The sequence below is a fragment of the Vigna unguiculata genome, chromosome 10 (assembly GCF_037176805.1).
Source record: "Vigna unguiculata cultivar grain cowpea cultivar isolate G323 ecotype 2 chromosome 10, ASM3717680v1, whole genome shotgun sequence".
Lineage (NCBI taxonomy): Eukaryota > Viridiplantae > Streptophyta > Magnoliopsida > Fabales > Fabaceae > Vigna > Vigna unguiculata.
The window spans coordinates 15312976-15385064 of record NC_140801.1 but is presented as its reverse complement, the minus strand read 5'-3'; the positions used below and the strand labels follow the sequence as shown (position 1 = coordinate 15385064).

Sequence of the window (72089 nt, the reverse complement as noted above, 5' to 3'; positions counted from 1 at the left end):
TATGTCTGGTTCTGTTTCACGGATTTCTGTTTAACTTCAACAGTTTCTTCTTTTTGATTTTTTTTGTCATTACTTTACTAAACATTTTTTAGATAACTTTGTTCTTGTTTTAATACTGTAACTTGCAGGCTGAAATCAACTATCTTGGGCAACTGCAGCATCCTAATCTTGTCAAGTTGATAGGATACTGCTTAGAGGATCAACACAGGCTTCTAGTTTATGAATACATGCCAAAGGGCAGTGTGGAGAATCATCTATTCAGGAGTCAGTACCATGTAGTTTATACGAATACATTTAGGGTATCCTAGAATATCTCAGCATATTCTTGAATCAATTAATTGTGTAATTTCGAAGCAATCTTAGGATCTGTTTGCTATGTTGCCTTATTTCTTTCCTAGTGCTATTCCTCCTTCAAAAGAGATTGTAATCTTAATCTCCCAAAGTTTCAGTACTAACGTTGAAGATATCATCATTAATGCAGGGGGGTCTCATTTTCACCAGCTTTCTTGGACATTAAGATTGAAAATATCCCTTGGGGCAGCTAGGGGTCTTGCTTTTCTCCATAACTCAGAAACTAAAGTCATATACAGAGACTTTAAGACTTCTAATATCCTTCTTGATACGGTATGTACTGAAAAATTGGTCATGTCTTTGTATTGTTTAATATGATGGATTTTAGGATTCAATAACTAAGATAGTTAATTGACGATTGTTTTTGCAGAACTATAATGCCAGACTTTCTGATTTTGGGCTGGCCAGAGATGGACCCACTGGTGATAAGAGCCATGTTTCTACAAGGGTCATGGGAACACATGGATATGCAGCACCAGAGTATCTAGCAACAGGTACAGTATCTGGTTTGTCAAATAGGGTTACTTGCTTTTTTCCTTTCGATGCCACAATTTTCCATAAAAAAAAGTATACTTTGTTGATGGACCATATAGATCAAATTCAGGTCATTTTCTCTGTTAGACCATTGCTTGGAGTGGCTCCATACATCAATGGTTACAAACACTATTAGATACATTCTTTCAAGCTTTAGCAGAATGCCAACAAATTTTGCTGGCACCATTTTCTTGAGATGTAATATAATATCTATACGCTTCCTAACTGTACACTTGCTAATTCTGTGATGCAACAATATTTCAATCTGTCTTACGTGTGTATATTCTACATGTATCTGTCTCTCCACTGCTTTATCAACGAAACATCTAATTTCTAAAGCAGTGATACTTTTATGATAACAATGATGTATAATATTTTATTTTGAGTATGTTTAATATATATAATTTTAGTTTAGATTCGAAATTACAATCGTATATTTATTATGATTTTAAGAATTTATATACAATTATCTATATGTATATATTTTGTATAATATATTAATATTTTCAAAATAAACTTGTCATAAGAAGCAGATGATGCATACCAAACCTTTATATCTAACTAATTTTGTTTTTCCATTTTTACTAGGTCACCTGACTGCGAAGAGTGATGTGTATAGTTTTGGAGTAGTTCTTTTGGAAATGTTATCAGGAAGACGTGCCATAGACAAGAATCGGCCATCTGGGGAACAATGCTTAGTTGAATGGGCAAAACCTTACCTTGCTAACAAACGAAGGGTTTTCCGTGTGATGGATAGTCGTCTAGAAGGTCAGTATTCCCTAAACCAAGCTCAAAGAGCAGCCACGCTTGCTTTTCAGTGTCTTTCTGTGGAGCCCAAATACAGGCCAAACATGGATGAGGTGGTGAGAGTATTGGAGCAGCTACGTGACTCAAACGATGAAGTCAAAAATGGTGATCATAATAAAAAGCGTCGATTAAGTGGTTCTGGCTCTGGTCATGGCCACCCCAATGGACTCCCCACATCTGCTAGCACAGGAAGTTCTGATGCTCCCAAAAAGTTTGCTTATCCAAGGCCTTCTGCTTCGTTTCTTTAAGTCAAGGAATTTTGTGGTCAGAAAGGAGTAGCTGTTCTTAGCTGTCACATGAACCATACCTGTTAAGTAATGTATAGTTAGTTTCCCTTTCTTTCGATCTTGTATTTTGGCCTACATTTTGTCATTGTAATACTGATTGTTAACATACTTCCATCTAATCTGGTTCCTTAAAGTTTTTTTTTTTTACTCTTAGAATCCTTTATGAAAGTGCAATGGAACCAACAAAGTTTATTACTATGATCCTTTAAATCTAACACCCTTTAATTATTTTTCATTAGAGATTTCATCATTAAGTAAGCAGTTTACTCTAATGATAAATTCCTTTACCTTGTGTTTGGATAGAGCATTTCAACGATACTTAGAAATTGAAATGCTTTGTATTTGAATTGCTTGTAATTAAATTCCATTCATTTTTTAAATAACTTGTTTGGATAAGAAAATTAAAATACCTTACATTTCAATTTCTTGTTTGGAAAAAAAAATTGAATTTATTGTGAGATAAAATTTAATTTTAACAATATTTATTTTACGCTTAATTATGTTTTGAGTTCATGATAAATTTTGGAAACATGCTCGACAACCAGATGGGTCGGGCAGATCCAACTACGCAACCAGATTGGTTAGACCCGATGACCCACCTGAGTTGGACCGACTGCAAAGCCCAGACAGGCTGGGTGGCCCGATGATCTAGAGGCCTGACGGCCCATACTACACGATTGTGCCATCAAGTTCGTCAATATGGCCCAGTCCAACCTGTCTAGGTCATTGGCCTAATGCTCTAGACGAGCCTGACGACCCAAATGGGTCCGACGATCAAGACTGGCCCGACGACCTGGACGAACCCGATAATCCGGACGGGGCCAAATACCTGGACGGGTTCGAATACCCGGACGAGTCCAAATACTCGAACGAGTTCGACGACCCAAACGGGCCCGTACACCCAAACGAGACCGAAGACTCGGACGGGTCCAACGACTAGGATGGGCCCGATGACTTGGACATGTCTGACGACTTGGACAGGCCCGACGACCTAGATGGGCCCGAGACTCGAACGGTCTCGACAACTCGTATGAGCCCTTTCAAACCGTCGGGTCGGTCCGGATAGTCTGGCCTAAGGAGTCATTGGGCCCGTCTGGATCTTCGGGACCGTCTGTGTCATCGGGCTCGTTTGGGTCATCGTTCCTGTCCGGGTTGTCCGGCTCGTTCGGATCGTCGGGGCTGTCTAGTCGTCGCGCTCGTCCAGGTTGTCGGGCCTGTCTGGGTCGTTGGGCCCGTTCGGGTCGTCGGGCTCGTTCGGGTTGTCGGGCTCGTTCGGGTTGTCGGGCATGTCCGCATCGTCCCGCACTTCCGGGTCATCGGGCACGTCCGAGTCGTCGGGCTCGTCCGTGTCGTCGGGCCCAATGATTTGGAAGGGCCCGTCTGGGTCATCGGGCTCGTCCAGGTTGTCGGGCTCGTCCGGGTTGTTTGGCCTGTCTAGGTCGTTAGGCATGTTCGGGTCATCGGGCCCGTCTAGATCATCGGACCCGTTTGGGTCGTCAGACCTGTCTGGGTCATCGGGCCTGTTTGGGTCGACAGGCCGTCGGGACCGTCTGGGTCGTCAGGCACGTTTGGGTCATCGGGCTCGTCCGGGTCCTCGGGCTCGCCCGGGTCGTCGCACACGTCCGGATCCTCGTGCCCGTCCGGATCGTCTAGAATGTGAGGTTGAGTGAGAAGAATTTCAAATTCCACCTATTTTGAGGGTATTTGAATTTCTACTAATTTAGCTTATTGAAATCCTTCAAAAAAAATGCTTTCATTTGAAATGCTTTTTAATTTCTCTATCCAAACAAAGCATTTCATTACAAAAAAATCTAAATTCTTCCAAAAAATAAATTGCTTCATTAAAATACTCTATCCAAACACACTCTTAAGTGCAAAATTTTTACTACTATTAACTTAGGTCAATTCTTTTATGACAAGATTTTTAGGAATCCAAACCTAAAAAGAATTTAATTAGTAAAGTTTAGTACCAACAAACTTAAAATAATTAGGGAGAGTTGAGATTTAAACTAGGATTAGGTGGACTGGTGACCAACTAAACTAAATAATTTTGTTCCGACTTAGATTAATATTTTCCTCAGTCAAGTACTCGTCATTTTACACTGTAAGACAATATATATATATATATATATATATATATATATATATATATATATATATATATATATATATATATATATATATATATATATATATATATATATATATATATATATATATATAAATAAGTATATCTACCGGCACTCCATTTTTGAACACACTAAATTTCGAAATTTTTTTTTTGAAGATACTCACCCACTTTTCTGGAAAACACTCATCCTATAATAGATAGATATGATATATGTATCATATACATGTATCAGATATAATATATTACCGATATGTTGATATGTATATTTTAAAAATATTAAGATACGATATGTGATATATGTGTATTAAAATATGTGATATATTGATGAGTGTATATTTTTTCCCTCATTCAGTGTTTAAGTCTGGGTATTTAATTGAATTTGTGTGTTTAAAGATTGATTTAATTGGCATTTCCTATAATTGGGTTTATTGAGCATGAGATACAAAAACATGTTAAAAATAGCTTTTTAGTTGCATAAATGTTCTTTGGATATTTTGAGGTGTGTTAGTGCAGCTGCAGCTAAGTTGAGCTCATGGAGGTGTGGAAATAAATTGATTAAAGCTTCATGACACCTTAAAGATAAATCCAAGAATAAGAAATTATCAAAAGCACAAAAACTCAAGCCAAGCATTGCATGAAGACGGCAAGAAAAACTTGAAAAAGTGAAGAAGTTTGGCTAAACCAAGAAGAGAGGAACAAAAAAATTGGACCTTGCGGTTTTCTTTATCTTTATGATAGAAGATAATTTGGGAAAAATATATCTTTAGATATTTTATTTGATATTTTTAAATAATTATCTTATTTAATTATATCATAAAATATTAAAAGATATTAACTACCAAATCTTTTTCAATATGACAAGATCTTCTGGAATCTTTTTAGATCCACAACAAACAAATCTTGAAGATATTGGATTATTTAGAAGATAATTTGAGGAGATTGCAAATGGTTGATTTGGAAAATTAATACAAATATTAATTGGTGATAATTTATCATATATCTTTAAGTAATTAATTAATTTAATTATATTAGATATTGATATTATCAACCAACTATATTTGTCAAATACTCTATATCTCTCCAAATATTTTTAAATATTTATATTTATCTTTATTTTAAAAGATATTTGAGAGATTTTAGCAACAGAAAAGCCCAGTCCAATTCTTATATAAAGAGACCAAGGGAGAAGCAGAAAACAAGCTCGACACTTCGGAATTTAGGAACCCTTAGGGGGGCCTAATTTCTTCCTTCTCTCTATTCTTCTCTCTTTATTTTGCATTCATGTAGTTTTAAATTTCTTGGGTTGATTCCATTGTAATTTCATTATGGATTCTGAGGTTAGAATGAATTAATTTATTTGTTCTTTTTATTATTGTTGAGATTTTCATTCATTTATGTCTTTTATCTTTGAATCACGTAAGAAGTAATGATTTTAAATCTATATGCATGTTGGTCATATGAGTTCAAGGGTTTTTAAATTGAATTGAGACTTTACTTTGATTTTATTTAAAAACTTTCATATGATTAAATGAGTTTTTACCAATAATTGAGACTTTACTTTGGTTAAAGGTATTTACTCTAACTACAATTAATTGAGACTTTACTTTGATTAATTAAGCTTTTTATTTGGTGAGGAGATAAAATAATAGACATGATTAGGCATAGTAAATTTGATTGAGACTGTACTTTGGTTGAATTTACTGTGGATAATCTAAAAGTTCTCGCTTTTAGTACTTTGGTTAAAAGTGAGAACGCCAACAAATTAATTGAGACTTTACATTGATTAATTTGTAAATCTACAACAATAATTAATTGAGCAATAATCTTTAGATAACCGATGATGAATCTATTTTGAAAAAGCAATGGAATCAATCTATATTCTTTACTATTGTTTTTATCTTTTCTATTTCTTTCTTGTTTATCTTAATCCTCCCATATTTTTATTATTTTATTTGACTAACCGTTTTGTATAGATTTTATAAGAACTAATTTGTTAAAAATCAATTCCATGTTCGTTGGGAGACGACTTTGGGTTACTTTACCCTTTCTATTTTGTTGTCTACTTTCTTAACAATACTGAAGTTGTTATAGATAGGTAGTATTAATTTAATCGCGTCAATGACAGCGTTATCAAATTTGGTGCCGCTGCCGGGGAACACGGTTAGAATTTTTATCATTTTAGTTCTTATTTTTATTCTTTTCATTTTATTTTTTTATTTTTTATTTTTTATTATTATTTTTTTTTATCACTAACATTTTTTTTTTCTCTCATTTTTTTTTCCTAACATTTATTTTATTTTCTTTAGTTCTTTTATTTCTTTTAGTTAATTTATTTTTTTAAGCATAATTTTTGTTTGAGGAATTTTGTTGGGAAATTTGTGAAACTAGTTGGGAAACACTTTGGCTAAGGAAAGATAAGGTACTTAAGTTGTTCATTGAGAAGCACCTCTCTTTCCTGGAAGTCTACTCAACAAGCTTTCAACTTATTTCTTTTCAAAAAACCTCTATAAAAAATGCAAAATAAATTTTCATACGAAAGTAATCAACATTGTAGTTTTCAAATGGATTACAATTGTTATCCACAGCAACCACGTGATTTTCAGCAACGAATTGTCACACCTACTTCTGCACCTGATATAAGTGGGTTAACTTTACGACAATTTAATGATCTATAACCTAGATCATCTTTTTTGGGATATGAGCAACAACCATATTCTGAGTGTCCACCTCAGCAACCATATGTTCCAAATAGTTTTCAGCAACAATATGTACCACTACAGCAAGTTGAAGCAACCAATGGACCATCCTACAGGGAAGTTATGATACTAATGGGTGAAGTTATAGAGAAATTAGAGTCCATGGATGAAAGGTTACGAGTTGATCAACGATGCAGAGATATTGAGCAAGAGTGGTATGAAAATAAGTAAATATTGTCTGATATATTGAGGGATGCAAGTAAGAACAACTTCATAGAATTACTTGTAGCTGTTAATACCACCCCTCAACCCCATCAGAGATTTCCTGAAAATCCATATTTTAACGAACTTCGTCATGAAATCAAAGATGTGCTTCTGAAGTTGGCCATCAGAGTTGAACAAATGTCTGAAGATTTAAGTCAGCTAATGAATGATACAGTTAGAAAGGTCACTTTGGAAGATATGATGAATATGATGACTGAAATGATGAAGATGAATTAGACAGATCAGAAAGAGATGATGAATGCCGCCACACAAAGCTTGCAAAATCAGTCTGAAAAACCAATAGCGGAATCACTTCACATTGATATATCTACTGATGGATATAATGATTGTCATAGTAATATGTCTACTGATGGACATATTAAGGATGTTGCTGAAGTTGATGAAGAAATTAAAGATTCTCACACAAACATATCTACTGATGGATATGTTGATGATGCTCCATGTGAATATAAAGTTGTACCTGTTGATGATGATATGAGTACAAATGATCATTTTCAAGAGCAAAGTTGTGAGAACAATACAATGGAGGAACCAAGTGCAGTTGAAGAGCCAACGATATTTAAAGATGCAGCTGAAGCATCTACTATTGCAACTGACTTGGTTAATGATGAAGCAGCAGATTCAACTACATCAAGTGCAGATTTTTGCTCACAAGATGAGATTACAAGGATTACTGATGATCCGCTTAACCATCCAAAGGCACCTGATGATGCTCAAGTTGAGTTGAAGCCACACACTCCACACATCAAGTTTGTTGATGTGAATGATGCAAATAAGTTTTCAGTGGTTATCTTTGTTGACATGGCTGCAGAAAAAGAAGAAAGGTTGCTACAACAGGTAAAAAGCTTAGATTCAAATTCTTTTGAAATCATTGTTGATAGAAAAGTTAAATTGCATGCATATTTGTTTTCTGTTTTTAATTTTAAAAATATTAAAAAATTTTCAAAAATATGTGTTTTTGTTTTCTTCAATAAAATTGTACAAGCTGACTTGTACTTTATAAAATTAAAGAAAATAAATTTTGACATATGGCCAGATTGAGCCAATAGTCACAAGATTTTTCGTTTCCTCCCCAAAATAAGTCCATCAAGGACATTTTTTTTGAAATAAGCGTGGGGGAAACAAACTGTAGGTAGAATTTTTCTTTTTTCTGTTTTTCAATTTTTTTGTTTTCTTTTAAAAAAGAAAAAAATGGGATTTCTTTTTGAGAAAATTGTGAAAGTATTAACTTTTTACTAAGTGAAACTTTTAAACAATATGTCTCATAAGAAATCCACCAAAAATATCTCCCTGCTTTCAATAAAAACATATTGACATTGGATTTTTAGGATTTGATTCAATAATTGGGATGATCATAATTCTGGAAAAAAAAATAAAAGTCCTGTTGATATGAGTGGATTGTTTCTATGATTTGCTAAATGAGTTGATTTGAGAATTTCTTGATTAAATATTTTGTGAAAGAATTTGACCTTGTGAGTCTTGAGCCTTAATTCAAAGGATGGACCACCATGTGCCATTCCTATTTTTTCTTGAGTGACTTGCTCATGTTTGTTTATACTCAAATATTTAGCTTGATTCTTTTGTTTTGAACCTTAGGTGAATATGCATGATTTGATATGACTGAGGCATTTCTTGTTTTTAGCTACTTGGCCAAATAAGCCCACCTTGATATTAATCCATTGGTAGCCCCTTTGAGCTTTAAACCTCTTTTTCTTGTTTTAAGCCTATTGCATAACCTTGAAAAGAAAAAGACCATATTCTACCTTATGAAGAAAGAGTAGCTAGTGGGTTGTGTCAGGAATGGTTGAGGAATAAAGTGTGTGGGTGAGTACCTCACCCACAAATTAATAAAAATGGCAAAAGGAAAAATTATTGATAAAAAAGTGTTGAAATAAAAAAAATAACTGCTTTCTAAAAAAAAAGAGAGTAACAAGCAATAAATGAAAATGAGTTATTTTTGAAATTATGCTCCATTATTCTTTCTATATTTTAATTTCAAAAACCCAAAAATCCTAAAATTTTTCATACCTTTGCCTTGGCCCCATTATAACCTGTGAAAAGTCCTCATGATCTTTGAATGCATATTTTTCTGAAAGTTTGTGAATATTAGAGTCTTGTTAAGTATTATGAGAGTTTACTTACATGAGTATTTTGAGTGAAAACACAAGCCAAAACACTTGAGAGAATTTTGGTGAGAAAATACACATTTAACTTGAGTGCTTTCTTTCATAATTGATTGTCTTGTGAATTCAAAAGATTAACTCATGTGTGAAAAATAGAACCTTTCCGTTTGTATATACATGATAATTTGATTTCTAGAAGATTGATTTGTCTCCCATGATGTTCATTCCTTTGATCCAGTGTTTTAAAATTACTCAATTTTGCCCAGGGGTGCAAAAGGATAAGTGTGTGGGTATGATGAGTGTATATTTTTGCCCTCATTCAGTGTTTAATTCTGGGTATTTAATTGAATTTGTGTGTTTAAAGATTGATTTAATTGGGATTTCCTATAATTGAGTTTATTGAGCATGAGATACAAAAACATGTTAAAAATAGCTTTTTAGTTGCATAAATGTTCTTTGGATATTTTGAGGTGTGTTAGTGCAGCTGCAGCTAAGTTGAGCTCATGGAGGTGTGGAAATAAATTGATTAAAGCTTCATGACACCTTAAAGATAAATCCAAGAATAAGAAATTATCAAAAGCACAAAAACTCAAGCCAAGCATTGCATGAAGACGACAAGAAAAACATGAAAAAGTGAAGAAGTTTGGCTAAACCAAGAAGAGAGGAACAAAAAAATTGGACCTTGCGGTTTTCTTTATCTTTATGATAGAAGATAATTTGGAAAAAATATATCTTTAGATATTTTATTTGATATTTTTAAATAATTATCTTATTTAATTATATCATAAAATATTAAAAGATATTAACTACCAAATCTTTTTCAATATGACAAGATCTTTTGGAATCTTTTTAGATCCACAACAAACAAATATATCTTGAAGATATTGGATTATTTAGAAGATAATTTGAGGAGATTGCAAAGGATTGATTTGGAAAATTAATACAAATATTAATTGGTGATAATTTATCATATATCTTTAAGTAATTAATTAATTTAATTATATTAGATATTGATATTGTCAACCAACTATATTTGTCAAATACTCTATATCTCTCCAAATATTTTTAAATATTTATATTTATCTTTATTTTAAAAGATATTTGAGAGATTTTAGCAACAGAAAAGTCCAGTCCAATTCTTATATAAAGAGACCAAGGGAGAAGCAGAAAACAAGCTCGGCACTTCGAAATTTAGGAACCCCTTAGGGGGGCCTAATTACAATGGAATCAACCCAAGAAATTTAAAACTCCATGAATGCAAAATAAAGAGAGAAGAATAAAGAGAAGAAAGAAATTAGAAAAATATGCATTCAAAGATCATGAGGACTTTTCACAGGTTATAATGGAGCCAAGGCAAAGGTAGGAAAAATTTTAGGATTTTTGGGTTTTTGAAATTAAAATATAGAAAGAATAATGGAGCATAATTTCAAAAACAACTCAATTAGCAAATCATAGAAACAATCCATTCATATCAACATGACTTTTATTTTTCCAGAATTATGATCATCCCAATTACTGAATCAAATCCCAAAATCCAATGTCAATATGTTTTATTGAAAGCAGGTAAATATTTTTGTGGATTTCTTATGAGAGATATTGTTTAAAAGTTTCACTTAGTAAAAAGTTAATACTTTCACAATTTTCTCAAAAAGAAATCACAAATTTTTTTTTCTTTTTAAATGAAAACAAAAACAAAAAAAAATGAAAAACAGAAAAAAGAAAAATTCTACCTACATTTTGTCTCCCCCACACTTATTTCAAAAAACGTCCTTGGTGGACTTATTTTGGGGAGGAAACAAAAAAAATTGTGACTTCTGGCTCAATCTGGCCATATGTCAAAATTTATTTTCTTTAATTTTATAAAGTACAAGTCAGCTTGTACAATTTTATTAAAGAAAACAAAAACACATATTTTTGAAATTTTTTTAATATTTTTAAAATTAAAAACAAAAACAAAAACCAAACATGCATGCAAATTAACTTTTCTATCAACAATGATTTCAAAAGAATTTGAATCTAAGCTTTTTACCTGTTGTAGCAACCTTTCTTCTCTTTCTGCAGCCATGTCAACAAAGATAACCACTGAAAACTTATTTGCATCATTCACATCAACAAACTTGATGTGTGGAGTGTGTGGCTTCAACTCAACTTGAGCATCATCAGGTGCATTTGGATGGTTAAGCGGATCATCAGTAATCCTTGTAATCTAATCTTGTGAGCAAAAATCTGCACTTGAAGTAGTTGAATCTACTGCTTCATCATTAACCAAGTTAGTTGCAATAGTAGATGCTTCAGCTGCATCTTTAAATATCGTTGGCTCTTCAACTGCACTTGGTTCCTCTATTGCATTGTCCTCACAACTTTGCTCTTCAAAAATATCATCAACAGATAAAACTTTATATTCACATTAAGCATTATCAACATATCCATCAGTAGATATGTTAGTGTGAGAATCTTCAATTTCTATATCAACTTCAGCAACATCCTTAATATGTCCATCAGTAGACATATTACTATGAAAATCATTATATCCATCAGTAGAAATATCAATGTGATGTGATTCCGCTATTGGTTTTTCAGACTAATTCTTCAAGCTTTGTGTGGCGGCATTCATCATCTCTTTCTGATCTGTTTGATTCATCTTCATCATTTCACTCATCATTTTCATCATATCTTCCAAAGTGGCCTTTCTCACTGCATCATTCGTTAGCTGACTCAAATCTTCAGACATTTGTTCAGCTCTGATGGCCAACTTCAGAAGCACATCTTTGATTTCATGACAAAGTGCTTTAAAATTTGGATTTTCAGGAAATGTCTGATGGGATTGAGGGGTGGTATTAACAGTTACAAGTAATTCTATGAAGTTGTTCTTACTTGCATCCCTCAACATATCAGACAGTATTTGCTTATTTTCGTACCACTCTTGCTCAATATTTCTGCATCTTTGATCAACTCGCAACCTTTCATCCATTGACTCTAATTTCTCTATAACTTCACCCATTAATATCATAACTTCCCTGTAGGATGGTCCATTGGTTGCTTCAATTTGTTGTGGTGGTACATATTGTTGCTGAAAACTATTTGGAACATATGGTTGCTGAGGGGGACACTCAGAATATGGTTGTTGCTCATATCCCAAAAAAGATGATCTAGGATATAGATCATTAAATTGTCGTAAAGTTAACCCACTTATATCAGGTGCAGAAGTAGGTGTGATAATTTGTTGCTGAAAATCACATGGTTGTTGTGGATAACAATTGTAATCCATTTGAAAACTACAATGTTGATTACTTTCGTATGAAAAATTATTTTGCATTTTTGAAAGAGGTTTTCTGAAAAGAAATAAGTTGAAATCTTGTTGAGTAGACTTCCAGGAAAGAGAGATGCGTCTCAATGGACAACTTAAGTACCTTATCTTTCCTTAGCCAAAGTTTTTCCCAACTAGTTTTACAAATTTCCCAACAAAATTCCTCAAACAAAAACTATGCTTAAAAAAATAACTAAATAAAATAAAATAAAATAACTAAAGAAAATAAAAAAATGTTAGAACAAAAAATGAGAAAAGAAAATGTTAGTGATAAAAAAAAATAAAAATGAAAATAAAAACAAAAAAGTAAATCAAAAGAATAAAAATAAAAATCAGAACTAAAATGATAAAAATTCTAACCGTGTTCCCCGGCAACGGCGCCAAATTTGATAACGCTGTCGTTGACGCGTTCAAATTAATACTACTTATCTATAACAACTTCAGTATTGTTAAGAAAGTAGTCAACAAAATAGAAAGGGTAAAGTAACCCAAAGTCGTCTCCCAACGAACACAAAATTGATTTTTAACAAATTAGTTCTTATAAAACTATACAAAGCGGTTAGTCAAATAAAATAAAAAATATAGGGGATTAAGATAAACAAAGATAGAAATAAAATTTAAAAGATAAAAAGAAATAAAAACAATAGTAAAGAAAATAGATTGATTCCATTGCTTTTTCAAAATAGATTCATCATCGGTTATCCAAAGATTATTGCTCAATTAATTATTGTTGTAGATTTGCAAATTAATCAATGTAAAGTCTCAATTAATTTGTTGGCGTTCTTACTTTTAACCAAAGTACAGTCTCAATTAAAAGTGAGAACTTTTAGATTATCCATAGTAAATTCAATCAAAGTACAGTCTCAATCAAATTTTACTATGCCTAATCATGTCTATTCTTTTATCTCCTCACCAAATAAAAAGATTAATTAATCAAATTAAAGTCTCGATTAATTTTCATTAGAGTAAATACCTTTAACCAAAGTAAAGTCTCAATTATTGGTAAAAACTTTAATCACATGAAAGTTTCTAAATAAAATCAAAGTAAAGTCTCAATTAAATTTAAAAACCCTTGAACTCATATGATCAACATGCATATAGATTTAAAATCATTACTTTTTACGAGATTCAAAGATAAAAGACATAGATGAATTAAAACCTCAACAATAATAAAAAGAACAAAGAAATTAATTCATTCTAACCTCAAAATCCATAATGAAATTACAATGGAATCAACCCATGAAGTTTAGCAATCCATGGAATACAAAAGAAGAATAGAGAGAAGAAAAGAGAGAGAAAGGAAACGAAATTAGGCACCCCTACGGGTTCCAAAACTCCGAAGTCCCGAGCTTGTTTTCTGCTTCTCCCTTGGTCTCTTTATATAGGAATTGGACTGCGCTTTTCTGTTGCTAAAATCTCTCAAATATCTTTTAAAATAAAGATAAAGATAAATATTTAAGAATATTTGAAGAGATATAGACTATTTGACAAATATAGTTGGTTGATAATATCAATATCTAATATAATTAAATATATTAATTACTTAAAGATATATGATAAATTATCACCAATTAATATTTGTATTAATTTTCCAAATCAACCCTTTGCAATCTCCTCAAATTATCTTCTAAATAATCCAATATCTTTAAGATATATATGTGTTTGTTGTGGATCTAAAAAGATTCCAGAAGATCTTGTCATATTTAAAAAGATTTGGTAATTAATATCTTTTAATATTTTATGATATAATTAAATAAGATAATTATTTAAAAATATCAAATAAAATATCTAAAGATATATTTTTCCCAAATTATCTTCTATCATAAAGATAAAGAAAACCGCAAGGTCCAATTTTTTTGTTCCTCTCTTCTTGGTTTAGCCAAACTTCTTCACTTTTCAAGTTTTTCTTGCTGTTTTCATGCAATGCTTGGCTTGAATTTTTGTGCTTTTGATAATTTCTTATTCTTGGATTTATCTTTAAGGTGTCATGAAGCTTAAATCAATTTATTTCCACACCTCCATGAGCTCAACTTAGCTATAGCTGCACTAACACACCTCAAAATATCCAAAGAACATTTATGCAACTAAAAAGCTATTTTTAACATGTTTTTGTATCTCATGCTCAATAAACCCAATTATAGTAAATCCCAATTAAATCAATCTTTAAACACACAAATTCAATTAAATACCTAGAATTAAACACTGAATGAGGGCAAAAATACGCACTCATCACCTACCCTTACTTCCTTACTTTTAGGTTGGTACCCTAACTTGAAATCATAACTCAAACCATCTCCTACTTCTCTTGCCCAACTTTCTCTGAGTAACTCCATAATTCCAACTTTAAATAATCACTGAACATCCTTACTTAATACTCGTAAGAACGACACTTTCACTATTCATGAAGAACTAGTTATCGTAGAAATCATTAGGTCATGAGTAAGATAGTTCTTTCCACGCACCTCTGACCCTTCACAGGTATCACTTCCCACCATCTCGTTGCGCCTCTTTGATCAACACACAAGTCACTCATTCGTTCACTCAAAATGATACTCCTTTCATATCTACCGTGACAAGGAGGCAATCATCGCTGAGAAACCTTCCTCCAAAACCTCTATGGAACTTGCAAAACCCTTTGGACTCACCCCTTTATAGTCTTAAAGTCCCATTTTCTCAACATCGTATCCACTCTTTTTAAACCATATGTCCTACTAGTCATTTCAACCTTTGTCAATACCCTCATTGCACATTCTAAAGACTCTGTTCGCACTTGGAAACTAGCCGCTAAGCCTTGAAATTCCTTACCTTCATCATGTTTCCACTCTTTACAACCATAGGCCCGAAAAGCCAATCTTCCATTATCCAACGTTTACCCTTGAATAGTCTATCCTACCACTACCTCTCCTCTAAGATTCACCAAACTTGCAGTCATCCTTATGGTTATACTTAGTATAAGCCACTACTTCTCCAACATCTCCTCCACTTCTGTATTTACTTCAATTTCACAGTAGCAACCATTCTATTAGGAACTATTGTCACCGGTTCTTCCTCAGACACCCACACAAAAGTGAACTCCACCACACCAAGGTCAAAACTCTAGTACTTGTTTCAGAACACGTCTATAATCCTTTTACCATTTAGATCCTCTTCGTCTATTATTCACTTTCCTTCCTCAGATGTCTTTGATTCACATGAAGCTCTGCCCCCACTATTTAGCTTGATCCATACTTCATACGCAATCACTGACTCATCTCTTTTTAATCTAAGAACATCACCTCGTTGTTTGTCCCAGCTCATCGGAGTGAGATTGAGAAAACAACTGATTCACCCTTGAGACTATGTTCCAACCTTGCCAAGGGAAGAATTTGAATTGGGTTTGAATTTTAATACTTTGATCAGCACGAGGCACCACACCCGAGCGAGTCTCCACTTGATCGCAATTGTAGCAGAAACCATCATCTCAACCGCAACCCCTTCTTAAAGACAACCATGACTCCTTTATCATATTGGTGACACCAAAGAGTACATGATTCCAAGAAATCTGGCTCTTAGTCCAAGCTGTTGGCAAAAAGAAGGAAGTCGAGTGATTTTGAATGATGATCAAGCACTAATGAAGACAAAGTGTTAAATTATGCAAATGTTATCTTGTAAAATAAAATTAGTGTATTGTAGAATAGTTTAATTAAACTTAGAATCAGCAGCATGGCATTCGTCTTTCTAGAAGGTTTCTTATTTTTAGAAAAACTACAGTGATAATCGATTATCACTATTGATAATCGATTATATGTGCAGAACTTGTATTTTTCGAAAACCTACTGGAATAATCGATTATCTCCTGAAATAATCGATTATCCTGTTCAAAATTTGCTTTTCAGGAAACCTACTGGAATAATCGATTATCCTTAGTGATAATCGATTATCCTTGGCAGTTGGAACATAAAGATTCAGTTTTTAACTTAAATTTCGAAAACCTACTGGAATAATCGATTATCCTTAGTGATAATCGATTATCCTTGGCAGTTGGAACATAACGGCTCAATTCTTAACCTAATTTTCGAAAACTCTATTTAAGGAACTGCAGTTCAACTTCAAACATACCTTTTTAAGATTCAGAGTTCTTTGGTTGTGACTGCAAAGTGTTGCTCTGTGAGATTCTTAAAGAAAGCTTTGAAAAACCTAGTGTGAGTGAGCGATAACTTTTTCTAAGTGAGTTCTTAGAAGATTGAGTGTTGTGTTGTTGCTAGGAAAGCTGGTCATCCTCTGTGAGATTCAGGGGGAGTTTTGTTCATCTCTTGTGGTTGTTCAAGAGAGGTGTTTTCTAATCTTTTCTCTTATATAATCTGTTGTAATTTTGATTATTATAGTGATTGAGTTAATCTCTTTGTTTAAGAGATTAACAACTGGACGTAGGGTCTTTTGATCTGAACCTAGTGTGCATCTTCTTCCCTTAAACTCCTTATTTATCTGCACTTGCATTTAAAGTAACTATTACTTTAAGTTAATTAATTAAATTTTGAGAAAAATTTTCAAACCTGTCAAGATTTTTAAAAATCCAATTCACCCCCCTCTTGATTTTTGACCATTGTTTAGTCATTCCGCTGCGCGATACCAACAATTGGTATCAGAGCTTGCTTTGATAGTCATTCAAATTTTTCAAAAATGGTAGGGTCAAATCAAACTTTTGCTGAAGGTGCGTCTATCAATAGACCTCCACTTTTCACGGGTGAAAAATATCCTTTTTGGAAAGTCCGAATGCAAATATTTTTAGAATCAGTTGTTGTTTTGAATGGACCATTTGTGCATGTTAACGTTGTTAATGAAGTGCAGGAACCAAAGCCTTTTGCTCAATGGACTGCTGATGAAAACAGGCGAGCTCAATATGACATTAAAGCTAGAAACATTATATCATCTGCTCTAACTCTTGATGAGTTCTACATAATTTCTGTCTGCACCAGTGCACGCGAGATGTGGGAAATCCTTCGAGTGACTCATGAAGGAACTGACGATTTTAAACGGGCTAGAAAGAACTCCTTGATACAAGAATATGAGATGTTTCGAATGCAGCAAGGAGAAACCATCTACGATGTGCAGAAGCGGTTCACACACATTGTCAACCATCTCAATGGGCTAGGTAAAACATTTGATACTGATGAACTTAACATAAAAATTCTTAAATCTTTGAATAGGACTTGGCAGCCAAAGGTGACGGCTATCACGGAGTCACAGAATCTTGCAACAATGACCATGGTGGCTCTGTTTGGAAAACTGAGAGAGCACGAGCTTGAGCTGGGAAGACTGAATGATGAAGAAGATCAAGGAAGAAAGAAAAATATTGCTTTCAAAACCAAGGTTGTCAAAGGCAAAAAGCAAAAAGAGGAAGAAGATTCTGATGATGATGAGAATCTCAGTCTCATGATAAAGAAGTTCACAAAGTTCATGAAGTCCAAAGGAAGAAATCAATTCAAGAGTAATAAGAAGGAGAATCAAGGAAGCTCCTCAAACTTTAAATGCTATGGATGTGGAGAAACTGGTCATGTAAAAGCAGACTGCCCAAATTCAAAAAGGAGTGATGAAAAGAAAAGCAACAAATATTATAAGAAAAAGGCATACATAGCGTGGGAAGATAATGCCTCAAGTTCATCCAACTCTGAAGGATCCGATGAGGAAGAAGCAAACTTTTGCTTAATGGCCAATTGTGATCACTCTGATAGTGAGGTAAGCTCCTCTGACAATGAAAATTATTATGATTCTCTTTATGATGCTTTTCAAGAATTGCTTGCTAAATCCAGTAAACTAGATATTGCTCACAAAAAATTAAAAAAGGATTTTAAAGAATTACAAGACAATCTTGAAAAATCTCTTGAAGAAGAAAATGTTTTGAAAAATAAAATCTTAAGTTTAGAAAATAGAGAAATTGAGGCAGTTGAATGTGAATCTTGCAAAAGCTATATGTTTGAGTTAATGATTTTAGAAAAACAACTTAAAGATGCTTTAGAAAATAAATCTTTTGAAAAACATGCTTTTGAGAAGAAGAATCTAAGTAGAAATAAATATGTTCCTAAAAATAAAATTAAAAGGACTCGCAGAGTGTGGGTAGAAAAAGGAACTGCTCACTATAGAAATACTTGTTTAGCTACTTGTTTTTATTGCATGAAAAAGGGGCATACATCAAATAAATGCAATATTAAACACTATGATGTTCCAAATGGGAAGTATACTTGGATGCCTATTGCTAGATAATTCTTATATCTCTCTAACCCCAAGGACCCAATAAAGTTAATGGGGACCTAAAGAAATTATTTTTTCTTATTATGTAGTTAACTTCCAAAGCTAGAAAATCATTGTGGTACCTTGACAGTGGATGCTCAAGACACATGACGGGTGATAAAAGGAAGATCAAGAATCTCAAAAGAAAGGATCAAGGATTTGTTACATATGGAGATAACAATAAAGGAAAAATAATTGGAATTGGAGATGTTGGTGGAGGGGATACCTTGGAGATCAAGGATGTGCTACTTGTAGAAGGACTGAAGCACAATCTTCTCAGTATTAGTCAACTATGCGACAAAGGTCTCAAAGTTATCTTTGAAAGTGATTACTGCACTATCCACCAAAAGGATTCTAATGAAATTGCTTTGAAAGGTATGAGACACAACAATATCTATTTAATTGATCTTGATTGTGCATCATCTAGTAATATAACATGTCTAGTTGCAAAAGAAGAAAATCCTCTGTTGTGGCATAAAAGGGCTGCTCATATTCACATGAAACAGTTGAATAAGTTGATTTCTAAGGAATTAGTAATTGGTTTACCAAAAATAAAATTTGAAAAAGATAAAATATGTGCTGCTTGTCAAAAAGTAAAGCAAGTAAGATCATCCTTTCATTCAAAAAATATTTTATCTACTTCAAAGCCTTTAGAGCTTTTGCATATGGATTTATTTGGTCCCTCTAGGATTAAGAGTTATGGAGGAAATTATTATGCTCTTGTTATTGTGGATGACTACTCTAGGTTTACTTGGACCTTCTTTCTTACCTTAAAAAGTGAAGCCTTTAAAGCATTTAAAAAATTTGCAAAATTAGTTCAAAATGAAAAAGATTTGAAAATTATGATTATAAGAAGTGATCATGGTGGGGAATTTCAAAATGAGTCATGTGAAAAGTTTTGTGATAAAAATGGAATTTTGCATAATTTCTCTGCACCTAGGACACCTCAACAAAATGGAGTTGTAGAGAGGAAAAATAGATCTTTAGAGGAACTAGCTAGAATAATGCTAAATGAATATAATGTTCCTAAATATTTTTGGGCTGATGCTGTGAGTACTGCATGTTATGTTTTAAATAGAATGCTTATTAGGCCTATTTTAAAAATTACTCCTTATGAATTATTTAAAGGTAGAAAGCCAAATATTGCTCATCTTAAAATTTTTGGATGCACGTGTTTTGTTTTAAATAATGGAAAAGAAAACTTAGGAAAATTTGATTCTAAAGCTGATGAGGCAATATTTCTAGGATATTCTCTTACTAGTAAAGCATATAGAGTATTTAATCGAAGAACTTTGAATATTGAAGAATCCATGCATGTTGTCTTTGATGAAGTTGTAGACCTTGAGGTGAACCCTCTTGAGTCAAATAAGCAAATTACAGGTGATGAAGAATATATTCAGGAGGCACTTGATGAGATGTATTTAAATGAGAATCCACCTTATCAATCTGAAGATCTTGAAAAATGCTGGAAGTCACCAAGAGGACTATCTCTAGACAACATCATTGGTGATATTTCAAAAGGGATAATCACTAGAAATATGAACAATTTCTGTATGAATGTTGCTTTTGTTTCGCAGATAGAACCAAAAAATGTTCAAGAAGCTCTTCAAGATGATCAATGGTGCATTGCAATGCAAGAGGAGCTCAATCAATTTGAAAGAAATAAAGTATGGGAGTTGATTCCAAGAAATGAATCACTTCAAGTGATTGGAACAAGATGGGTTTTCAGAAATAAGATGGATGAAGATGGAAATATTACTAAGAACAAAGCTAGGCTTGTGGCAAAGGGATATCGACAAGAAGAAGGTATAGACTATGATGAAACATACGCCCCTGTTGCAAGGTTAGAAGCTATACGCTTACTTCTTGCTTATGCCTCTATTATGAAATTTAAATTATATCAAATGGATGTCAAAAGTGCTTTCCTAAATGGTTTTATCAAAGAAGATGTGTACGTTGAACAACCTCCTAGTTTTGAGGATTACAAATTTCCAAATCATATTTATAAATTGAAAAAGGCACTTTACGGTTTAAAACAAGCACCTAGATCTTGGTATGAACGCTTAAGCACATTTTTGCTCGAAAATGATTTTGAAAGAGGTAAAATAGACTCAACTTTGTTTATTAAAAGAGTAGATAAACACATTTTATTGGTTCAAGTGTATGTTGACGATATAATTTTTGGATCAACTGATAAATCTCTATGTGAAGGTTGCAAGCATAATGCAGGGTGAGTTTGAAATGTCAATGATGGAAGAATTAAACTTCTTCCTTGGTTTGCAAATTAAACAAATGGATGAAGGGGCATTCATATCTCAATCTAAATATTGTAAGGAAATACTTAAAAAATTTGAAATGGATAGTGCTAAAGCAGCAAGTACTCCTATGGCAACTTCCTGCTATTTGGATAAAGATGAATCAGGTATTGAGGTAAATCAAACCATGTTTAGAGGTATGATAGGATCTCTTTTATATCTTACTGCAAGTAGACCTGATATTATGCAATCTGTATGCGTTTGTGCTAGATATCAAGCTAATCCTAAGGAATCACATCTTATAGTAGTAAAAAGAATCTTAAAATATCTTAAAGAAACTATATCTTTTGGACTTTGGTATCCTTCTGGGGCATCACTTAGTTTAATAGGGTACTCTGATGCTGATTATGGTGGCTGTAAAATAGATAGAAAAAGTACCAGTGGTACTTGTCATCTCTTAGGAAGCTCATTAGTTTCTTGGCACTCCAAAAAACAAGCCTGTGTGGCTTTGTCAACTACAGAGGCTGAATACATTGCTGCTGGCAATTGTTGTGCCCAAATCCTATGGAAGAAGCAACAATTAGAGGATTACAGTATCTATCTAAATCATATACCTCTAAAATGCGACAATACTAGTGCCATAAACTTAACTAAGAATCCCATAATGCATTCTAGGACAAAACACATAGAAATTAGACACCACTTCTTAAGCGATCACATAAGTAAAGGCAATTGTGTGATAGACTATGTAGACACCAAGCATCAATTGGCAGACATCTTTACAAAGCCTTTAGCCAAAGATAGATTTTATGAGCTTAGGAGAGATTTAGGAATATTAGAAGTCTCTTGAAAGAGCAATAACCTTCATTTTTCATATTTTCGTAAAACAACGCTCAATAATCGATTACCACTCATGATAATCGATTATCCTCTCCCAAAATAAGTTCTAAATTCCTGGAATAATCGATTATCAAGCAGAATAATCGATTATCGTGACCCTGATCAAAATACTCAAAATCGTTCTGGAATAATCGATTATTACTTACAATAATCGATTATTTGTTCATACCAATCATTTCTGGAATTCATATTATGAAACAATAATCAATTATCACTTAGGATAATCGATTATTGCACGACGTTATGTAAAAATTTTCAAAAAAATAGTCATTGTAACGGCTAGATTTGCTTTGATTTTCGCATTTTAGCCGTTGGGAGCCTATTCTTTATAAATTACGAGTCCAAATTTCAACTATTCACGCAGAAACGAACTCCTCTCATCATTTACCCCCTTTTTCTTTTCAAACAAAACCCTAAAAGTGTCATCCTTTGCTCTTACAATCAGCACCATGGCAGAATCATCTCGCAGAAAGATCCCAACACGTAGACGAACTGCTCCACGTCCAACTCAACCTTCCATCAGATCAGCATCCATTGAAGGTTGGATCTCTGACGAAGATCGAAGGGATGAATTCGTTCAGATTTGGAAAAACAAAGCACTCATCTCTCCCAAGTACATCACTCTTTGAAAATTCACAACTGCAGGTTTGAGTTTCCTGCTCTCTTTAATTTTCAAGGCATTAGACCATTTGTGGAAATGCATGGAAACTGTAAGACCCGAGAAAATTAAATAGTTATTTAAATAATTATTTAATTATGATGGGTAATAGAAACATTTAAAGCAATTAATGTGAGGAACTATGACATGGAAAAGTACTAGCTCAAGTGGTTGAGAGTACTTTATTGTGTGTGAGGACTTGGGTTCGAGTCCTATGTGTGCCACTTGGGTGTTATTTAAATTATGTGTTTTTGTGTGTTTATATATTGAATACATGGGGTGATGATAAATTCCTAGAATTGTAGGAGTTATCATGAAATCTGGATTGGTTGAATGGTTTGGCCTTGGTTTGGTATGTGCATGGGTGTGGGTTCAAACCTTGTTGAGAACTAAATAATTTCTTTTTGCCAATTTTTCCTTTGGCATGAATGTGAAAAGGTTTGGAAAACCTAGTAGCCAAGAAGGCAGCCGTGAGTGCTGGAAAAATACACTGTGAAGGATATTGAGTAGACATTAACACACACTTTTATTGTAATTTTCGTTTTAAAAGGTTAAGTGAAATTAAGGGTGGAATGAATTAGAGTGAGAGAGGATAATTAAGGGTCTGAGACAGGGGAGTGCATACGGAATCACAGACTTCTGAAACCATTGTGGAAGAGTGAGGCAAGAGCAAGGGTGAGTTTGAATTAAAAGTCACGTGCAATCTGTGTTTGGAGCGAGGATCAGAGGTTAGGGGAGCTGGAGCCGAATCTTTTATTTCTTGTTTTTATTTGTATGAAATGTATGAGAATTTGAATGCATGTACTCTGCTATTTCATGTATTTTCGTATTTTCTGCAATTTTCCAGAAATCGCCTGGCGGGTTATGAATAACCGCCAGGCGACTCATCTTATTTCTAGGTAATTGGGGGTTCTGGAGACGGAACCGCCTGGCGGCACGGGCTTAACCGCCAGGCGGTGCATGTTAGAGTACCCAGTTTTCTGGGTTTTATGAAGGGCCTAGCGGTGACGAATACCTGCTAGGCGACGCGAGCCACTTTTGGCTCGATTTTGATGTTTCACAGGTTCTGGGAGGTTTCTAATCAAGGAGAAATTGCGTTCTAATATTTATGAATGATTAAACATCGTATTTCATTGCAAATTCGTGGAATTGGGGTTTAATTGAGAAGAAGATTGCATGAAGGTTATCTTAGGGTTGATGAATTGGGGATTTCGAAAACGACACTAATCTAAATGGAAAGGGTGAATGAATTCGGGTATGGGAAGTGTTAGAGAATGAATTGTAATCCTAAAAGATGGAATCGTATCCTATAGAGTCATAAATTGGTTGAACTCAGAGTTGTTCTGAAAGGGTCGAGGTTCGCAGGTGCAAAGAAAAATGTTGGGGTTCCTGGAACAGCAGGAACCGCCTGGCGGCACGTTGGTTACCGCCAGGCGCCATATTAGTGAAACATGGTGTCTGATTCATGGAAAACGCTGTTTTTCGTACTTTTCGTGGAACAGGAACCGCCCGGCTCTAGTTTCATGCCGCCAGGCGCCATCGATTTTTCTGGTATGTGCAGTTTTCGTAAAACTGCATTTACCGTTTCGTTAACCGTCCGATTTAGGTGAAATTTGGACAGGTAGTCCATAACATGTAGTTCTTCACTATGAACGGTGGAGATTTTATTTGGAGGACAGTAGCTAGAGATATACGTCACGCATGATTGGTTGTTTGAATTCCCTAATAGTATGATTACTAATGGATGATTAAGTGTTCTCAAGTGCTGGTATGGCCTTGATTGGTGAATGTATATATAGATATATAAATGTGTGATTGATGATTATGTTTTTGGTAGTGCTTGCTGAGGCATGTTGAATATATGAAGCTATATATGTTAACTCGAATTTATGATGTTATAAGTGTGTGAATAAGACCACTATTGATGATACCACTATGACCGAGTGTTGAATGATCATGACGGGTTTTGGGAAAGTATGAGAATATGATAATCATACTTTAAATGTAATAGAATTGCTAGGGCGTGCAGAATAAGTATATAGCTTTGATTGTGTCTTATGTGGAGTATGTGAATTGTAAGCATGCAAAGGGTTGGAAAAATGAGAAGGGGAAATAAAGTATGTGTTGGAGTTGACTTAAGAGGTAAGTATATATGAATTATAAAAGAGAGAAATGTGTGCTTATACTTGAAAGATGCATGTGTTGTGATGTTGTAATTTGGAATATATGAATGTGTATGTTGATTTCTGGATGTTTGAGAATTAAATGGTTGAATTCTAGGAAATGAATTAGAGTACCTAAAACTAGTAGTGTCACATTACTGGTGTAGCGCCTAGCGGTGTAGACTGAACCACCAGGCGATAATATGAAACAAGAATGTCTTATAAGTTGTGGCGCCCGACGGTGATGTAGAACCGCCAGACGGTCTGTACTGCCATTTCGTTTAGTGGCTCTTAGGCTACGCTAGGCGATGGTGTAGTGGCAGGGTGCATTGTGATATGTTTTGCATGGTTTGTTGTGTGGGTCCTGGTCTGGGATATGCTTGATGTTGTCATGAGCGGGTAGGTTCATGACTGGTGATGAACACGTGATGATATGAGCGGGGAGGTTCATATCCTATTACTCTCGTGTGGGGATACGAGCGAGGTAGGTTCGTATGTTCCGTGCTCACACTTGAGAGATGCTGCGTGCGGGGAGGTACGTAGCTGGTGGATCACGTGTGTTGGACTACGAGCGGGGAGGTTCGTAGAGTTGGACCACGAGCGGGCAGGTTCGTGGAAGCATTGGAATCCCTAAGACCAGCTTGAGTATATACCTTGTGTAAGGTGGCGTACTTTGCTTGTTTTCTTTATCATGTTGTGTTGTGAAACTTGGATCAGGGGATGCTGTGCCATGAGCGGGTAGGTTCATGGATGGTGGTGAACACGTGATGATATGAGCGGGGAGGTTCATATCATGTTACTCTCGTGTGGGGATACGAGCGAGGTAGGTTCGTATGTTCCGTGCTCACACTTGAGAGATGCTACGTGCGGGGAGGTACGTAGCTGGTGGATCACGTGTGTTGGACTACGGGCGGGTAGGTCCGTAGAGCAGGACTACGAGCGGGGAGGTTCGTAGAGGCAGGACCACGAGCGGGCAGGTTCGTGTGAGCATCATAAACCCTGAATCCGAGGCTAATTATTTATGTGTTGTGAAGGTTGAAAAGCCTTGGGGATTAAGGTCTGGGCCAAGAATTAACTAGAATAAAATAGATGGGTGTATCTTGACTTTTTTTATTAACTTATATGTTAATTATTTATGAGCTCACCCTATCTGCTTGTGTTTGGCGATGATCGTGTAATGCGTTACACGGGAGCAGATGATGTTGCAGGTGGTGCTGATGAGGCATAACATCGGAGAGAGGGTTAACTGGGAAAAGCTTTTACTGGAGTTTTACCATTATTGTTTTTATAAAATTTGTAAATAGTGTCTTACTGATTTATGAATTTGGATACTGTATTGGAGTTTCATAAATTATGGATTTTTGGATAACATCGGATTAATAAATGTTTTAAAATTTCCCGCGTTTTTGGGAAGCGAAGTATAATAAATGATGTTTTCATCATATTTCTTAATTTTTATTACTTAAATTAGTAATATCCGACCGGGATGTTACAGAAACTACTATCCTGATCTTGTACGAGTGTTCTACTACAATCTCAAGATCAGAGATGAAGTTGCTTTATCAAAGGTGAAGGGAGTGGACATTATCATCGACAATGATATTTGGGAAAATGTGGCGAAATTTCCCATCAATGATGCTGCGGAATCAATTCTCCATGGGATTGATGGCTTCAATCGAATCCTGGCCTATCAATCTTTCTTACGCAATCCAGCACAGGATGTTGGGAGACAATTATTGGCTGGAGGACTAAAAATGGATGAAAGACTCATCCATTACTTAATTGTCTGGATTTTGTGTCCTAGAGGAACCAATCATGCTCAATGCTCAGAGGCTGACCTTCTCATCATGTATGTGATTCTAAATCGTGTTCCGATAAAATGGTCTAGTTTAATCCTTGACACTATGCTCAAAGCAAAGAGGTACCCACAATATCCTCTCCCATATTCCCTCTTAATTTCAAGGATTTGCGAATACAAAGGAGTTGATACCACCGGGGAGCTTTGTCAAAATACCCTACGTGCAAATGAAATTGCTGAAAGTTCTCTCAAACAACTAAAACTTGTTCCTCTTGGTGATACCTATGTCCATAGAGATGATATGCCCAACTATGACGCTGAAGATGAAGAACTTCCTCCTATTGATCCCATACCTCCTGCTACACAAAATGTTGGCTCTTCAAGTGGTGTTGGCTCATCTTTCTCTATAGAAGACAACACAGCCAACATGAACAAACGACTAGAAGAATTGTTTCTTCTGTCTAACTCTCGTCATGAAGAAGTTGTCGGGCTCATTAGGGGGATTGATACTAGAATTTCCCACTTAGAACATAGGTTTGATAAGGAATTCACTCATTATGATGACATGAGTGCAGAATTTTAGGGGGAGGATTTCTAGTATATGTTTTACCACTGCTTGTAGTCTCTTTTCATTTCCGAATCAATAAATGATTAAGTATTTTATCTCCTGTTGTGTCCCCTCAAGCATTATTTCATTTAGGGGGAGCTCTACCCTTTTCTCATATGATCAAAAAAGGGGGAGAATAAGTTTAAATGATAAAGACACATTATTTTATTTTAACCATTCTCTTTGCAAGTCTCTAAATTGCAGGTAGCAACAAGTCCTTAAACATATTTTTGATCATCATCAAAAAGGGGGAGATTGTTGGCAAAAAGAAGGAAGTCGAGTGATTTTGAATGATGATCAAGCACTAATGAAGACAAAGTGTTAAATTATGCAAATGTTATCTTGTAAAATAAAATAAGTGTATTGTAGAATAGTTTAATTAAACTTAGAATCAGCAGCATGGCATTCGTCTTTCTAGAAGGTTTCTTATTTTTAGAAAAACTACAGTGATAATCGATTATCACTATTGATAATCGATTATCTGTGCAAAACTTGTATTTTTTGAAAACCTACTGGAATAATCGATTATCTCCTGAAATAATCGATTATCCTGTTCAAAATTTGCTTTTCAGGAAACCTACTAGAATAATCGATTATCCTTAGTGATAATCGATTATCCTTGGCAGTTGGAACATAAAGATTCAGTTTTTAACTTAAATTTCGAAAACCTACTAGAATAATCGATTATCCTTAGTGATAATCGATTATCCTTGGTAGTTGGAACATAACGGCTCAATTCTTAACCTAATTTTCGAAAACTCTATTTAAGGAACTGCAGTTCAACTTCAAACATACCTTTTTAAGATTCAGAGTTCTTTGGCTGTGACTGCAAAGTGTTGCTTTGTGAGATTCTTAAAGAAAGCCTTGAAAAACCTAGTGTGAGTGAGCGATAACTTTTTCTAAGTGAGTTCTTAGAAGATTGAGTGTTGTGCTGTTGCTAGGAAAGCTGGTCATCCTCTATGAGATTTAGGGGGAGTTTTGTTCATCTCTTGTGGTTGTTCAAGAGAGGTGTTTTCTAATCTTTTCTCTTATATAATCTGTTGTAATTTTGATTATTATAGTGATTGAGTTAATCTCCTTGTTTAAGAGATTAACAACTGGACGTAGGGTCTTTTGATCCGAACCAGTATAAATATCAGTGTGCATCTTCTTCCCTTAAACTCCTTATTTATCTGCACTTGCATTTAAAGTAACTATTACTTTAAGTTAATTAATTAAATTTTGAGAAAAATTTTAAAACCTGCCAAGATTTTTAAAAATCCAATTCACCCCCCCTCTTGATTTTTTACCATTGTTTAGTCATTCCGCTGCGCGATACCAACACAAGCATCTCTTTGTAAGGTGCATCTCTGGATGAGATTTATTCGTGCTAACCACTTTAGCATCAACCATTGTAGACACCCTGTCAACCACTCAAAACTTTTCTTTCCATCCCCTCCTTCTGGTGCGTGAAACCTTCCACTTTATACACAAGGTCAAATGTCCTGTTCATGGGGACTACTTTTCCTTGAAACATCCCACTAACAATTTGAAAAGATCCATCCTCTCCTGCTGACTATTAATCTTAGTATGAATCCCTTATGCCACTTCTTCCCTAACCATAAATTCTTATTTCCCCTACTTAGGAACGTCACCTTTCCTGACTGATCAGTAAACCCTTATCCATGTCAGCCTCTCACTAGAGGTTCGTTATCTTTTCGCACTTCACGGTCTCCTCCCTTCCTAGCTTTCTCGTTGCCAAGCAATCTCTCCACTTTCCGTAACCTAGAATTTGCCTATTTTTCCTCCTCCACCACTCCAAGAAGCACTAGGTGTGACCATATGACTATATTCAATGACACTTCTCCTAACACTATATATTTGCATGGCTCTGAACTTCAACATTGTCGGGATGTAGAATCAGCTTGATTTTCCTCAAACGATATGGCACTTGCATGCACTGATACCTTTTAGTGTTCTAAATCTTTGGATCCAACTCCTTTTAGAAAACTTGTAGTATCTGTTACCGAGAGTCTATCCTTAAAGCCCCCTCTGACCAAACGTTATTTCGTGAACTCTAGCATCTTCTCTAGTATATTAACGCAAGACGCAGAGTACAGAGGCATAACAAAACAAAACTAGAACATACGAAGCAACACTCCATCATCTACAGACAACCAAACCTTTTATATGTCACCCTTCTTTCCCAGCTAGTAGAATTAAGAAAGGAAAAACAACCTTTAATCTAGTCATGAGTGTGCACCCTCATTACTTTATCAAGACGTTGTTCTGCTCTTAAAACTTTTGGTTTTACTGACACACTTGACTAGACATGACTACTCACGCTTGCGAGGCATGACAAACCCACAACCTCAGGTCATCCTAAGGACGAATTGCTCTGATACCATAAATGTAACGTCCCATGAAATCAACAAACATAATTAACGGAAACATCGCACAAGGTAACATAATAGCACAGTCCTGGAGTTTTAAACTTAACTCCTTACAACTCAAGGCACACCACAGTGCCACAGGAAAACAAGTTATAAAGTTTACGAGGAACATAAAGAAATCAAAAGTCAAACTGATACATGGACCATAGCCCTAAAGAAAAGCCCAACAAGAAACATCAAGTCCAGCCCAAGTGGACTATGCAGTGGAATCTTCTCTCCCCTATTGGCCACGAGTACCTCTCGCATCTGCTCCCATCAATAAATTGATGATCATCGCAAAAGTAGAAGGATAACATACAAGACATTCAAACAAGAAAGGGTAAGCTAGAGCCAAAAAGATTTCCTTAATACAATCAAATATATTTTCACATTCCAATATACACATATCCACCAAGCATGTTATGACTTCTCAAACAATACACTAAGACTCGACTCGACTCATCCAGATACATATAACCTGGTCGGATTCAGCGGATGCTTGCACTTGTGGTGGATACCTCTGCTCACCCCCGAGTTGCTCAACCCTAAGCTATGTGTTACAAGTGTTACAATGAATCAATTCCCTCACACACAAAGTTAGCCCTTAATGAGTTTCAGGCCTCTTGCTACTCTCACCACAGGAGTCAGTCCGCTCTAAGTGAGACTAACTGACTCCTAAGAGCGTCAAGATGCAATCTTTACCTTGAATCCTTACCAAGTTATACAAATGGGGAACCACCATGGACACCCACTAACAGGGGCCATAGAATTATGTCCCGACCACTGAAGCGCGACCCTGAAATCCCACCCAGAGATCTCAAGGAATTATGCACTGACCCTCGACCAATCATGCTCAAACAATCGAATAATATTTATCATGCAAATAATCTCATACCAACCTTTATAAACCATACTCATTCATATTCGAATGTAGAATCAATACCAACTCATCCTTCCCAAACCATGAATATAGAATTTCATTTTATACCAATACCATGCCACTTTAATTACCAACCATCTCATACATGCCACATGCCAAGGTCATGTTAAACTTATCAATCACAGACCATAAACCATTTTACTCATACCCATTTGCCCAATTCATGCTTTTAAAAGTAATTTAATCAATCCACAAGTTCAAGTTAAAGTAAGGAATTAAAATTCTACAGCAATTCTCGCTTAAGCTAGAATTGTCTCGCTTAAGCTAGAACTTCTTGCTTAAGCTAGACTGATCTCGCTTAAGCTAGACTGGTCTCGCTTAAGCTAGAAATTCTCGCTTAAGCTAGACTGATCTCGCTTAAGCTAAAATCTCTCGCTTAAGCTAAACTGACAGCTTTTCACTAGTTTCAACATGTAAGAACACAAAATCCCAAACAACAAAAACTCAAGAAAACACAAACCCGTTGCATAAAACATTGGCATCATATTTTCATGCTTTAAAAGGGTAAACAAATCAATCATGGGAGCATACAAGTATTTAAACAACTCTGTCGTCAATCTCGCTCAAGCTAAGGAGCTCTCGCTCAGGCGACAGGGGTTTCTTGCTTAGGCGACAGAGGTCTCTCGCTCAAGCGATAGGGGTCTCTCGCTCAAACGAAAAGCTTTCGCTTGCGAGATTGAAAACAAAGAGCACTTCGAGTTCTCGCTTAAGCTAGCCCATCCCGCTCAAGCGAGAGGCCTTCACTCAGGCGAGCACTCGAAACCAAAGGGGGGCGAGTTACTGCCATTCTCGCTTAGGCGAGAGCTCCTCGTTTAGGCGAGAGCTTCTCGTTTGGGCGAAAAACAGCTCGCTTAGGCGAGCATAGCATATCTCACCTGCTCTCACGCATGCCAAGCCAAAAATCCATCCATAAACAATACACAAATTATTTTCACACCATGAAAAACATATCAAATCATCAAGAGCACCCAACAGAACCAAAACAGACACATTATTTATAAAAGCATAAAAAAAATCCTAGCTTCCCTTACTTGGAAAAGAGCTAATATCATGCTTCGACTCTTAAACCAATGGGACCGGCAGCTCCAAGAGCAGATCTAAGAAGTGAAGACAAGCTGAGTTTAGAGCTAGTTTGACCAAGATTGGGGCTAAACCCTAGCAGAGCCTCTGTGGGGTAAAAGAGAGTGTGAGAGTACTATTTTTGCAAGAATGACAGAAGTGAGAGGGGTTTGGCTGTCTTAGGGGCCTTGGACACCCTATGGGCTAGCCCTTAGGCCCATAAGATTAGGGGCAGCCCTTTAAAAACTTAGGGCAGAATAAAAGAGGGTTTTAGATATATATATATATATATATATATATATATATATATATATATATATATATATATATATATATATATATATATATATATATATATATATATATATATATATATATATATTGATAAATATAAAATTTTTAAAAAACATAATAAATATATGATTATTTGTATAAATCCAAATTAAAATCATATATATTAAAATTGTAAACATAAAAAAATATAAATTATTGTCATGACAAAAATATTACTACTATATAAATTAAATATTTCATTGATAAATATAAATAAAATATTTAAAAGTATTTGAATAGATGTTGAACACAGGTAGATAAACCAAATTGAAATATCCATGCATTAACCCAATTCTATTTTGGAGAATGAATTTCAGAAACCATGATTTATGTAGGAAGAAAATTAACGGGGTGCAGGAAGCAACAGCCTGAAAATATTAGACACACACCCCTCCCATAAGTTGGGCGTTTGCACCCAAATGAGTGCCTTAAGTCTCTTATAATTTTAAAACTATACTCTCATTATTATCATACACCGAAATTTTCCACACTTCTTCCTTCTCTCCCGTTGCTTTCTTCTCTCACTTTTTTACTGCTAAAATAGTGGACAAAAAAGCTAAAGGAGGAGTCCAACTGCTTCAACCTTTCATCTTCCACTTCATTTTTGTTACTTTCCATCTCTTCTCAAAGGCCAAAGGTGTGGAGGAGTCTTTTCTCATTTTCTTGTAGTTTCCCTCTGTTTATTAGGGTTGGACAAAAAATGTTTGAATTGGTATAAACTGTAAAAGATTTTTCAAACAGAAAATAAAGTTCCGTTGAATTGAACTGAATTACTTTTACAATTAAATAAAACAAAAAATTGGATTATTTTTATATAGATGGAAATGATTGTTATTTGAATTCGTAAAACTTGGAATGATTTATTAAATTACTTAATTATAGAGTTAGGGTCGACTTAAGGGTAAAGTAACTGAAGCACTCGTTTTAAACCTCAAGGTAAAGGTCTAAAAAAAAATGGGTTAAATATGTTTTTGGTCCCTTAACTTTCAATGAATTTTGAAATTAGTCCATTTTGAAACTTTGGACCAATTTAGTCCTTCATCTTTCAGAATACGTGGATTTAGTCCTTTTAATCAAATTTTGTTAGGTTTATTTGATATTTCGTATGCATTTTAGGATTATATTTGAGTTGTTTATACTGTTTGACACATTTTTGCTTTAATGTTAAGTCAAATACTATTGTGAAACGCGCTTGAAATGTCAATTAAACTTAACAAAATTTGATTAAAAGGACTAAATCCACGTATTTCAAAAGATGAAGGACTAAATTAGTTCAAAGTTTCAAAGTGGACTAATTCCAAAATTTACTGAAAGTTAAGGGACCAAAAACATATTTAACCCAAAAAAAATTTACTATTAATATTTTTCTTTTAAATTAATTATAAAATTATGTTTAAGAAAAAAATGCCTTAATTTTTTTAGTACTAATTAATATACCTTTATTAAACAAATTATACAATTATGTTTAATATAAAAAGGCCTCAAAATATTTTATTATTAGTTAGCTCTATTAAACTAATTATACAATTAATTAATTTCTATTGGTAGTAAAATTGATAATTAATGAGTTAAAACATTCTTTTAGTAAATTAAAATTTTGTTTATAAGAAAGAGAATGATTAACTATCTTTATTCTCTTATAATTAATCTGGATTCTATTTTCTTCTTTTATCTCTTTGTGACTTCTCTTGCTCTTTTTTCTTTTTTCTTTACTAAGAGTCCTTTTTAGGATTTTGGCAAATTACATTCCTTAAATCTCTTTAATCTCATGTTGTCCGTGTGTACCAATTTTTTTCATCCTCTGGTTAGTATGTTTTTTCTTTCTATTTGTGTTGTTGTTATTTTTATTCTGTTTTGGATTTGTATTAGAATTAGAAATGCATTTCTTTTGTCCAGTTTTGTTTTTCAATACTTTTCGATTTATGGGTTTACAGAGTTTTTTTTTTGTATATATCTTGAAGAGAAACTGAATTTTTCTCCAAAATTATTAATTAGATTACGATTTAATCTTTTGATGGATAATATATTGATTGGAGCATCATTCAAATTTGGGTTTTTGTAGAAAGATAATTCAAGTTTAGGAAAAAAAAACTTAATATCAAGTTGAGAAGAACAATATTTTTTTAATTATTTTTATTGATGATTAATTTTAAAATAAACAACTTTGCAGGTTTGTAAAGAAGTTGAGACTTGAGAACGAAAAAGAGACTTGAGAACGAAAAAAGAGAATTGAGACTTCAAGATACTACAAGTCTACTATCGAGTTTATTTTCTTGACAACCCAAACTAGGTTTTATTGTTTTAATTCATTCGTTTTATATATTTATCTTTAATAGTGTTTTACATATTATAATTTTTTATTTCATAGAAAAATATATAGATATGTCAACTAGAAAATTTGAATCTAACTATTAAAAAATCCAAAAGAAGAAGAATTGAGGCTTTAATTGCATCACAAACAGGACCTATGAATAAATTTGAACAATTTAAAATATATGAAGGTATTTTTGATTTTTTATTTAATGTTAAAAGTTAAAGTCACTAGATTATACATTTTTGAATGAAAAATGCTTAAAACTTGAAAAATCTTTAAAACATGATAATTTGTTGGATATTGATGGATTTGATTTCTTTTCAGAATTAAATATCATTTTCAGAAATTACAAGTTTGGAAAATGATAAACCAATTGGCATTCTTAATTATATAAACAAAATATTTTTTTTTCAAATGCATATATAGCTTATAGAATAATCTTAACAATTCCAATGTCAATTACTTTAGTTGAAATAAGTTTCTCAAAGCTAAATATAATAAAAAATTATTTAAGATCAACAATGTCTCAAGAAAGATTAAATAGATTAGCCTCTGTCGCAATCGAAATCACGACGGGACGACGAACCAAAAATAAAATTTGAAAAAAAAAAGTTTTGGAGTCACCACCATAGTTTATTTTGGAAAACTACAGAAAAACCAAAAAGAAATAAGACAAGATCTACAAAAAAACATATTTTTGGGTCCAGGACTCAGTTATGCGTTGGGAAGGTATTAGCACCCTACAGCGTCCGTCCTAAGACGGTACCTTTAATTAAATGTGCAAAAGGATGAGATTTTCAAAATATTTATTTTTTCCAAAAAATAGTAATAAAAGAATATATAAAAGAAACAAAAATAATTTTTTAGCTTTTTGGGCCCGACGAGGATTAATCCTTGATCCTACATATCTCCATTCACAATTGAGAATCAGGGTTACGTAGTTTTTTTATGAAAAACTATTTGAAAAATGATTTAATTTTTTTAATAATTTTGAAAACCTTTTCATTCAAATTTTTAGTATTATTTTATTATTAGTGTCATGTGATGCGAGCGGTCGGACCGACAATGAAAATAATTTTTTTTATCCTTTTTATCTTTTATAATTTTTTATATTTTTTAAAATTATTTAAAAGTGGATGTGGATGTCACTGCGACGTGAGCAACCGGATAAATATTAAAAAGTAAACAAAGAAAGCTATTTTTTTATTCTTAGATTGGTATATATTTTTTAGAAGAAAAAAAAGAACGGAAGTCTAAAATGGGTGTCATGCAACGCGAGCGGTAGAGCAAACACCAAAGAAATAGAATTTCTTTTATGATTTAAACAAAATAATGAAAATTAAAAAAAATCAAAAGAAAAAGAAACTAAAAATGATGTACCTTTTGCCTTTTCTTTTTTCTTGCCTCCTTTTATAATATTTTTGTGTGTTTTTTTTAAGAGAGATAAAAATGAGATGTGTATGTGTGGGTGGTAATGAGAGAGAAAGAGAGAGTATAGAGAATCTTCTCTCTTCTTTTTTTTACCTCCTTCAATATGTTTTTTTTTAAAGAGAGATGAAAGAGCAGGTGTGTATATCGGAGTGGTGATAGGAAAGGATTAGAGAAGTGTAGAGAATTTTTTTTTCTTCTTTCTTTTTTTTTTTTTTGTCATGACAGAGTGCGTATTTATACTCACACCTTGAAATATCAATGCAATCTCAGTCTTAATTGTAATGAACAATATAAGGAAGGAATTGGTCATGATAGCAGCACATTATAGAGATCTAATCATAGCACAAAATCAATCAAGATTAGTAATATTGATTCTAACACCGTTAACAAATCAGAGCACAAAAATCAATCCCAATTAGTAATATTGATTCTAATTATATGAAGAGATATTGTTTTTAAATATTAGAATCATATCACTAATTTCTCTATCAGAACAAAGGTAAAAGATTTGTTAAGTTGTTGGGCTCATGAAAAGGGATGTGATAACAAATTAGGCTCTTCCTTCTTTTTTCCTTTTTTTTTCATCTCTCTTTTTTTCTTTCTTTTTTCTAAAATTAAAGTTTGAAAATCTTTGAAGAAAATTTTGTTTCACATTTTTTTTTATTTTCCATTAACTAAAAAACTTTATTTTATTTTATTTTTATATTTTTTTTTGAAAATAAATTTATTCACCCGGACGAAATTGGGTGTTGACAATTGCCCCTCTTTACTTAGATTTTACTAGATAATATGAAAATTTGACTTTTTCATATTATCGTAATAAAATATAAGTAAAGATAAAAACATTAATTTCGTTCGTGTTTCAAAAGAAGACAAATTTGAAGACAAACTTGATCATTCCATAGGAGAGGGTCTATATCCAAAAGATTCAGTGACCATTACCATGTAGAGAGGTTCACGATCTGACAAATCAGTTTGTTTTATTATTTTCTTTTCTGACTTTTTGGAAAAACATATTAGACCAATCCCGAGGAGAGGGTCTATATCAAAAGGAAAGAAATCAATGACCATTGCCTTGTAGAGGGTCTTGATGTAAAGAGATCGATGACCATTGCCTCGCAGAGGGCCTCAATGTGACATAAGAAATCAATAACCATTGCTTTGCAGAGAGTCTTGATGTAAAGAGATCGATGACCACTGCCTCGCAGTGGGCCTCGATGTGACATAAGAAATCAATGACCATTGTTTTGCAGAGGGTATTGATGTAAAAAGATCGATGACCATTGCCTCGTAGAGGGTCTCGATGTGACATAAGAAATCAATGACCATTGCCTCGCAGAGGGCCTTGATTCAAAGTGGTCGATGCCCATTACCATGTAAAGGGTCTCGATACGAAAAACCATATTCTTTTTGTACTTTGACATTTTGAAAAAAGAGATTAGACCAATCCTGAGGAGAGGGTCTATATTTAAAGGATTCGATGACCATTACTATGTAGAGGGTCCTAATATGACAAAGAAATCAATGATCATTGCCTCACAGATGGCCTTGATGTAAAGGAATCGATGACCATTGCTTAGCAGAGGGCCTCGATGTAAAGAAAGGAAATCAATAACCATTGCCTCGCAGAGGGTCTTAATGTAAACATAAGGAAATCAATGACCATTGCCTTACAAAGGGTCTTCATATATAAAAGGAGAACCTGAATTTTGCTTTTGAAGTGTCGACAAACACCGCGTGAATGCCTAACATTGGTGAGACTTACACAAAATATTATCATTGTTGACTTTTTTTAAAAAAATGATTTTATTTACTTTTTTGGAAATGATTTTCAATGATTTTATGGAGTACGATGGATTATTTGATGATGCATGACATGTTTTGAACCTATATGATGATGCATACATGGATACGTGGATGCATGGGTGGAATTTGCTTTTTTTTCATTTTTCATTTTTCATTTATTTTAATTTGAGAGCAAGGAAAACTAGGATTAGAGGCTAGAAAAAAATGTGAAGCCAGACAAAACTGAGTTTAGGGGCTAGTGTGGAAACTGGGCTTAGGGGCTAGTGTGGAAATTAGGCTTGAGGTATATTGGTAATTCATATGAATGAAGAGGATTTTGATTGAAAAGATGGAAAATATTTTATTCAAAAAGATGGATGACGCATGTAAGCATGACTTAGTATGATGTATGAATTACCTTATGTATGAATTTTTCTTTTGCATTTTTTTAAAACAAATTTGAATTGTTCCCTATTTGGTTATTTCGAATTCATGGAATCATTCTACTTTGATATTTTTTTACTTTTTCAAATCATTTCTTTGGTCTAATCAGTTTACTAACGAACACTTTTTTTAATCATTTATTTTCAAACACTATTTGAATGACATCCATGAAATTGTCAAGGGCTTGAAAAGGCTTGGATGAGGTGATGAAGATTAACTAGGGAGTTGCCCCAATTTGAGTTGGTCTCAAGGCACAAAATGTGTTTGAACTTTCCTAGTTATTGATGGTATGAAGAAAATGATGGGGACTTCAAAAAAAAATTGCCCCTAGTGTGAGAGCCTAGGATGGTCTTAGGGTGCAAAAGAGTGTTTGAATTTTCCCAATTGAGGAGATTGAAAAATGACGAGGTCTTCACAAGTTGCCCCTAATGTGATCACAATCTTTTATGTAAATAAATGCCCCAATTCATAATGAATTATGGGAATAAACAAAGTGACTGCCCCAGTTTGGGTTTGGGATTGATAAAGATGGACTATTTTAAGGTTGGTCAATGTTTAGGCTTAGAGTGGGGTTATTGTTGGAGCAAAGATGGAGTTTCATGAAGAATGAATTGAAAGAGGACAACCCAAATTTAGCTTAATTGTCTGATTGGCCATGCTAATTTTGAAGCTTTGGAAATATGTCACCCCAAAATAAATTGCCCCAGTATTTAAAACCAAATCTCTGAACACACTTTTTTAATCTTTTTTTTAGAATAAACCTGTTAGCAAATCAAAATTTTCCTCTAAATTAAAACCTTCGAAAGATAACAACCAATCTTTGATCTGTGTGGACTTTATTAGGCGTATATTGTGGTCAAGGCCAGGGGTATGGAAGTAAATGATAGTAAAGGCTCAAACAAGTGATGTGAGATTGTTTCAACAAGGATCTTTGAATAATGTTTCAGTCAACATTTGTTTGACTTCTTCTTGTTAACCTTTTTTTTTTCTTTCTATATTTTGACCTTTTATTCTCATTCTTCAAACTTTTGCTTTTTTTTTTCTATATAACCATATCATTTCTTTCTTTTTCTTTTTTATTTTTTGATATTTTTGTATTGGTGAACTACTAGTTGGATGAAACAAATGCAAACATTATGTCAACCCTTAGTGTGAGGGTGACCCTTGTTTAGGGTAATTTAAAAGAAATCTTTTGAAAGGCTCAAATTGGGTAACAAGTATAATTACTTCTATTTTTTTTTTGGATAAAGAAACATGGCCACACATCATTTCAAATCATGGTTGTTTTTCTCAACAAAAACTTTAATTCAAAGGAAAATAATCTTGTTCATGTGACATGATGTCTCTTGTTTTATTCCTTTTTTCACTTTTTTTTGTCTTATTTTTGCCTAGAATGTCCATCAGAGTTTTCAGCCTAGCTAATTATTCTTCATTTTTTTTATGTTCAAAGAGTTTCTTGTAATCATTTTAAGGTATGTGTCCCCTTTATGATAATCCTCCATGGAAATGAAAACAAGGTTTATGGTGGAAGAGAGATGGAAAGGGAGATGGATTTGAGCAATTTCATGTATGCAAGACTAGATGGATGCTTCAAAAGAAATGATAACAAACAACATTTTATTTCTTTATTCAATCCACTAATTTTACCAAATAATGTTTTATCATTGTTCATAAGAAAGATTCCAAGAATTTGGTGATAAAGAAAGTGGGAAACAATTTGAACTTATTGTAGTGCAATTTTTTGTTTATTTTCCAAAATTTATGCCGATGCATGCTATGAGTTTGAATCTTTGGATAAGGTATCATGACATACCACAAAATGGAATGCAATGCATGTTTATGCCTCGTAGGGCACTTACTCACATATATGCTAATGAAATGTATGTTTATGGCTAATAATGGTGTGATTGTGATGAATTTATTATTATATACAAGGAAAGGTGAGGGTAAAGGACGCACATAGTCTCCCTTTAGTGTCTTTATTTAACATGGGTTTGATGCTTAAAGTTCTAAGGGAAAGTATATGTGCTCACTAAGGTGTTACTTGCCTACAAAAAAATTCTTCCAAAGCAAGATGTGCATCACCCTTCCTTTTCTTCTCAAGCCAAAAAGGAAGGCCCAAAGCACAAGAAAGAGAGGAAGAGTAGTCTAGAAAACAAAAATGGCCTAACCAAGGCTAGGGGTAATACCCTTAGAAAGGATGGAACAAGAGCTAAAAAAAGGGAGGCGCAAATCCTCCCCCAAATCAAGTCAAGCTCCATCTACAAAGGCTTAAAGAATTTATGGTCAAATTCTCTCCAAGGAGGGGAGAATGATGAAGGATTGACCCCAACCAAGGATGGAGGCACATGCTTAAGAAGACTAAGCATGTTTAGAAAGGAAGTTCACTAATCCTTCATCCCTTTCATTTGTGTTTGTTATTTTTGATTCCCAAAGTTGACTTAGTTGAATCAACTTTAGTTGACTTGTTGACCTTTGACTAGGTTTGACTTATTGACTATAGTTGACTTGACTTAAGCCAACATACTAATCTATGTTTATTTGCTTTGTAGGTTAATTAGAGTAAGAAAGCAATGCTAGGTGGCGCATGGTGATTGGGGAGCATAAATGATGTGGAGGAGAGAGTAAAGCAAAGGCATAAAGCATAAAGTAAAAGGCATGAAGCAAGTGTACCTATGTGCCTTTGATCTTCTTTGTTTTTAGCACACTTTGGCCACTTTTTGGAGACATATGAGACACATTCTTTGTCTCCTTTTGTGCTAGAACGAAATTAGCCTTGCACACACCATAGTTAGCTTTTTTGTCTCTCATTTTTTGTAACCTTATTTGACCTAGTTTCTAGAAGCTAGGGTTAGGTTTTTGTAGAGACATCCTTAGGTATCTTTTATTTTCTTAGAGGCCCTTAAACTCTTCTATATAAGGGGTGCTCCTAGACATGTAAAAGGGTTGAACATTTTGAAGTAAAAACACTTTTGTGTCTCAACCATTTGTTATTTCCTCCCTTGGGAGTGAATACTTTTAAGCCTTATCTTGCATAGCAAGTGGCAGCACACATCCACTCATCTTCAAGGTTGCCATGGCTTCTAGCCTAGCCTTGTAGTGGCGTGCTTCTCACATTTTTACCATTTCTTTCCTTTTCATTTTATGTTTTCTTCTTCCTTTAATTGTTCTTGGTTTTCTATGGTTGATGTGCTTTCCATTTCCTTTTTGTTTTGAATCAATCCATCATCTTCTTCTCTTGAGCTTTATGAAAGAAACCTTCACATCTAGACAGCTTGCTATCTTAATCCAGTAGGGATTTCACTTAGTTTTCTTAATCAACTCACACCATATTCAATAATCTTAAAAGGGAACAAGATAATCCTTTATCATTTGGTATCAGAGCCAGGTCATCTTGAATATGGTGTTTTTCATGTGCTAACCTTGTCTTGTTGTACCTATCTTGGTATGGTTCAAATCCACTTCCATGACACACAAAAACAGTGCTGGCAAAAAACGTGACGATTTTAAAACATTATCAATGGTCCAAAAATTACATGTTTGAGAAAGCTCTTTGAGTCTAGTTTCTAGAAAAAAAAAAGAACCAACGCATTTGGAGTTCTATGGAGAAAGTAATGATGAAATTAGTGAGCAAAGGTCAGATCTGCCAAGAATACGTGAATCAGCGTTTTCAGGTTTTGTTGTGGCAGTTTGACTACGGTTTTTGCACCTCTTTGAGCCTCAAATCCATGAGTTTAAATGCATGATAGCTACATGTTTGTGTCTTTGTGTATGTCATGTTGAGTCTTTAAATGTGCCTAACTTTTGCTTGAGTCATATGTCATATGTTAACTTGAAGTTTTCTTATTCTTGTTTTTCCAAGTATTTGAATATTGTTTTCACTTTATGTCTTGCTTGATGTAAGCTCCATGAAATTGATTTTGGCCTAAAACTTGAGGAACTAAGTGTCCAAGCCACCTAAAACTCTTTCTCACCATTTTATGAAACTAGTTGTGAAAGAAGAAAATTTTGCACCAATTTTTGCCTAAAAACCGAGAGCAACCTTGCTCCTTGGTGAACTAAAAGTGTGTTTTTCACTAGGTGTTATGCTACTAGTTTTCATACTTGAGAATTGGGTGATATTGACTAATTAGTTCCATGCTTTAACTTAGTTATGATCTTTCTTGGTGTATGCATGATTTAAGACTTGAAGATGCTTGTCAAGTACTTTCCATAGAGTCTTTAAAATGTGTTTTTCTTGTTTTAGTCTTGTTAAAAGTTTTGTCTCAAACTTTTCTTCTTTAGAGTTTAGCTTTCCTTGTTTTTCTGTTTTTCTTGCTTGTTACTAGGTGTTCTTTGTTTTGTCTTAGTAGTTTTCTTTTCTTGAAACTCTTGGGGTGTTGCGGCCAAATCACTTGTCTTGCATTTAAAAGGTTTTGAACAAGTTTTAAAAAGTGTTTGCTTTACTCCTTTGGTGGATTTTGAGTGCTAGCCTTGCCTTGTTACTTTGGGAGAGTGATCTAAACACTTGGGTTACATTTTGGGTTGGATTTGGTCTCGGTTTTCATGTTGTCTAACCTCTAATCCATTTATTTTGTCTCGGATTTGAGTGTTTTTGTTGTAGGAATCATGGAAAGTTCATCAAATGCACCTACACCAAACAAAAACAATACATTGATGAGATTGCTTCAGGATTTGGAATTGTCTAGGAAGGAGGCCTTTGAACAATTGAGAAAAGACAAGGAGCAAAGTGACCTAAGAATCCAAGAGCACATTGAAAGGCTTGAAGCTAAAGAGCAAGAAAGAGAGGCTAGGAAAAGAAGGTATTCTAGGCGCAACCCATCACAAGAGAAGCAAACTCGTAAGATTCCTAAGTTCTATGGAGGAAGTGATCCCAAAATCTTCCTTGATTGGGAAGCTAAAGTTGATCAAATTTTCAATGAAAATCATGTAAAGGATCAAGCACAAGTTGATCTAGTAGTTTTAGGATTTTTGGAGTATGCCAATACTTGATGGCATAAAGTTTGTAAGAATTATGATCAAGGGACACCCGCAACTTCTTGGATGGACATTAAAACTCTTATGCGCGCTAGATTTGTTCCTCCCTCCTATAGGAAGGAACTTCTTTTGAAGCTCCAAAGGCTTCACCAAGGTTTTATGAGTGTGAGTGAGTACTTTAAAGAATTAGAGTCTCAAATGCGTAGGGTTGAAATAAAAGAAACTAACAAAGAGAAAATAAAAATATTTGTGAGTGGTCTTAGGAAAGACATACAAGACCAACTAGAGTTGTATGAGTACTCCACTCTTGAAAATGTTTTCACACTTGCCCTTGGGATTGAAATTCAATTGAAAAGAAAAAGAAGGGCAAAGAAGAGTTACTCACCCAACCACTACTTTAGTCACTTATGGAAGGGAAAGGATAAAAAGAAACATGATAAGTTCCCTTCTAAATCTCATCAAGAACCACCAAGTAAAAGTAAGTCACCAAGTGATCACACTCACCATTCCACTTCTCAAAGATCAAGTTCCATTAAATGTTTTAAATGTTTGGGTTATAATCACATTGCTTTAAATTTCCCAACCAAAAGGACCATGATCTTAAAGAAGAGTAATGATGTTGAAAGTGAACACTCGTCTCCCCATTCTCTTTCAAAAGAATCTTCTTCCTCTAGTAAAACTAAATTTTTTTAGAAAGACCCTATGTTATTAAGGCGTATGATAGGTCAAGATCAAAGTGAGCTTGAGCCAACTCAAAGAGAAAACATTTTTCAATCTAGATGCAAAATTAACAAATGGGTTTGCTCTCTAATTATTGATGGAGGAAGTAGTACCAATGTAGCTAGCACAAGGTTGGTGGAAAAGCTTAGCTTAGAGACCATTCCTCATGCTAAGCCCTACAAGCTTGCTTGGATAAGTAAAGAGGGAGAAATAGATGTCAATAAACAAGTCCTAATTAACTTCTCTATAGGAAGCTACAAAGATGAGGTGATATGTGATGTTGTTCCCATGGAAGTCACACATATCTTACTAGGTAGGCCATGGCAATTTGATAAACAAACTTTACATGATGGTCATACCACCCAATACATTTTCTTCATAAATGGGAAAAACACCACTTTACAACCTTTATCACCTCAAGAAGTTAATAAGGATAGAAATATAATAAGAAAAGATAAAGAAGAAAAAGAAAAGGGGCAAACTTTCACTAAGGTGTTACTTGCCTACAAAAAAATTCTTCCAAAGCAAGATGTGCATCACCCTTCCTTCTCTTCTCAAGCCAAAAATGAAGGCCCAAAGCACAAGCAAGAGAGGAAGAGTAGTCTAGAAAACAAAAATGGCCTAACCAAGGCTAAGGGTAATACCCTTAGAAAGGATGGAACAAGAACTCAAGAAAGGGAGGCGCAAATCCTCCCCCAAATCAAGTCAAGCTCCATCTACAAAGGCTTAAAGAATTTGTGGCTGAATGGAGATTCGTTTATTGCTGATTGAGGGGTACACCTGTAGGCCCATAACACTTCCACTAATTCTTCTAGCCGGTGTTGGGTTAGGGTATGGCAAGTGTTTGTGATGGAAGGGGCGGATAGAGTTTGTTGTAAGAGTGATCGGTGGCGGTTTTTTACCTTAGTGCTGGCTAGTTTGGATAATATGTCGGCTCTAACGTTTTTGGATCTGGGGATGTGTTGGATGCAGACTTGTTCAAAAGCATATTGAATGACTTTTCATACCAGGTGATAGTATTATAGGAGGGTAGGGTCTTTGATCTAAAATTCGTCATTTAGATGGCCCACGGTAAGTTTGGAATCGGTTTTGCATATGAGTGATTTGACACCAACTTCGCGGGCGAGGGATAAGCCGACGAGGATAGCTTCGTATTCGGCTTGGTTGTTGGACGTTCTGAAGGCGAAGTGGAGGGATTTTTCGATGAGGATATTATTGGGGCCTTCTAGGACGATGTCGGCACTTGCCCCTTTTGGGTTTGACAAACCATCAACGTAAAGTGTCCATTGGTCCTCTTTAGTGGTTCGTTGGAGATCGTTGACAAAGTCTAGGAGTCATTGAGCTTTGATGGGGCCGTGGGGTTCATAGCGGATGTTGAATTCGGATAATTTGACGACCCAAGACGACATGCGATCTGCAAGGTCTGGTTTCTGCAGTATCTTCTGGATGGTGAAGTCGATTTTGACGATGATGTTGTGATTTTGAAAATAAGGACGTAGGCGTCGCGCTGCGTGTACTAGGGATAGGGCTAACTTCTCCACCATTTGGTATCTGGTTTCGGAATCTTGCAGGGTTCGGTTGACGAAGTATACAAGGTGTTGAGTGCCATTGACCTCTAGAACCAGTGCGACGCTTACGATGTGATTCGTGGCGGTGATGTAAACGAGTAAGGGTTGATGGGTGTCCGACTTGTGGAGGATGGGTGGTGAAGTGAGGGTGGTTTTTAGTTTTTGAAAGACTTGTTCATAATCGTCGTTCCACGTGAAGTTGGCCGATTTTTTGAGCAGTTGAATGATGGGTTGGGTTTGTTCGGCTAACTTGGGAAGGAAGTGGGAGATGGCGGTTAGTCGGCCTATGAGGCGTTGTACTTCTTTGACACTGTTGGGGCTTCGCATCTCAATAATTGCATTGCACTTCTCGAGATTAGCCTCTATGTCGCGTTGTGTAAGCATGGATCCGAGGAATTTACCACGGTCGACGTCGAAGACGCATTTTTTGGGGTTGAGGCGGATGTTGTATTGTCTTAATGCAAAGAAAACAGTGGACAAGTCTTGAGCATGTTGGTGATGACTTGGGGATTTGACGACCATATCATCGACGTATACCTCGACACACTTGCCCATTATATGGCTGAAGACCTTATCCATTAGTCGCTGATATGTTGCTCCTGCGTTTTTGAGGCCGAACGGCATGACCTTGTAAAAGTAGTTGGCGTCGTTTGTAATGAAGGCGGCTTTGTTCATGTCGGATGTGGCCATGGGAATCTGGTTATAATTAGAGTACGCATCAAGAAAGTTGAGAACTTTGTTACCGGCTACACCGTCGACAAGCCGATCAATGTTGGGTAAGGGGTAGGCATCCCTAGGACAGGCTTTATTGAGATTTGTGTAATCGACGCACATCTGCCACTTGCCATTAGCTTTCTTGACTAACACCACGTTGGAGAGCCAAGTGATGTAGTGGGCTTCTTCGATATACCCTGCGTTGAGCAACTTGTCTGCTTCGGCCTTGGCCGCTAATCGACGTTCTTCGCCAAGTTTGCATTTTTCTGGGAGACATATCAGGCCTCCTTGTAAATGGATAGTTTGTGGGATGTGACTTGAGGGTCAACGCCGGGTAAGTCGACAACTGACCAAGCAAAGAGGTTTGTGTTGTTGATGAGGGGATGTCGTGCTGTTCAGGTTGTAATCCAGTACCGAGTTTGATGGCGCGTCCATTAGGGAGTTCCAATGGTATGGTTTCTTCGACCGACTCGAGGCAGCCATCCCGACCTACTCTAGGGTCTAAATCATCTCTATATAAGGCTATGTTAGAGCCGGGTGGTCGTTCAATATGATTGGTTTGAAGGATGGGAAGCTACGGGCGTAGGCTGGCCATGAATGGTAAGGATGTCGCCGGATGGGGATGGAAATTTCATGGCCAGATGAGGTGTGGAGACGACAGCACCAAGAGTGTTGAGTGAAGGTCGGCCGAGGAGGACATTATAGGATGTAGGCGCATTAACGATGAGGAATCGGATAGGTATTGTCTTGGTTTGAGCGCCATCGTGAAAAATGGTATGAAGGTCGATGTAACCACGGGTGGATAACTTTTCCCCTGAGAATCCATATATCGGTTCATCGTATGGGACTATGGCGGTGGTGGGGAGTTGGAGTTTCTGGTATGTTGCCCAATAGAGGATGTCGACGGAACTGCCTTGGTCAATGAGGACTTTCTTGACGGCATAGTTTTCTAACTCAACGGTGATGACCATGGGGTCATCCTGCTGGTGATCAAGGCCATGGAAGTCGTCGTTTGTGAAGGTGTCTCTTTTTGGCGGATGAGGTGGACCCACCAATAGCAAAGTCACCAGAGATGGTGTTAATAGTGTCGTGTAAGGGGGTCGGTAGGGGTGATATCGGTGCGAGCCGGTTGCGGGTCGCGGTTAGCGGGCTGGATTGGACATTTGTCGTGGTGAGAATCGTGAGGAGGGCGTCGGTGGTCAGAACGAGGAGGGTGATCGGATCGGGGAGGCTGGTCGTCTCTACGGATGAAGCGGTGGAAGTGGCCAGCACGAACCAACTCTTGAATCTTGTCTTGGAGTGCTTTACATTCCTCTGTGGTGTGGCCGTGGTTTCGGTGATAGCGGCAATATTTAGTCATGTCCACGTTGGGAGGAGTGGTCGTCTTGCGTGGTGGTGGGATGAGGTCGGCCTGTAGGGCTTCATCAAGGAGACGGGATCAAGGAACATTTAGGGGGCATATCTGGTGAAGCGGGGTTCTCAGGGTTCTCGAGGTCTCGGGTCAGGCTGGGAAGGTTATGGAGGGGGGGTTGCTGCGGAGGGTGTATAGTCATTTCAGAATTTTGTATGGAGAGTTTGCATCTCCTCCTTGCGGACGTAGTCGGCGGCGGTAGTCGGGTGGGTGGAGGTAGACGTTGTTGGCGAAGGGGCCGGGTTTGAGAGTGAGTGTCATGCACTGAAGTATCATTTCCTGATTGATGTGTGGTGTGCGAAGGGCAGCCTTACTAAAGCGGTCAATGAAAGCCCGGAGCGTCTCGTCTTGTTCTTGTCTGACGCTGAGAAGTGAGATTGTTGTAGTTTGATGTGGGCGGCTGCCGACGAAGTGAGTGGTAAACATGTGGGAGAGGGTGTCGAAGCAGTCGATGGAGTATAGCGGAAGGGTGGTAAACCATTCCAGGGCAGGGCCTTTAAGGGTGGTAGGAAAGGCCTTGCAGAAAACAGCATCATAGGAAGTGTAGAAGGCGACGTGGATGATGTAGACCTTGAGGTGTTCGTCTGGGTCGATCTCACATGTGTAGCGTTCCAGTGTGAAAGGTTCCCATTGGGCAGGGAGGGGGTGTTGACGATGAAATCGGCAAAAGGATGACAACGTCTAGGTTGTGTGGATGGGAGCAGGTGAGGAAGGATGGGATGGTGAACGAGGGTGGAAAAGTTGAAGTGAAGTTGTGAGGGTGGATATGGGTGGTAGGGAGGGTGGGAGGCATGTTATAGGGTGGGATGTGGGTAGTGGGTAGGGTATAAGGCATGTTATAGGGTGGGATGTGGGTGGTGGGCAAGGTGGCGGCGGGGGTAGGAGCCGCAGTGTTTTCTGGAAGGGTGGGATGGAAGTGTGTATGATGGGTTGAGAGGATGGGAGTTTGTTGAGTGGTGGTGAAGGTGTGCGGGGTAGGATTGTACTCACTTTCTTCTTCGGTGGGCTGGAAAGCTAGGGACCCTGCGGCATCGGATGTTTCCTTAGCCTTTCCCTTTTGAGCAGGATCGGCCTCAATCTTTCGCCTTAGGCGTGAGTTCTCCTATCGTAGTGCCTCCATCTCATCAGCACTACGTTTCTTCAAATCAGCCAGCTCCTGTTGCATCTTGGCTTGACCGTCTAGGATAGCGGCCAAGTCCGGGGTGATATTAGTAGGTCTTGCAGGACCTGCTTCAGCTTGCTTGTTAACTCATGCTCTGCTGCAGGTAGAAACCATCTTCGATAGAATGCGGGTTGGTCCGTAAAGTGTTATCTCGTGCCCCATGGTGGGCGCCAATTGTTCTTGTAGAGAACAAATAAGATGCGTCAGACACAATCGTTACCTTACCCCAATTCGCAATCTCCTCAGTAGGCTTCCTCTTGGCTGGTATATGTCGTATGTGGATATCTCGGTGTGAACTGGTTTGGACCCGAGAGGGGTTACCTGCAGAAGAGACTTCGATGCTCAAGTCAGCAAAAACTCTCAGAAAGTCAAATCTCGTAATTAGGGGAGTAATGAATGCATACCTTTAATTGCTGGGGTCCATGCGCATTTATAGGTTATTAATTATGCTTAGCCACGTCATGGGCTGGGCCCCTATTTGGACCGTAGGTGGGCGTGGGTCTTGGGCCAGGCCTCTTAGAACGGTTACCTTTTAACGGCTTAGGCCGTGTATTGTTAAGCGTTCATACATGGTGATTACTTGCGTCTTTGGGGACTATATAGGCGGGTTTTGTGGCTATAGTCGGGTTGAACCGGCTAGGTGTGGTACAGTAAATTATATGCATATTCTATAATATGTCTCGTACACAGGTAAATATAACATGAAATTAATATTAAATTTTTTAAATAGAATCACATGTATTGTGCTTTTAAATAGAAACACATAAAATAAAAATTTATTGTGATTAAAAGTTTAAAAACAATTTAAATTTTATTTTTTTGTATTTAAAAAAATAATTAAAACACTAGTACAAAAAGAGCTTATTATGACAAGTAAAAAGGACTTATTATGACAGGTATGTTAGCATCATAGTTGCAGGAGTCATAAAAAATGCACTTTTTCTATGACATCGTGAAAATCTGTCATAGTAAGTCTAACTTACTATGATAGGTATTTCTACACCTAACATAATAAGTGGGTATTTTTTTTAATTTTTTCAATTTTCCTCCATTTATAGGTATTTCTACACCTAACATAACATACTGATTCTCTTCAGCTTCTTCTCCAAATCCTCAAAATCAAACCACCTCAGTAAAGCCAAAAAGTCTCTAGGGTTATTTGCCCTTCCCAAAGCCACCAACAATCTTCATTGTAATACCTCTTCCCAGACACCATCCTCATTATACTGTTAAAAGTCATTTCCGAAAAGCTTCAATAAATTATACAAATAATAATAAAAATTTAAAAAATTATGGAGTACAATCAAAATTTTGCTATATAGTCTTCAATAATTTCTACCTAATTTAATTTTATCGTCAAATTTACCTAGATTTGAGTTCCACTTTGGCGAAGGCGTTGCACGAGTTGTGAGTGAGCTTTCGCACGAGCCTCATGCTCTCGTCCGTTCAGATTTCCGAGAAGCAATTCAAACGGTGCATTGAGAGAACCTCGAGCGACACAATGCAGCAGAGGTTACGCCAGTGGTCGCCGTAGGGTGACACCGTGACGGTGGTGTTGTTGTAGCCGATGTACTTGTCGGCGAGGAAGTGAGGCCGGTTCGCCAGACGATGTTGTTTTTTGGTGAAGCATTCCTACACTACCTTAAGGGACGAAACGGAGCAGCGAGCGGAGCGGCGAACGGAGCGGCAAACGGAGTGGCCAATGAAGCGATGACGGCAATACGAAATAAGAAGGTAACGTGATTGTTTGAGAAAGAAAGTATACTTTTGGAGAAATAATGGGACGAGAAAGAGAAAGAGAAAAGAGGGAAGGAAAAAATTAGGGATTTAAAGATATTATGACAGGTTTCTCTAAATTTGTCATAATATATTTTTAACATATATTTCAATTTTGCCATCGCGCCCATATACTATGATAGGTCCTCTCCACCTGTCATAATAAATTTTCCCTTATCACTTATTATGATAGATCCCTTTTTACCAGTCATAGTACGTAACTGTTACTTTTATTACAAAAATGCCACCGGTCAGCTTATTATGATAGGTGACTTATACCTGTCGTAATAAGTCGTCATAGATTCTTCTTTTTTCATGTGTGAAATTTTGATTAAAGAATTTTTAATATTATTTTTAAATATTTAAATAGAATAATTATATCTTAGAAATTTCTAATTAATTTCTATATTTTAATTTCTGTTAATAAAGTATTATGTATATTCGTTATATTTATGATAATAATATCATATTATATTAATATTGGATGATTTTTTATTATATTTTAGAAACGCATTATATATATATATATATATATATATATATATATATATATATATATATATATATATATATATAAACTTTATAGTTTGATAAATTTTAATTTTTATTATATTTTTCTTTATGATGAATAAGATTTTCATAATAAAAATAGTATTATTATTTTATCGAAAATTATTATTTAAATAATTGACCTCTAAATATATACAAACACACAATAACTCTTTCAAAGTTCACTGTTAAATCAGTTGTAAAATTAAATAATACATTAAATTGCAAAACTATTTATCAAAATTTGTAATTAAATGTTTTTTTTCATTTTACTCTTAACAAATAAAATTAAAAAAATCTATTTTAATATATTAAAAAAATTGTGATAGAAACCGATATAATTTCGTCCGCTAATTATAATACTTAGCACTTCTACACATTAAATCTTTACAAATTTCAACCGCAGCACTTCTTGGTCATGCTCTTGAACATATTCCCTACTACCACCTAAATCATTGCATGTCCCCACGCTAAAATTCTCCACCCGCTTCTTTTATTTTCTAACAAATGTTTTTTCAAAATCTCATTTTCCTTTTCCCAATAGTGTTGGGGTGGAAGCATGAAAAGTTTGCAAGAAGCACGAACATTAAAAGAGTTTGTGTTAATAAGATTTTCAAATTTGACTCACCTTATGCAACTTGAAGCAGAACTATAATTTCCAAAGTTCTATTTATCATATTTTAACATAGTTACGATGTCAAACACATAATTAATCAGTGTTAGAGTATATCACCATATCTCTCAACCACAAAAACATATAATTTTAACGTCTACTAAGTGGTGTCTTCTCACCCTTGCTAGTGCACATAGGGGATGTAAGTTGCAACTTTGCCAAATCATTTTTCACACCAATCACAATGTTTCTGTTCTGGAGTTTAAAAATGTACTCTTGCTGAAACATTCTCACAAACTCAATGGCATAATCATATAATTGTCCATCTTCAGCTATTTGTCTTTTGACCATGATGGCAGTGTTTGTACCTTCATATCTCATACTTATTAGAGTTCTCAACAATATAGGTTTTTTGATTCTTTCCTCAATACAAAGATACACAAACAAATCATCAAAAGACAAAATTTTTAGGCTATGTTATAAATTTTGACCACAATCAGACCATGGAGACAACTTTGAGATCAAAAGAACCACAAGCATGATGTCAAAAACAATATTTTCAAACTCATGGATCTAATAAAAAATAGTTTTAATTTCAACCATTTGAAATTCATTTATTTTGTTCGTAAGAATATTTAGATAAACCTTTTTCTACGTATACATATTTCAGTTCAAATGTTTTCTATAACTCAATAGCAGTTTTTGTATGACAAAATATTTTATAAATGTTATCCGACAAAGCACTTAAAATATGTTCATGACATAAAATATCTTTATCGGAAGCATCATGTTTCGTAGCAGGAGATGTTGAAGTATCACTTAATATAATAGAAGAATCCGTAGCTTTAGAAATCACAAAAAAATAATCATATTCCAGTGAGCCAAAAATTCATCTATTTTTACCAACATAAGAAATTTTCACCCATAAATTTTTCAAGCTTACTTGAGAGTGACTTAATCATCCATGGAAAACATAGTATTATCTTTGGCTTTTTTAATAAAATTCAAACAATAACAATATCATATAAAATTGTAAATGAGGAAAGATTAGCATAGTGCTCTCCTTAGAGAGAAGACGCCACCATAACACAGGCAAGACAATATATTATGCGTTTATCTCTTAAGATACAACATCCAAATACCAAACATCATATTCGTGATCAATTACAATCATCATATATTTTCCATACATGCTCATAATCGTTTCCATACATGCTCATAATCGTTAACAAGTCCATCATCATCATCATCATCATATTTTCATACATCATTATATACATGCATATGCATCAATGAATCCATCAACAATTCCATAAACTATTATATACCTTCTTTTATTCCAAGTCAAACCAAAACCACAAATAAGAAGTGTTTTTCTAAAAAGGGAAACCTAAAAGAGGACAAACATAAGAAACTAACTTTTCTAACTAAAGACCTCTAATCAAAGATCCCACCAGTCAAAGCAACAATTCATGTGTCTAGGATCTACTGTCAAAATTTTAGCTCAACCTAACGGTTAACAAAATGGGAATCCCATTTTTCCCAATATGACACAAACAAGAAAAACCGGGTGGCGCCTAGTACCAATAATGTGGCGCTCGGCGCCAGCCTAGGCGCATAGCAAGTCCATAGTCGCCCAGCGAGAGGAACCCTGGAACTACCAGTATTTATATGATTTTTTGGCGCCTGATGGTCCTAATTGGTTCCCAGCGACACCAAGCCAGTGAACTCTCTGACTTTGGAGTCGCCTAGAAGGAAAACTATTGCCCAACAACTGCCAACTCAAAGGAGCCACTATCTCAATGGCGCCCGGCCCGACCCTGTTAGAAAATTTCTACTTCTCCTTTTAAGTTTGATTTGAGTGATTCAACACTCCTTAAGCTAAGTCCTACTGTCCAAACACTTCAATTATCACAAAACTTGTATTGTTTTGGCTCAACTAACGTGAAATTCCCCAATTTACTCTCAAAGGGGTATTCCCAACAACACATTTATTAATTCACAACATTTCACCAATCCAAAAACAAGTCATAAAGAATTTTGCATACTACACAAATTTAAAATCAAATCAGGCACTCACATATACAAATTAATTTACCACTTTACAGTTACACTTGCAATTCATCAACACAAAGCAAGAAAATACATATTCACAGCTTAAAACACCACATTCACAGTTCATAGCATTAATTAACAAATCTTAGACATGCAAAAACTAAAATTAACTTCCCTCTCTTATAAAAGAAAACCTAAACAACTCTAAAAATATCAAAATGTCTTTAACTCAACAGAATGCTCTATCTACACATAGAAACATCACACAAACGATTAGGATATACCATCATGATCACTAATAAGCAAATGTCATTTTGTAAAGTTTTACATATAAAATATTTAAAAATAATAATTGCTAAAATATTTATAAATTTATTGTGAAAGATACGAATAAATTTTTAAGAAAGATAGAAATAAATAAATTTATTTTGAAAGATTATGACATGAAATACATAATATTATTGTATGAAGAAACATTTTAAAAATATATATAAAATGTAGAAGATCTTTTATTATTGATCTTCCTAAACCTGTGTATTACTAGAATATAGTAATATCTAGATAAACAATACAATAATATATATAATTAAATAATATAACATCAACAAAATTTGACAATGTTATAGGAGCATCAAAGTTGGTCTAACTCGTCGGGCCAACCCGCCAATCCGCCAGACCGTCAAGAAAAGGACGGGTTGGGTTTGAATTTTCAACCCGTCAACTGTTCAACTCGCCTAGTCCATTAAATTGGTGGACCAAAGACGAGTCAGTTCGCCCCTATTCCTCTGGTCCATTGATCAATTTTTAATTTTTTTAATTTTTCAATTTTTAAAAATTAAAATTAATTAAAAAAATTAAATTTTCTATATTATATTTTTGTATAAATATAAATATGCAATATTATTATAATTTAAATAATTAACATTTACCGATTAAGTTCCAATTAATAATTATAATAGAGTAATTTAACATGTAAATATAATAATTATTTTAATTTATCCAATTAAAAATATTAATTGATCTATTAAAAGGTTAAAAAATATTTATATGATAAAATATATTCTAAATATTTATTTATAAGTATATATATATATATATATATATATATATATATATATATATATATATATATATATATATAAACAAATTTCATAAATAAAAATTTAAAATAATTAAAAAAAAAATCGTGGGCCAACTCGTCTAAGGCGAGGTGGGTTGCAATTTCTAGCCCATTTTTTAGTGGAGGGTTAATCCAAGCCGGTCTTTTATTGGCGAGCCAAGGGTGGGACAAGTCGAAATGGGCCGAACTAGCCCGTTTTGCCACCCCTATAGTGTTTTGATCCCATGTTCGATGATAAAGTCCATAAGGAGATATTGATAAGAATTCGATGTATTATCTACTTTGATGTATTATCTACTTTGAAGACCAATGTTTCATCACAATTTTATTCTTAAAAGACGATTCGAAACATGGAAAGATGAAAGAATATTTAAATCACCTTTGACAACAACTCCTAAACGAGATGTGGAACTATCAAACCCAATAAAAACAGATAAAATTATATAATTCAATTACTCACACATATATGATGATAATAAATTAAAAGGATTAAATATGTTTTTGGTCTTTTAACTTTTAGTAAAAATTAGAATTAGTTTCTCTTAAAAACCTTGAACCAATTTAGTCCTTACATTTAAAATCTATAGATTTAATCCTTTAAACCAAATTTTTATATATTTGAGGTTTCAAATGCGTTTTTCAGCTAACATTGTTTCGAATATGGTCAAACGATGTAAACAAACTAAATATTATAATAAAATATATTTAAAACATCAAATAAACTTAATAAAATTTGGTTAAAATGATTAAATCCATGCATTTACAAAATTCAAAGACTAAATTAATTCAAAATTTTTAAAAGATACCAATTCCAATTTTCACTAAAAGTTTAAGGACAAAAACATATTTAATCCTATGTTAAATAATGAATATCGAGTGAAACATCGTATTGTTTTTATTTACTTTTAACATTTTTTCACATTAAGTCCAAAAAATTTTATAAATATACAATTTTACAAGGAAGAAAATATTCATTGAATTTCTTTTACGTTCTTACTAAATTAACATAAGTTAACCCTTTCAAAATGGAAAGACCTACACTATTTTTCATCATAAGTACAATCTCAACTTTTACTTAATAGAATTTACTCAACTCAAGATCTAATGGTTCTTTATATTGTCAGTTGAATTGAATTTATTCAAGCTTTGATTGAAGAGCATTAAAACGTCATGAAACTAGTACTAGAACATAAAGTGCAAGTAAGGAACAAACATATAAATGAAACATAATTGATGCAATTTAAAGAAAGAGACATACATTATAACTGAAACATATTACATAAAGGAGATGCGGGCTACATGAACTTTGCAGCCTCCTCAGCCCCACTAAGTCAAAAAGCATTGCTGGGTAATAAATATGCCAGCAACACCCAATTACACTTCACTACTAATTAATAACATCACACACAAATTCACCTTCCAAAAACCAAACCATACCCACCATCACTTTAACTTATCTACCCTTCTCTTACCTTTTGTCCCCACACACTTTACCCAACACACCTTCAAAATTTCCCGGGAAAATAAAGGAAAATTGAAGGGGGAAAAACTAAACCAAAGTCAAATAAAACTTAGTTATAGTTTTAGTCTAGAAATTCAAGATAATTCTAATATTGGTTTTCTAACTTGAAAAGAAAACCTTTTTAATCCCTTGAAATTAAAAAGATATACTTTCAAATTCTAATTTTAAAAAGTGATTTTAATGTCTAAATTTTCTCATTTAAAAATCAGAATTATATTTTTTAACTTCAAGGGATTAAGACGCGTTTTTAAATCCAAAAGACCAGAACTAAAATCATCTCACATTTTAGATAAAAAAAATTAAATAAAAAAAAACGAAAGCTACGAAAACAGACATTTATGTTTAAATTTTTGTTTCAGATGCGAAAATTCTTGCCCGTGAAGGTCTGACCAAACTGCCAATGAGAAGGCGCCACGTTCCACGAGGTTGACGTGCGTCTGTCACTGCCCGTGACTCTAAAGGAAAGGGCCTGGCCCACTAAATTGGCATTGGATTGCCAATTTTGCCCCCAGTTTCGGCTCATGCTGTTCCACGCACTTTTGCTTCCTTTCACGCTCACGCGCACGATATCCCCTGCACCCGCCACGTTGGAGATCAAAACCAGGTTGAAGTAACGAAAGCCGTTGATCGTGAATCTAATTCCACCAGCCTTTCTACATGCAACCCTGTACCAAATAAAATATGATTATTATTTACTAATATGCTCATTTTTTATAAACTTCTTATTTTAATAATCAATCTCAAAACATATTTTATGTTTAAACATAATGAGTTGGAAGATGAAAAAACAAGAATATGGAAAATAAAGATAAATTATTAAAAAGTGGTCATGGTCATGGTCCCGGTTAAAACTTCTAAGTTTGACCCGGATATTTTGGTAATTTAATATTTTACGGAGCCCCAAAATGCAGTTTTCTTTTGGAAAGAACGTGTCAGGGTGGTGTGTATGACTGTGACCCAACAAAATCACCACAGAACAAGGCTTTGTGCCTTTTATAATACACTTGTATTTATTGTGTAAAAAGTTTGATTAATACTTCATCAGAGAATTATAAAGTCAAATATGAGACCATTAAATTTTCATAAATCTTAATAAAAATAAAAATATTTGTGTGCAATGCAAACAAGAGTGGATGTAGCTGCAGATTATATTTTGATATGGTTTTTTCATGTTTGTAAATAAAATCATGATGGAAGAGAACAATGAATCATAAAGCAAAAATGTCTTCCTCATCTTATGAGGGTTGTTTTGGAACTGGCCAAAACACATGATTCCTCGGTTTCCACAATGGAATAAGCATCAAATTACGACAATACCCTCTTCGAAATAAATAATAAGAACAATGAACAAAACAAATATTTACCCCATCTTCTATATAGTTTTGCAGAAAAATTAATTGTTTGTTTCTTAAGTTTTGCTTCATGAAAAAAACTTGCAAAATAGTTTTGTGAAAATTAAACATTTTAAAATAAATTAAACACTCGACAATTAAAAACTTTGCTATTATCGTTTTACATCTATCATAATTATAATAATATAAATAAAATAAGCATCATTTTATAAAAAATAATGTGATAAAATATTTTATAAAGATTCATCGTTATTTTGTTAAACATTTGATATACTAAAATAAATACATAACTTTTCTATAAAAATAAAACGTAAAAGAAAAAACTTAAAAAATGCTGATCTGTAAAATAACTAATTACACCTAGTGTTTTATGAACTTTACCATTTTCCAGCTGTGCTATGTTTTCTTAAACAAAAGTTACCAAGGCACACATTTAACGGGGTAAAAATCTCACCGGCGGTAGCTTACGGGAACAATTCCGGCATGGTACTGGGCGATCTTGAGGAACATGGGCATGGCGAGGTCGAAGTGGGGGCGCGGAGGGTTGCACCAGCCGCCATTGTCGCTGGGAAGGGCGAAGTTGGGAGGGCAGAAGTTGGTGGCGGTGATGACGATGGAAGGCCTCCCAGGGTTGCACCACCGTGGATCCTGGTCGCACTTTATCTCGAAACACGCGCCGCAACTCAACCCACTGTTGAACAATGCCGTGCTCAATGCTGCAGTGTTCACCCCATACCCTTGGCTGTATAGGTTCCCGTACCCACATGCCCCACCTGAAAAACATAAACAAATAAAATACATAAATAATTATTCTGTAGTGGTAGATCAAGATGTAGTATTTTACACGTTTTTTTTTGGCTCACGATTGTCATAAAGTAAAATTTGTATTTTAGAATTACTGGTTATGCATAATCTTTGGAAGGGGCTACCAACATCATTTTTCAATGCATGCATACAACTTAACTAAATTCTCCATTAAGGGTGAGAATAAGGAAGGTAAAGGTGAAGAGAGAAAAAATAGTAAAAAAATGTAATAAAATGAAAGGTGTCTCTATTTGAGGTAATTTAAGAGATTTCAGACAGGAATGATTTTGCTTACCCACTTTTAATGTGAGATTATACAACAAAATCCACAGTGCATGAAATAGTGTTCCAAAATAAAACAAATGAAATGTGAGTTTAAAGAAATTAGAACAGTGTATAGAGGAGAGAGGTGAGATTTTTAAGGTTGCAGAGGTGGAACAAGGAACGCCAGTGGTGTACATTATGAAGAACAGGGGAACCGGACATCATGGGATGAAAGAAATGGGCAGATTAAGGTTTTAAAAAGAGGAACAGGAAGTTGATGGTTGAAGAGTGAGGGTTTATTTGTGTAAATACCCATTGTTCCAGAGGCATCGCTTCCACCGTAGAAAGTAGCGTGGGCACCCTGCCATGCACCACCGGTGTAGACACCGGGAATTCTGGCACTGGTGGCAACGAAAAGAGTAACCAACGAGGCAATGCATAGTGGAACTGTTGCGGCCATGGCTGAGAGAGAGAGAAAGAGTGAAAGGTGTTTTGGACCAAATCTTTTGGTTGTGTGGAGTTTGTAGGGAATGCGCGGCGGCAGAGGAAAGGGGTACTTATGGACGGAGGGAAAGGAGTGGGGGAATCTGCAATAGTCTCATAATAGTTACCATCCAATTAATGCTTTCTCTCTCTAACCATGTGATGATGTGATGTAATTATTTTTGTCGATGGGATAAAATGGATCTTTTTATTTCAATGAGTGTAAACTGAGTTACTAATAAATTGGTTTCAGATTATCTTGTAGGGGTTTTACCAATTAGTTTGAAACTTTTTTCTTTTGTGTGATTAATTTATTAAAGGTTAAAATATTTTTTTTTTTATTTTCTTTAAATTTTAAACTTAATTTTATTTTTGTATTTAATTTTTTTTAATTTTTTTAAATATTTATGTGTCAATCCAGTAGTGTGTCACGTATCAAAATCAAAATTTTATATTAAATTTAGTCCTTATATTTAATATTTTTGTTATTTTCAATTTTATTTAAAATTGAACAATTTTGTCTCTTTCGAATTTGGAACCAAATTTAATTTTTATATAAAAGTTATAATGAAGTTAAATTTGAATAAATTGCATTACAAATAGGAACTATTAATAAATTTGAACAATTTAAAATATATGAAGATATTTTTTTATTTTTTATTTAGTGTTAAAAGTTAAAGTCACTAGATTATACATTTTTGAAAGAAAAAATGCTTCAAATTTGAAAAATCTTTAAAACATGATAATTTGTTAGATATTGATGTATTTGATTTATTTTCAGAATTAAATATCTTTTTCGGAAATTATAAGTTTAGAAAATGATAAACCAATTTATATTCTTAATTATATAAAAATAATTTTTTTTTCAAATGCATATATAACTTATAGAATAATGTTAATATTTCTTGTGTCAATTGCTTCAATCGATAGAAGTTTTTCAAGGTAAAGATAATAAAAACTTATTTAGGATCAATAATATCTCAAGAAAGATTAAATAGATTGCCCTATTATCTATTGAGAGAGAAATGTTAAATGAAATTAATTATGACAATTTAATAAATAATTTTGCATAAAAAAAACTCAAAAAATAAATTTTAAATAAAAGACCTCAATTTTTATGTTTGCTTTAGGCCTCCCAAACCATTGAGTCGTCCCTGGTCGATAATTATCTTGATGTTATTGTATATATGTTGGGATTTATAGAGGTAGTAGGAGATTATATTGGTAACTATTTTTTTTTAATTAAGTGTTCAAAATTCTATTTATGTTCGTATTATTGAAGTTATGTATGTTATTGAACATGTATGGATTCTAGGTGTTAGAAGATTTTAGCTTAAATGTGGTTTTTTCTTAATTTGTCAAGTTTTTCCTCATAGTTCTTTAGAATTTTTAGAGGAAGATGAAGAAAGTATTTGAAGATTTCTTAAGATACAAAGTTTAATGTTTCTCATAGTTTTTAGCAATGGAATTATTGTATAGCCAACTAATTTAGATTCAAAAGATATTAGAGTTGTTTATCCTTTTGCTTGAAAGTTTGTTGTATAACATCACATTTAATAGAGACTATTACATAAATTATTACATAATTTAATATAAACGAGTAACAAGAAAGATTATAATAAAACAACTATTACTATCATCCAAAATATACTAGGTATACATGATATCTAAAGGCACAAAACAACCAAAAGAAAAACTATGAACTGAAGAAAAAAGTTTTCAAAAGGATACTGAGAGAAAGGATTGATCTATAACATCTATTCTAAACAACAACATTTCCTTCTACTTGATCAGGATCAACAGAAGTCTCTTCATCTGCTCACACCAAGTAATGATAATCATAACAAAAGAAAAAGACAAACAAGAAAATAAAGACACAAGGAGAAGTGTAAACTAGTGAAAATAAAATGAGCAAATAATAATCAAGTCACTTTAAACACAAACAACATGTAATACCAAGATAGAAGAGACATTGACTCAATTATCCAGATAAATGTAATGAAACCGGATTCACTAGAAACTTGTACTTGTGATGGCTGATACTACTCTATAGAATCATTGCCAATGGGTTACACCATACCACACACAAGGTTAATAGATTATCATCTAAATCCATTATCCTACCTTGGACAAGGACCTCCTACAATAAGATTCGGGAAAAAAATTAAATAAATAAATATATTTATTTGATATAAATGTGAGTAAAAGGATCTCTAAGTTAATTAATGCAGAGAGTTATGACAAGGAGTAATGGTAATTCAAGTGGTTGAGTGTGTGGAGTGGTGTTGAGAGGACACGGGTTCGAGTCCTATGATGCCATTAATGTCATATATTTTGTGTGCATATATGAACATGTGGCATGGTGTTATAATTATATGTGTGCATGAAATGTCAAGAATCCTTAAATATCAATCTTAGTAACACTTCCTTAGACCCCATTGTGGTCCACATAAATAATATTTACTTTTACTTTTTTGAATAAATAACTAGATAAGGATTAGAATGTTATAAATAAATATAATAAAAAAATATAATAAACAAGATTAGTGCATAACGGGAGATAAATAAAATAAAATAAATAAATAGGACAATGCATAACTGGAGATAAATTAAATAAATATGAGAGGATAATAAACTAAAATAAGTTAAATGGAAATATATAGAATAATATATTATTCAAAAAAAATATTAATATAACACCCATGAGTTTATCAAGATTAATATTAAAAGAGTTTAACCTCACTCCTCTTACCTTATTTGATTGAAAGACACACTAATAATATTTGACGAGGACTACAATCTCTTCGAATCTTTTGCTCTAAACTTTCTCCTTCTCCTTTCTTCCTCACGTAACTTCTTCTCTCATTTCATATATAAGACATAATCATCATTACTTCCATTAATGAAGAGATAATGTTTATCTCCTTAACTTATCTTCTCTTTTTTTTCTTTTTTTCTTCTTCTTATCTTCTCTCCTTATCTTTTTATCTCCTTGGAAGATTTTTCATTTTTTTTTCTTTTAATACACACACCTATTTAATAATATTTTAATTATTATTTTTTAATATATATATATATATATATATATATACATTATTAGTTTTGTTTTCTTCTAACTATTGTATTTAAAAGAATGGATGCTACATTTCTCCATTCCTTTTAGGAATTTTGTCCTCGAAATTCACGTGGTTGTGAAAAGATGGGGATACAAAGCTCTCATATTACTTTCTAATTCCCAAGTTGCATCACCGTCATCTTGCTCACTCCACAATACCTTTACCAAAGTTATGTTCTTTTCTTGAAGTTGTTTAATTCTTCGATCTCCAATCCTTACAGGAAGGATATCATAAGTAAGGTTTTCTCGTATTTGTACTATATCAGGTTCTATCACATGAAGAAGGTCATGAATATATTTATGAAGTTGAGACACATGAAAAACATTGTGAAGTTTCGAAAGGTTTGGAGGTAAAGCAATTTGGTATGCGACAGAACCAATTCTTTTAAGGATTTGATAAGGACTGATGAATTTGGGTGTAAGTTTTCTAGATTTGAGAGCTCTACCAACCCCAGTTACAGGTGTAACTTTCAAGAAAACATGATCTCCTTTTTCAAACTCAAGGGATTTCCGTCATTTGTCATAATAACCCTTCTGCCTATCTTGAGAAGTTTTCATCTTTTCCCTGATCATTTTTATCTTATTAGTTTCTTGTTGAATTATCTCTAGACCCAAAACTAAGGAATTTCCATTCTCATACCAACATAACGGGGTTCTACATCTTCTCCCATATAGAGCCTCACATGGATCCATTCCTATGCTTGAATGGAAACTGCTGTCATAAGTGAACTCTATAAGTGGTATAAATTGATCCCAACATTCAGTTTGTTCTAAAACACAAGCTCTCAACAAGTCTTATAAAGAATGGATAGTCCTTTTTGTTTGTCCGTCAGTTTGAAGGTGATAAGCTAAACTAAGCTTAACTTTTGTTCCCAAGGCTTTTTGTAAGCTATCCTAAAATCTAGAGGTGAAACGAGGGTGTCTATCAGAAATTATACTAGAAGGTACTCCATGTAGCTTGATAATTTATCTTATGTACAAATGAACCAACTTTTCAAAGGAAAATCTAATGTTAATAGGTAGAAAGTGAGCAGATTTTGTTAATCTATCCACAATGACCCAAATTGCATCATGACCAGACACAATCTTTGGTAAACCTGTCACAAAATCCATAGATATGCTTTCCCATTTCCATTTTGGAACATCTAAGGATTATAGTTCCTTATAAGGCTTTCCATTTTCAACTTTTATTTTTTGACAAACTAGATAGGGTGCGACAAACTCCACCACTGCTTTCTTCATTTTAGACCACCAAAACATTTTCTTCAAGTCTTAATACATCTTTGTAGCACCCAGATGAATACTTAAGCTACACTTATGGGCTTCCTCCATTATCGGTTTTCTCAACTCTTCTATTGCATGTATGCAAATTCTATCTCTAAACTTGATGATTGCATTTGAATCCTTGTGACATTCAGATTCCTTTCCTTCTATTTTCGCTAACAAATTCCCTTACAAGAATTGATCTCTTTCCAAAGTTCCTTTTATTTCTTCTAAGAATCCACTTGAAATTTTTAATGTTCCTAAGCATATGCTATTGGGTCTAAGCTTTACAACTAAGTTCAAGACTTTGAATGATTCTATCATATCCAATTCCTTCACCATTATCGTAGATGCATGTATAGACTTTCGGCTAAAAACATCGATAATAACATTTGTTTTTCTAGGGTGATATTGCAGCTTAAAGTCGTAATTCTTAAGAAATTTCATCCATCTACGTTGTCTCATGTTTAACTCTTTTTGATCAAAAAGGTATTTCAAACTTTTGTGGTCACTGAAAACTTCAAACCTTGCTCCATACAAGTAATGTCTACATATTTTCAATGCAAACACCACTACAACTAATTCCAAATCATGTGTAGGATAATTAAGCTCATGTTGCTCGAGTTGTCTTAAAGCATAAGTTGCAACTTTTCTTTCTTGCATCAACACAGATCCTAATCCTTGTCCACATGCATCACAATATACCTCAAAATTTTTGCAAGGTCAAGAAGGATTAAAACAGATGCAGATGTTAATTGTTTCTTCAACTCTTGAAAACTAAACTCACATGTTTCATTCTATTAGAAAGGTTATCCCTTACATGTTAATTTAGTCAAAGGCAATGCTAATTTATAAAATCCTTCGATGAATTTTCTATAGTAGCCTGCCAATCCTAAGAAACTACGTATTTCTGTGATATTCTTTGGTTGTTCCCAAAGCAATACTGCTTGAACCTTTGAGGGGTCAACTACAATGCCACTTTGTGATATCACATGTCCCAAAAATTGAACTTCTTTCAACCAGAATTCACACTTTGACCATTTTCAATACAATTGCCTCTCTTTGAGAATTTGTAACACAATCCTCAAATGTCTCTCATGTTCTTCATGATTTTTGGAATAAATTAAAATGTCATCAATGAAAACAACCACAAATTTATCCAAAAATTCATGAAAAATACAGTTCATATAATCCATGAAAATGGTAGGAGCATTGGTCACACCAAAAGGCATTACCAAGTACTCATAATGACCGTATTTTGTCCTAAGTGTTGTCTTTTGAATATCTTCCGCCTTGACTCGAATTTGATAATAGCCAGATTTTAAGTCAATTTTGGAATATACCATAGCTCCTCTCAATTGATCCATAAAATCATCAATTCTTAGTAGAAGGTATTTTTTCTTAATGGTGATTTAGTTAAGTTGACGATAATCCACACACAACCTCATAATGCCATCCTTCTTCTTGACTAACAATACTAGCGCACCCCAAGGAGAAGCACTAGGTCTGATGAATTGTTTGTCCAACAGTTCCTCTATTTATTTTTTCAACTCTGCTAACTCTAGAGGTGACATCTTGTAAGGGGCTACAAACACAGGTCTTGATCCTGGTACCAAGTCTATAGCCAATTCTATTTCTCTTTGTGAAGGTAATCCAGGAACATCCTCAGGGAAAATATCAAGATACCCACAAACAACAAGAAACTTATTAATGTTTGGAATTTCCTTGACTTTTAAAGAAGTTAAGATCATGTATACTTGAGATCCTTTTGGGATTTCATTGTAGTTATTAGTACTCTCTTTTAATCCTTTTGAGTCAAAATCTTCAACTATGTGTGATTAAAAAATTAAATTCTTATCGTGACAATTTAGAAGAAGATGGTTGGAAGATAACCTGTCCATTCCAAGAACAATATCCAAATGAGACAAGGGTAGACATATAAGATTTATAGAAAATTTTTCTATTCCTTATAGAAATATGACAATTTGTGCATGTAAGTGAAGTGGTGACTGGAACGTTGGTAGGAGTAGATACAATTAAATCATGTGGCAATAAAGAGATAGGTAACTTTAAATGTTTGATACATTCATTTGATATGAAAGAATGACTAGCACCTGAATCATATCGTACATTAATGAGGTGACCATTTATGATGCATTTACCTTGGATTAGATCTTCATATTGAACAATTTTAGTACCATTCATCGTGAAGACTATTTTGGTTGTCTTTGGTCTTCCAAGTTGATTCTTTCCTCCATTGTTACTTCCCTCATTCCATTTTTCCTTAATTAACTCTTTGCATTCATTACGATAATGACCCAACTTCCCACAACTGAAGCAAGTTACAGTCTTTGTGGTGTAGTTCCTTGACATATGAGGTCCTCCATAATGGAAACATTTGATAGGGTTGGTTATGCCTGGATTATTGGCAGGAGAGGAATATTTTTGTCTTGAAGAATTCCAGAAGCATGAGATGGACATTGGTAGGTTTTTTATTATTGAAATAATTTATTTTGTGCCTCAAAGGCCTTCTTTGCCTCCACTAAGTTTGCCTTGCTTTAGTATCATCCTAATAAATCCTACAACGGTTTACAAGAGTAGGAAAGAAAGAAATCTCTAAATAACCAACTACTTGTTCAATATCAAGTCTTAGTCCACTTTCAAATTGGGAAAAACGGGAATGTTCATCAACTCTATCATGAAAGTAAGGACAAAATTTTGACAACTCATCAAACCTTGTTGCATATTCTCCTACAGACATGGTTCCTTGATGAAGATTAAGGAATTCAACTTTCTTCCTCCTTCGAAGATCCTTTGGAAAATATTTTTCCAGAAACTTTTGTTTGAAGACTTCCCAAGTAATTTGTCTCCTTTCATCCTCCAAATGTTGTTTTGTAAATCTCCACCAATTTTCAGCTTCTTCAACGAGCATAAATGTAGCAAATGTGACTTTATTTGCATCAGCACACGTCATTGTGATGAAATTTTTCTCAATTTCTTCTATCCATGATTGAGCACCCTTAAGATTAAGGCTTGTTCACTTGATATGATTTCCTATTTGAAAGGAAATCAGATGATGGATTACCGGGTTAAAAACACGTTCATTTTGGATGAAATAAGGGCGAGGGGTTGCAATGATTTGGAGGATGGTTGGATTTTTTTATCTTGCGTGTTCAGGGGAGATTTGAAGGATTGTTGTAGCAAAAGACGCTTCTACCCCTTATCACATTTTTTTTCACATGTTGCATGTAGCAATGTAGTGCCTACATTGTTCAGGTTCAGTGGTGAGACTGTGCGACACTGTGTAAGATTTCGTCAGAGAAAAGCAACAAGATTCCTGACACACAAAGTGACTACACAAGCTATTTTCATTTCTTTTGACTAAAGCATGCATTAAATAAGAATTTAGTAAGTTAGAAGGCTAATGTATGTGGTTGGTGCATTGTATAAGTTGGAAGAGGGGGAGAAGCCAATGTTGGTTTTTGGTGTAGGCGAAGAGGGTCATCTGGTGCTTATGGCATTTTAGGTGAGTTTTTTTTTTGTTGATTTCTCCACATATGTATGTGTGGATGGTGCATATGGTGAATAGCCATTGTGCATGGTAATGGAGAATATTATAGTCGTAAATAATGGAGTTTGAATCATGAATGAAGGGCTGTTTTATCATTTCTTCACGGTGCAGTGACAATCCACTTCAAGATCGATCCACAGGTGTTTGGATCCGATCCCATGTTGTCTAGAACAAATCTGGGATATTTTGGTGCATTGGATCAATATGTGTAAGCTTGGAATCGATCCCAAATTGTATTTTAGTGTAGTGGATTAATCCGTTGAAGCTTGGAACCGATCCCAAATGCGTAGATTTAAGCCCCTCTTCTTTGGAACAAATCTCATCTTCTGTGGTACCATGTGTGGAATCGGGAGAGTGGGATTCAATCCCTTCTTTGCGGATCCGATCCTTACTCGTGAATTTTCTCTATTCGCATAACTTGCTTCCCACTCATAGAGATTTAGTTCTTAGCTTGGTGTATGAATGTTAAACTTTGTTTTTTTTTTTGCAGGTGTTGTATGACGACCGTGTAGTGGGCTTCAGGAGGTGGTCTCGCACGAGTTTATGGGTTGAGGACGTTCTGGAGAATTGTTTCTGACTTGAGTTGAACCTTTACTTGTAGGTGGTGCAACTGAGTACATGGGGTGTTGAATAAATGTGGGTCATGCTTGCTGTAGGTGGTGCGTCATTGTCAAGCAGTAGAGGTGGTGGAGGTTAGTTGATAGATCCTGGAGGAAACATTTTTTCTGAATTGGAGTTTGTGATTTGTGTTTGTTGGTGTAGGTTTTGTGGCATTGGTGTTTAGTTCGAGCTGTGGTGGTGCTCAACTTGCAAGTTCGTGGATTTGAGACCTTGGTTTCGTGTAAATCATCATGTGTTTAGTGTGAAGTGTGAAGATTTGGCATAGTAGGGTATTTTTTGGTTCGTGTAGGAGGGGGCTTTTTTTTGGCTTAATTAGAGTTTTGGTCCTCTAATTTATATGCTAGGTTCATTTTGGTCTTCTAATTTTTTTGGGATTTAATTTAGTCCCCTAGTTTGTGTAGGAGGTTCAATTTAGTCCTCGACGCTAACGCGTTAAATAAGTTAACGACAAAGTGATATGATGTGATACTGTGGCAATTCAAAATGACGTGGCAAGGTAGGGACATCAGATTATGTGGATAGTAAACAACGAGAAATGAAAAACAGTGTTAATTGGGTTTTGAAAGAAATTAGGGTTCGAGGGTTTTGAAAGAAATTATGGTTCGAGGAAGAAAGAAAACAATTAGGGTTCGAGGAAGAAATTGGGGATAACGGTTGAAGAAATTAGGGTTTGAGGAAGAAGCAAAAATCAATCAATAAATAACAATTCGAAGAGGAAGGATTCGGGCTCTCCTTCGGTGTGGCATAGGGTCGTCGCTTTGTTTGTAGTGGCACGAAATCGAAGGTATGTTTTTTGGTTTTTTAATGTATTGAATGTCGCATTTTACTTATATAGTCTTGAAATTGTGGCATTGGTATTATTTTTTATGTGTTATGTTGTCTGTGTGTGTTTGTAATGGTGTGTGGGTTGTGGTCCCGTTGGTTTGTGGTCAGTGGGTTGTGGTCCCCTTTTAACTTTTTTGGGATATGGGTTGTAATATATATTGTAACTTTTAACTTGGTTTATGTTTTTTTATAGGTTGGGATGTGTGATGATAGATTTGAGGTGGTGGTCCACCATGGGGGATACTTTGAAACGAATGAAACATTGAGTTATAGTAATGGGTTAACGTCCATGTTGGCTTGTGACCTAGATAGGTGGAGCTATTTTGAAATAATGGGAATACTTAGGGAAATGGGTTATGTAAACATTAAAGATTTGTGGTATAAAGTTAGTAAGTCAGTTGTATTGGAGAACAATTTAAAAATGTTGTCTGATGACATGGGTGCAATGCACATGGTCAATATTGCTAGAAGGTGGGCAAGTTCATATGTTTGTTAGTCACTCAATTTGTGAAGCTGAGGTTGTGGACAATTTTTTGGAATACTTCCCTGAAGAGGTGGTGGCAGAAACAGGAACTAGAAATGTTGAGGTCCAGGTTGAGGTGGATGGTCATAGTGGTTGTGGCGATGGAGATGACATTAATCATGTGCAGGATAATAATGTGGTTCATGAGGCTGAAATGCAACAAGATAATAATGGTTGTGACATGGCATGTGAATTGGAAGATGACGCTGATAGTCACCATAACATTAGGGTGGAGCCACAAATTGAAAGGGATCCAGAAATTGAGGTTGTTGTCAATGTTGAAGTTTAACCAGGAACTCAAGTTGAGGAAAATATGATATTGAAGCAGAAGTTGGTGTCCAACCTGAAGTGGATCAAATTTGGGTTGAGGAAACTGGAGCTGATGTAGTACGTGAAGCTGAGGAAACTAAAGCTGAGGCACATGAGGCAGTAGGTGGTTTCCAAACTAGAGCTGAGGTAGAAACAAGGATTGGGGAGGAAAAAATGAAGGTGAAACTGATTCTGATCATAGCATGAGTGAGGAAGATCTACATGATGTAAGTGTCCATTATGAGGACAATTTGTGGGAAGGAAATGGGCAAGAAGATGGGAGGAAGACTTAGAATTTGATGGCAGTGCCCATGTTGATTTGCATGATAGGAGGTTATCTGATGATGTGTGGAAATCAGATGACATGTACAGTGATGATCCAAGTAGTGATGACTCATTGGCCAGTGGCAGCCAATGTAAGGCAAACTTTGGAACCTTTAAAATGTCCAAAAGCATGGCCCAATACCAGTGGGAAGTTGGAACGTATTTTCCAGATAAAGAGACATTTGTAGAGGCAATAAGGACATATAGAGTGCAATCTGGAAGAAGGCTAAAACTTCAAAAAATTGATAAACGTAGATGTAGAGTGATATGTTTGGGTGGGACAGAAAAATGTTCTTGGTTTGCCTATTGTGCTTATATGGCTGAAACAAACATATGGAAGTTAAAGAGAATTAATGACAAGCACAAGTGCAACAGAGGATTCAATGTGAAAAATCTAAATGCTAAGTGGTTAAGTAGTAGGTTGGAAAACACATTAAGAGACAACCCAAGTCTGAGGGCAGTTGATATTCACAATAAAGTAACTATGAAGTGGAATATTGCTGTGACAAAGTCCATGGCTTGTAGAGAAAAAACACTAGCGGTTGAGTAAGTTGATGGGTCATTTGTAGAACAATTTAATAGAATCTATGATTATGCACATAAGATTCTTCGTTCTAATCCTGGTTCTACAACAAAGGTTAAAGTTGAAGGAAATGAAGGGAAAAAATATTTAAACAGGTTCTACATGTGTTTAAAAGCCTGCAAAGATAGTATGATTTCATGTCGCCCTCTTATTGGTTTAGATGGTTGTTTTCTGAAACACAAGTATGGGGGTGAACTCCTTACTATTGTTGGAAGGGATGCCAACGACCAAATGGTACCAATTGCGTGTGTTGTTGTTGAAGTGGAAAATAAGGACACATGGACATGGTTTTTGGAGTTGTTAATTGATGATCTTAGGGGACCAGATATCTGTGCATCCTACACGTTCATGTCAGACCAACAAAAGGTATGTATACTATTTTCCACACTTTTGTTATGACCTTTTACTGCTGAGATAGTTGGTGGCCTGTCTAAGTTGATTTAATTGTATTTTGCAGGGTTTGTTATCTACCATTCAATCTCTTTTGCCTGGGGTTGACCAAAGGTTCTATATGAGGCATTTATATGCAAAGTTTAGGAAGAAATTCCCAAGAAAGAATCTAAAAGCTTTAATGTGGGAAGCAACTCATAGCACATATCCACAACAATGGGAGAAAGTCATGAAGAAGATTAAAGAAGTTAACAACGATGCTTTCAAACATCTGTTAGGAATACCCCCAAGGTAACCTTACTCAACTTTGCTGAAGCTGATTGTGAAGCATTACTGATTTATTTGTGCCACTTGAATAGGTTTTGGTCAAAATCAAAGTTCATCCCTAGACCTTTGTGTGACACACTCGTGAATAACATGAGTGAGGCATTCAACAATATAATTGTAGAAGCAAGGAGTAAGCCAATAGTGTCCATGATGGAGGAAATACGTCTTTATATGATGAAAAGATGGGCTGAGAATAAATCAAAGGCAAAATCCTTCAAAAACACAATATGTCCAAGAATCAAGACAAGATTGGACAACGAAACAACAAATTCCACAAATTGGATTCCTAGGTACTTGTAGTTTGTTGCACACTCATTCTGATTTAGTCACCATTGTCTCATTTGTGATTTATACTTGTATTGAATTGTGATAAATAGTTGGTCAGCAAATTAGATATTTGAGGTTAGGCACAAATCATTTACTGGGGAGAAATTTGTGGTCAACATAGACAGCAAACATTGCACATGTAGGAAATGGAGTCTAAAAGGAATACCTTGGTGTCATGTAGTGGCTGCAATTAAGTTTCTAAACTTAAGTGAAGAAGATTTTGTCCCTCATTGGTTCAGAATCTCAACCTATGAAGAGACCTACAATTCCATCATATACCCTTGTAACAGTTAGCAAATATGGATTCAAACAGAATTTCCAGATGTATTACCCCTCCTAAACGAATTTTGCCTGGAAAACCCAAAAAGAAAAGAAGACTTGAAGCTTAGGAGATGAACAAGAATGGGAAGCAGATTACAAAACATGGCTTGACTAAAAAATGTAACATATGTAAAGAAGTTGGTCATAATCGAAAAAGTTGTCCCAACCAACTCAACCAACACCACCAACTGAACTAGTACCACTAACTGAACCAGCACCACCAACTCAACCAGCACCACCAACTCAGTCAACACCACCAATTCAGTCAACTCAAACAACAAATGTGGGATCAGAAATGCCACCACCACCACCTATGACTCAACCAAGTCAGTCATCACAATAGCCACCACCAACACCTATGACTCAACCAACTCATTCATCACAACAGCCACCGCAATCATCACAACAACCACCACAATAGACAGCACACCAAGCAGGATCACAAACAGTTGTAGAAAGTCACCCATGTCACCTTCCAATTCCTCGTCCAACCTCAACCATACCCAATAGAAGGCAGAAACTGTAGCATAGGAGAGGACGTGTGTGGAAGCCATGAGGCTTATTTATGCTTTTTTTTATGCCGCACCATTTATTTTGGGGCTTTGATGTATTATG

General features: G+C 34.8%; 5 protein-coding genes across 5 annotated transcripts in view; 3 read left to right on the top strand and 2 right to left on the bottom strand.

Annotated features, from left to right (window-relative positions):
- The window catches only part of LOC114167325 (receptor-like cytoplasmic kinase 176), a 3513-nt gene extending 1387 nt beyond the window's left edge, over window positions 1-2126 (top strand). The window contains exons 3-6 of the mRNA XM_028052383.2: window positions 129-264; window positions 482-624; window positions 722-845; window positions 1474-2126. Of these exons, the coding sequence (XP_027908184.1) occupies window positions 129-264; window positions 482-624; window positions 722-845; window positions 1474-1940 (870 nt within the window). The 3' untranslated portion in view covers window positions 1941-2126. The remainder of the gene's footprint in view (window positions 1-128; window positions 265-481; window positions 625-721; window positions 846-1473) is intronic.
- A 15054-nt stretch (window positions 2127-17180) lies between these two features.
- LOC146882217 (uncharacterized) lies at window positions 17181-20403 on the top strand. The gene is made up of 5 exons (XM_085667327.1): window positions 17181-17988; window positions 18175-18236; window positions 18839-19163; window positions 20034-20294; window positions 20366-20403. The coding sequence occupies exons 1-5, from the start codon at window positions 17181-17183 to the stop codon at window positions 20401-20403; spliced, it is 1494 nt and encodes a 497-aa protein (XP_085523453.1).
- Window positions 20404-55789: 35386 nt separating this feature from the next.
- Window positions 55790-59080, bottom strand: LOC114166265 (expansin-A4-like). The gene is made up of 3 exons (XM_028050983.2): window positions 58805-59080; window positions 57879-58197; window positions 55790-56737 (listed from the first exon to the last, which is right to left on the bottom strand). Exons 1-3 carry the CDS (start codon window positions 58950-58952, stop codon window positions 56428-56430), a joined length of 777 nt encoding a protein of 258 aa, XP_027906784.2. The 5' UTR covers window positions 58953-59080; the 3' UTR covers window positions 55790-56427.
- Window positions 59081-65922: 6842 nt separating this feature from the next.
- On the bottom strand, window positions 65923-66327 carry LOC114165289 (uncharacterized). The gene has a single exon (XM_028049942.2). The coding sequence runs from the start codon at window positions 66325-66327 to the stop codon at window positions 65923-65925; it is 405 nt and encodes a 134-aa protein (XP_027905743.2).
- Window positions 66328-70238: 3911 nt separating this feature from the next.
- On the top strand, window positions 70239-71126 carry LOC146882216 (uncharacterized). Its single transcript, XM_085667326.1, has 3 exons — window positions 70239-70475; window positions 70567-70790; window positions 70859-71126. The coding sequence occupies exons 1-3, from the start codon at window positions 70239-70241 to the stop codon at window positions 71124-71126; spliced, it is 729 nt and encodes a 242-aa protein (XP_085523452.1).
- The last annotated feature ends 963 nt before the right edge of the window (window positions 71127-72089 follow it).

Bases quoted from the DNA above. Each gene is read 5' to 3' on its own strand.
- LOC114166265 (XM_028050983.2), bottom strand. From the start codon at position 58,952: ATGGCCGCAACAGTTCCACTATGCATTGCCTCGTTGGTTACTCTTTTC. The intron at 58,198-58,804 runs GTATTTACACAA...TATGTTTTTCAG, and splicing joins CGATGCCTCTGGAACAATGG to GTGGGGCATGTGGGTACGGG. The intron at 56,738-57,878 runs GTGAGATTTTTA...TATTTGGTACAG, and splicing joins GTTCCCGTAAGCTACCGCCG to GGTTGCATGTAGAAAGGCTG.
- LOC114165289 (XM_028049942.2), bottom strand. From the start codon at position 66,327: ATGACGTGTGCTGATGCAAATAAAGTCACATTTGCTACATTTATGCTC.
- LOC146882217 (XM_085667327.1), top strand. From the start codon at position 17,181: ATGGTAGGGTCAAATCAAACTTTTGCTGAAGGTGCGTCTATCAATAGA. The intron at 17,989-18,174 runs GTAATAAGAAGG...CCAACTCTGAAG, and splicing joins AGGAAGAAATCAATTCAAGA to GATCCGATGAGGAAGAAGCA. The intron at 19,164-20,033 runs GTATGAGACACA...CAATATTTCTAG, and splicing joins TAATGAAATTGCTTTGAAAG to GATATTCTCTTACTAGTAAA.
- LOC146882216 (XM_085667326.1), top strand. From the start codon at position 70,239: ATGATTTCATGTCGCCCTCTTATTGGTTTAGATGGTTGTTTTCTGAAA. The intron at 70,476-70,566 runs GTATGTATACTA...TGTATTTTGCAG, and splicing joins TCATGTCAGACCAACAAAAG to GGTTTGTTATCTACCATTCA. The intron at 70,791-70,858 runs GTAACCTTACTC...CCACTTGAATAG, and splicing joins CTGTTAGGAATACCCCCAAG to GTTTTGGTCAAAATCAAAGT.